Here is a 52,828-nt window from a genome sequence, read left to right as displayed (position 1 = left end):
TCTTAATTTTATTAGAAACAAAAAAATATTCAGAAAATAAGTATCATGAAATTTTCGCTCTATAAAATAGCTGTGTTTTCCAACCATGCTTTGCATGAAACCAATGTAAATAAAGGGCGATCGTTTAGCTGTTAGGGATGTCAAAATACTCAGTCACGTTAAGTCCATTCAGAGTGGAGATTTAAATCCGAACTTACGTGCAGGTAGCGTTTCACTCTTTCTTCAATACACATCATTTTCCACTGGGTACCCGTACGTGTATCTATGTAAGGAAAAAGTATAATCCACATCAAACATGTTCACTTTTTCCAATGGCTTATACATTTTCCATCATTCCCTCCGATTGATTAATTCTGCGGAACCCATTTACTTAATGTATTTATTTAGGTGTTCAAGTCTTGGATATGCAAGTATTTCCGACTGGGCGTAAAAAAATGAAAGAAAAACATCAGCTAACCTTGTAGTGAGTACGCATTCATTGGAGAGTATATCTAATATTATTTCACAGCACTAGGGTTCACTGCCATTTTCAAGTCGTTTACTTCATTCGTCGCTGGAGCGACTTATGTAGACGAAACACCCGTCTGTCGTGTTAGAATAAAGCACCTATAAAAGAGGAACGAAAGATACCAGAGGGAAAGTCAAACTTATAGCTAGAAAATAAACTGACAACGCCATGGCTAAAAATAAAAAGACAAACAGACAAATAATAGTACAGAAGACACAACATAGAAAACTAAAGACTAAGCAACACGAACCCCACCAAACATTTGGGGTGATTTCAGGTGCTCCGGAAGGGTGAGTAGATCTTGCTCCACATGTGACACCCGTCTTGTTGCTTATATTATTACAAATCCGGTAAATAGTCTTAATTCGGTAAGTCACATTCGTGAAAATGGAAAGGGTATTGTAGTTATGACATAAGGAACATAGCCGATATCATCTGTGAAACAGTTATTTCATAACGTTCGACCAACTCGTGATGGCGTCCGTAAAATTTACGAAGGGATGATTTCAACTTCACCATTCGGAACTCTTGGTTCAATAGCTTCCTTGTGAGTAGCAATCCTCTAGCAAGGAAATCATGATAGGAAATACAAGCCCGGGAATATCGTATCAATTGAGAGATATATACTCCGTATGCAGGCGCTGCTGGAATGTTGCTACATAGAAATCGAAAGTTCACAATTGATGGCCATTATTTGTCTGTTTGTCTTTTTATCTTTAGCCATGGCGTTGTCAGTTTATTTTCTATCTATGAGTTTGACTCTCCCTCTGGTATCTTTAGTCTTCCTTTTACAAAACTTTTAAGAATATTTACTTTTCTATACTTTTTGATTCCATTATTGATTTAGATATCTAACTATTTTTAATTCATTCGTCAATTATGAGACTTATGTAGACAAAACAGATGTCTGTTATTTGAAACTATAATTCCGGTATCGTAGATAACTAATGGGTAGATGCAATTAGATATGGACGTTTCGCCTCTGAGAAACTCATCAGCCCCGTAGTTGGTTCTCCTAGAATGTCATTTATATGGTTATTTTTTCTGAAAATAATCTGGATTACACGTCAAATTCTTTAATAAAATAAGGTGTACATCTCAGTTAGATTTGGCACAATATTTCTAATGGTCAATTTGATTTGGTCTTTAAACTGTTTTTCGCACAAGAAAATCAATATTCAATTGCAAATGAAAATACTTGTGGACAATTGATAATTATGTTTGTAGATTGTTGACTTTTGGCTTGTAAAGTTAAACAGACAGAGCAGTATATAATATTTATTGCACTTTAATTATTTGCAAACGGTACACTTACATGCATGTTCTTTGTAAAGAATATTTACTTACGTCATCTTTGAAAATGCATTGTAATGGAATATCTTAATTCAAATTAGACCTATATATTATTCTTGGAAACAATTTGCATATTTTGTGACAATACTACTGTTATACATATCTATGATATGTGTGCGTATTTTTCGTTTGTACCACCTTCAGGTAATCAATTTATTGTTAGACTCACTAATGCTGTAATGGTGTAAACAATAACATACAATAACACATTATGTTTACTAAGACAGACTTCTGACGATTTCAGTCATATTTATAAGATGAAAGTTTTATTCAAATTATGACGATACATTAAAGTAAATGTGCAGCTGTATCAGTAAAAAAACTTGCCGAAAATAATACTTTGAAAGTTTATTTTTTTTAAATTGCTGAGTTATCCCACCAGGTTGTGAACCCAATGCTAAAACGTGGGTGTTTGATTAGCTGTTTGGGATGTATAAAGACAGTGTGATTTGTTTGTATAGATAAGTCACGTCCAGTCAGAGTAGAGACGTTAAATCCGATCACACTTGAAGGGAGAATGTAACTCTCTTTGCGCGAAACTACAATTGCAACTTAGAAGGCATCTTTGTAAGGCAAATATTTTACCCATATCTAACATGACAGAATTGCATTAGAATATATATTTAGAAGCCGTTGTAAAAAGAACAACGGCTACTTAATATATATTCTAATGTAGTTTGAATTTAACGATAATTGTCATTAGACGTTGACAAAGATTTTGAAGGGGTAAATTCCACGTTCTACCAGTCCGTAACTAAGAAAGCCACCAGAGAGCTCACAGTCGTTTCAAAAAAGAATCCTGGTATCTTTGGTTGTTTTTTTTTATCGGACACTTTTAATTGAAAAACCTTCTCCAAATGACAAAAAAAACCTGTTTCAGTTAAAACAATATTCCATGTTCAAATCACAATTGTTGTGATGTTGTCTATTACCAACATTTAACAAATGGTTTGAAAAGCTAAAATACTAACTATAAGATGTTGACCCAAATTATTAGCTTGAAATATGAGCATGCACTGCGATTACCAGCTGCTTGTGTTTTAAGAATTTACAAAGAATTAAATATTATATCACAAAAGAAATGCGTATTAGAGGTCAAACAAAACATTCTGATAAAAGTGATTCATCAGGAAGATTAACGTCAGATTTGAAGAAATAAAATATTACCTCATAATGAAGGAATGATAACAAATGCGTTCACTGTTTATCACATGGATAACAAAATGTCAACAAAGAGTTTCGTGCCAATATCAAATCTTTTTTCCCTATCGTTCATCAACATAATATTCATAAATAAATATTAAACAAGTCAGTAATTTTTGCAGACCCTGTTTGCATCCTTTATCACATATTGTTATATGTTGATGTTTTTGTGTGCCTGTGTCAGCCTTTCATGAAAGCTGGGAAGGGAAGGAAACTGAAAATACAAATTATTGAAATGAATAAAAAAAAAGTTCTCCTTATATGTAATTATTCTGGAACAGTTCCGACGAATTTTGATAAAAAGTGTTAACCCTTTATTTAACACACTGTCAGGAGTCAAGATAACGCAAGAAAAAAAGTTGTATAGTATGGACAATGGAGGGGATGTTAAACAATCAAAAGCGAACTAAGCAATAGGGTTTTGTGACCTTTTCCTTTTTTCAATTATAATTTGAAAATGTGTCAAAATTAGTTATAACTAATGCCGTTTTTGTCAACATTCAAATTATTTCTGATATGAAGTCTGCCAAAGGAGAATTTAATACTTTATCAAGTAATTGAACTTTATATTTACCTTGTGATATTCAAAACCTCCTTTACAATTTTATAATTTAATTTATATTTTATATATGATGTCACCGGGAAGGGGTTGTGAGATAATTTCCAAGAAATTAAAATTTTCGGTCATCACCGAATTTCATTTTTTTGCGCCTCAATTTAATTATTTATTATAAAAGAAACTTCAAACACATTTAAATTTAGTCATATGTAATTTATAGGAGCAAATGTATTGGAACATAAGTCAATTAAGAGGAAACAATATATACATAGACAATTCCTCTCCCAAATGTCCTTTTTATGTAGGCTATTTCAAAACAAAGAACAGACGTGCGTTGTAACAATTGCTCAAGTCAAACTCTTTCATTTCTGGACATGATGACACTAATTTACTTAATAAACACACTGTTGGATGCTAAACGCTAAGATTATCATCGCAACTTTATTTAGTGTTAAATGAAAGAAGATCAATATTTTTAGTAATACAGAGGGATGGGAAATAATCTCCATTAAAAAATGATACATATAAAGCAAAGTGAAAGAATTACAAAATCAAAAAAGGAGCTGAAGCAAGAAACCAAGAATACAATATGCCTTTATCAAAATTAACTTTCACGAATAGCTTCGAGCTTCAATTCTCCAGTCTCGATACTTAAAGATTAAAATCCCCAAAATTCATTGGCAGTAAACAGCATTTTATCTTATTCAACACTTCTAAAGAAAACTTTCAAATAAATTTGAAAACTCCATCAATATGAACTTATTATGATTTCATTTTTCCTTTAATTTTGAAATTTGAATGCGAATTTTCTAAGAGAAGTTACTATTACGCATTTCGTTAATTTTAATATAAGCTGTATGTAACTTTCAAAAAGTCTTTGCAATAGTAAGATCACGTTGATAAATGATATTCAGCTGTATGCAAACATATCATACACAGGATAAGGAAACATACCTGTGGTTATAATATGTTTTACTATTTCAGACGTAAAATGAACATTATTGAATGCATTTTACACCAATACTTTGGTTATAAAAAGATAAGTTGCATAACAACGCAATACCTTTCAAAAAGAATAAAACCATAAAGATTAAAAGGTTATCTATGGGAAAAAAGATTGAATGCAATGTAAACATATATTACTAAAAAAAAAAAATTTATTTCTTTTTTGGTTTTTTGTTTATCGGTTAATGTAAAACCGTAACCAATGAGTAATGTCCTTGATTTTGTCGATCAGGATATTTTGTTTTTTTGCTCTCTTATCTAAAGGAAGCGTTGATTTGTATGTTCATGAGTCTGTCGTAAACACTCTTTCAATTGTACACTCTTTCTGTACACCAAAATCCTGTTTAGAGGTAAAGTTTATACCACTTTTCGATTCTTTTACTTTGATTTTTGATGTAGCTCACTTAATATTGAATGAAACAGATATGTTCTACTAGTTTTAAGAGATTATCAGCTGTCCAGTGTACATTGTTCTAGACTTAAAGACAGAAATATTTAAGATATGGTATAATTGATTATAAGACAACACTCGCCTAAAGACCAAAATGACGTAGGAGTAAGCAGTATATATGTCACCTTAGACTCTCAACGATGAGCAAAAACCTATACTAAATAATAGGCTACTACAAGACCCAAATGACACTGTTAATCAATTCAAACGAGAAAACTAACGGCACGATTTATGCACTAAGCGTTAAACAAGAAAAAATATATGATACACATCAACAAACGAAAATAAATGCAATACATGCACCTGACCTGGAACTGGCACATGCATAATGTGGCGATGATAAACATCTTCGCACGCACCTTACCCTTCCTCATTCTAGAACAGCGGTATTCCAGCACTATACAAATCTGTTGAATTAGTTTTAAACCAGGTTCAACCCACCATTGTTTCTTTAAATGTCCTGTACCAAGCCAGAAAAATGGCAATTGTTATATTAAAGTTCGTTTCTGTGTGTGTTACATTTTAATGTTGTGTTTCTGTTGTGTCATTGTTCTCCTCTTATATTTGAAGCGTTCCCCTCAGTTTTAGTTTGTAACCAGGATTTGTTTGTTTCTCAATCGATTTATGAATTTCGAACAGCGGTATACTTCTGTTGCCTTTATTTAAAATATCAAATCGATATAAAGCACAACAGAACTAACACAAACATTAAATACAGAAATAATAGACCTAAAAGTACTTGTAGTTACTGAAAGCTCGCCCAAAAAAACACTCATTAAAGTTTAACTATCGTATATTGATTTACGGATTGTATAAACAACATTCAGGGTATACTATCCCGAGTTAAGTAATTCTGTACAAATACAGCCAAACTTCCAACGCAAAATTGTAACTATGAAAGAATGTAGTAAAAGTTGAGCAAAGCTTTTCAAGTAATTTGTGGATACGAAATCCTCGACCTAATAATCTAAAATCAATGCATAGATAATTAATATAGAAGCAGACCCCTTCTTTTCCATTCATAACTAATATATACTGTAATGAAGTTGCATTTACTAAAAAACATATTTTTCTTTAATTCAAAAGCTTGTACACATACTGTATTATACCACATCGTTTAAACCGCCTTTAGTTTGATTTGATAGTATATATATTTTATTTAATATTCTATTTGACATATTTAAAAGAGTTAAATCATTTAACAAATATTTAGTTCCTTCTTAAAAATAAAAATCTTAATGTAAGTTTTCAAATGACTTGATCTATAGATAAATAAATACAGAAATATGTTGCTTCTAATATTTACCTGTCTATTTAAAACTTTCTAATAAATAGAATTTAGATATTATCAATAAAATCACATTTGTTTCTTTTCAATTTTGTCCTATGAATTAGGTATATAATTGCTAAAATAAATTTGTGTTATGTTCAGTCCCGATTCTTAAGAAACTCTATAAATAGAATTAACGGAAAATGTATGGAAAACTTCCAATACCCAAAAATAAATCTAGGTTTTCCAATTTGATCTTATAACACTGCATGTCTGTTTAGTTTCAAGTTATTTTACTGCGACAACCAGTTGGATAGGTATAACTTGCTTTTAAGATATAACTTATTTTTGTTTTGCATTTTACAGAGGAAAACAGAACATATTAATTAAGAAATGTTTTTAAAAATGAAATGAATGTTAAATATGTACCTTGGGTAAAATTGATGTATAATAATTATTTTTATATTTTAGACACAAACATGACAAAAGGAGAGCTACCAATGCCACCGCAGGTGTCAAATGGTCATAACAATGGACAAGAATGGTCTGGACTCCAGATTCCTGATGCACTTAATAATTATCTGCCTTCAGATGAATATATAAGCCAGGGGGATAATAAATTCCAAATTATTTACTCTGGTAACGAGATCCAAAAAGACAGTGACAAACATTCGTTTCCTTGCTCAGACGAAACTAATAATAACAATATCGGAGATTGTCAGTTCAATATTGCCGAATACGTTCAAAATCTGCCAGATGTTAGGGTTAGAAAACAGCTAGCTAAAGCTCTGAGCACGGATGAGCCAGATGAAAACTTGGACATTGAAAATATTGATCATTATCTTCTGGTCTCTAAAAAATCAAATTTACGCAACACGCTGAAATGTTGTGAAAATAAGTTAATTTCCAATTTGAACGCAGTTAACTGTGATGAATATTATCAGCTTGCTAAAGAGTATGAATTAAGAAACTTACAATCAAAGGCACTTGCTATCATTGAAAGAATCAAAAACCCGAATGAATGCAGCAACTTCACAAACCAGAACAATACCTTTTCTACGAAGGGAGGCGAAGTTTGCCACAATCAATGTGACAATTCAACTCGAGGGTCTGTGGGCAGTTCGAGAACCAAAAACTATAAAAACTACTTTTCACTTTTCACATGTGGTACCTGTGGGTCAAAACGGACAATCACGACCATTGTTTACGACTCAAACATGAGAAAAAGGTGCTATAGAGACATTCAAAAGGGAAATAAAATAAGCAAACCGTTTCAATGTTGCTGTATTCAAGGTGATGAAAACAATCCACCAATAGTTTATTGGTCCTTTGGGAGTTCAGTGTACCAGTACGACCCACTGATGAACAAATGCAAACAAAAATCATCTCTTTACTGCAAACGAGCAAAGTTCAACATGATATCGCATGGAAACCACTGTTATGTGATAGGGGGTGTTTACAAGAGTCGCAAAGTCTTGGAAATCGAAGAATACAACACGAAAAAAGATTCATGGAAAAAAGTGGCATACCTCCCTGGAGATTCCCTTCCAATAGATCCATCATGTGTTGTTTTTGATGGCTTGATTTACATTTTTTCTGCCATTGTGGACATAGAAGGAAATATAAAACCTAGAGCTACTGCTGTCTATGTCTTTAATCCTCGTACACAAACAGTTAAACAGGTGGCGGAGATCCCGTTTTCGTTTGGACAGATTAAAACATGTGCTGTTGACTCTTTCATTTACATTGCCTCTGACAGGAAACATTTTATTAGATTCTGCCCAAGTGATGGGTCGTGCCTATCATTACCGGACCAGATTCAGGAATGTAAGGACTTCGGCATGTTCACAATGGAGACATCGATTATTCTTGCAGGAGGAGATTGTAGGGGAAAAGAAAATAAAGACATTAACGTATTTTGTACTGTTTCTGGACATTGGGAAACATTGTCAGAAAAATTACCAGACGATATGGCTATTTATGGTGCATGTGAACTGAAAATCCCAAATAGTGCAGGAACAATAGTCCCGTTTTACGAAACGAATCTTTTCGAAAAGAGGTGACTAGGCTACATTTTGTTGATATTATTTGTAAGAATAAAATGCATTAAAATCAAAGGTACGGACTTTTACTTTTTTCTCGAAAGATTCGTATTTCCACTTAAATTTTCTATATGATATTTAGTTTTCGTTCCTTGATGTTTAGTATGTTTTTGCCTAAAATTTGTACCATACATGTAATAGTCTACCAAAAATACCAAATTAAGTCCATATATATTGACAAAAACAAACGCTGTCAATCAACAGCACAAGTGAAAAAAAATGGTATATTTGCTTTTATACTAGCTTAACCTCCCACTTGTATGTCATTTGTTAATAGTTATTTTGTGAAAGAATCGTGGGGACGTAACTTAAAAAAAACTGTTGGATTTTTTTCTAGGAGTGGGTTAACACGTTTTCAAATTTAATGATATTGAGAAATCTAAAAGGTCAGAGGTAAATTAAACCATTCAGTTTTTGACTAAAATCTATAGGACATTACTAAAAGACAACAAAGTCCAAGTCGAGACCAAAATAAAAACACTGTTGCAATATACCAAAAGAACAAACAACAAAGCAAAATGTATTATACAAATTCTTAAATTTTACCAATAACACTTCCTCAAAAATATGGGGAAGCAGTTCTTCTTTCTCAAGATCAGGTGGTTTCCCTTTGACTTCCCTAACTAAATCATAGCATTGGTGCAAGTTACGGACGATGAAAAGACCATGGACATGAAGCATCGACAGTGTTCAGCTTTGGTTGTTTAGTTCGCTTAATTGGTTATTGTTTGATGCCGAATCAACACGATAGGCGATAGTTCATCTCCGGAAAATATTCATTAACTGTTAAACACATGGCGACGTCATTATAAAAATCAAAATGAAATACTGCTACTTGACTGTTAAGTGGTTTCCAATTCAACATCTGCCCTCCACATAAAAAGAACTAACAGGAAGCACACACTCTTGAGCATGTTGAATATCGTCGGTATTTTTCCTTAATTGACCCTCAATGTCGAAGGAGCAAGTCAATAACATATGGAGACAATTCATCCAGAACAGTGCGACTGGTTTAATGTTACAACGCGGTTATGTATTGAATTTGTATTTTATAATTAATTACATTTTACAAAACCCTCGTGAAATAGTAAAAGTAAAACGTAATCGAACACACACAACTTTAATAAGGAAAATCTTAAAAAGGAGACACAACATGTATAACAAAAACCAACTACTAAAATTGCTATATTAGATTTACAAATAATAGTTTAATATGCATATACCAGTCGTTCCTGTTATAAAACTGATTAAGGTATATACTGAAAGTCTGACATTGAAAAAATCTACATCATGATTCAACCATAGAAATACTAATTGAAACTTGAAAACTAATCATTTCGAATATATAAATCAAGAGATAACCAGAGGGAATTGCACAATCTCCATATGGTCCATAACGGTCAACTCGTTCAGAGAATCATCAATATGAATATTCTGGTACCTTTGGTTCCAAGGGCTTCCAAAAACTGGATGTTAAGTAAGTTGAGACAAAGACATAGACACATTGCTCCGGTAAAACAATTCGTGAGTTAGGAACTAGATACAACTAAAAAACCAATCAACTGTCACTGATGAGTCTCATGTAGACGAAACGCGCGTCTGGCGTATTAAATTATAATCCTGGTAACTTTGATAACTATTTACACCACTGGGTCGATGCCACTGCTGGTGGACGTTTCGTAGTAGCCCAGTAGTCAGCACTTCGGTGTTGTCATGAATATCAATTATATGGTCATTTTTATAAATTTCCTGTTACAAAACTTTTTACCTGTTTGGCCTATTTCTATCTGACGGTCACTGATGAGTCTTATGCCACTGCTGGTGGACGTTTAGTCCCCGAGGGTATAACCAGCCCATTAGTCAGCACTTCGGTGTTGACATGAATATTAATTATATGGTCATTTTTATAAATTTCCTGTTACAAAACTTTGAATTTTAAAAAAAACCTAAGGATTTTTTTTTATTACAGGAATATATTACCTTAGTCGTATTTGGCACAACTTTTAGGAATTTTGGGTCCTCAATGCTCTTCAACTTTTTACCTGTTTGGCTTTACAACTATTTTTATCTGAGCGTCACTGATGAGTCTTATGTATTATACGAAACGCGCGTCTGGCGTATTAAATTATAATCCTGGTAACTTTGATATCTATCAGTAAGAGCTTTAGTGAAATGCAGGAAACGAATTGAAAACTCAAAATACAAGTCATAGATATACTTGACATATTTCATAAGGAGTTAGGACTATTTTGATTTGAGAACAAAGTAACACAAAACAAGACTTCATCACATATATTAAATACTCTTCCTGAAGACTTGCTTTGTATCGTTATAAATCACAATTGCCCATTTTAGAACGTTGTATGTGTTAATGATGAATTATGAGTAATAATTTCCGTAAATTTGGAAGAAAGACAGTAGTTTCGGTATCATATAAATGTTTATAGCAAGGAACAAATAGGTATATCTTATTACATATGTTATCGAAGTTATTCATTTGAGATCATGTGACTATAAATTTCCGTCGTTTGTTGTCCTTTTAATGTTGTTTCGGTATTTTTAAATGTTTATGACACATTAATAATACTTAACAAGGAACAAATTGATACTAGTTTATGGCAAGCCGTTCTCGTCAAAACTATGTTTAAACCCTTTTTTCGAAAAAAAAAATACACACTGAGATTTAAAAACCAAAAATAACACACTGAGAAATCGTAATTACACACTGAGATTTAAAAAAATAAAAAACACACACTGAGATTTCCAAATTACACACTGAGATTTTAAAAAGACACACTGAGATGAAATAAATTGAAAAACACACACTGAGAATTGTTAATTACACACTGAGATTTCAAAAATACACACTGAGAGTAATATGCAAATTACTAATGAATATTCATGAGATGAATAATTCAACAGATTAATATCTTGATCTCAAGAACTCTTGTCATTATAATGAAATGCGATTCCTTCAACCAACATTCGTAATAAATTTCAAGACTTAACATCGCTCATATTCATAAGTTTGTTGCCTATAATTCAGATCATTACTACCAGTAATTAAACATGTGTCCCTTTTCAAAAATGTCTTCCAACTGTTTCCCTGATTTCGCTAGTTAATCTTTTATATTTTTGTTACGTTTATATGCTATAATAGACACTTGAGTAAAAATTTCAATGCATTCTTTAGCAGATTGTTCCAATGTTTTCTTATAATTTTAATAAAGTTTTTCACCATTTGGTTATATTTTGTAATAAAGTAAGTGGGTATTTTTCTTGTTCTTGTATTTCTAAAGTTTTTTTTATTAATAATTTGGAACCAAATCGTAGGACTAACGAGTTCTGTCCCCTTGTTGTTTTAAGCTTGTAATAGATTCAGATTAAGTATGCTAATTAGATAGGTGCGCATAAAAAGTGCGCACAAATCTCAGTGTGTAATTTTAAATTCTCAGTGTGTAATTTCAAATTCTCAGTGTGTGTTTTCAGTTTATTTATTCTCAGTGTGTCTTTTTGAAATCTCAGTGTGTAATTTTCAATTCTCAGTGTGTAATTTTCAATTCTCAGTGTGCGTTTTTCATTTTTTTAATCTCAATGCGTCTTTATGAAATCTCAGTGTGTAATTTTTAATTCTCAGTGTGTAATTTTCAATTCTCAGTGTGCGTTTTGAAGTTTTTAAATCTCAGTGTGCTTTGTTGTAATTCTCAGTGTGTAAATTTTTCGAAAAATGGTTTAAACATAGTTTTGACGAGAACGGCTTGTCATACTAGTTATCATATTATGAATTTTATTTAAAATATTGATATGACTAAAAAATTACAGAATTAACTGACCACATTGAAAACGTAGAAATCCACGATCTAAAAAATCAGAATATTTAGAAAAGGTGCTAAATTTAATTTTTACCATTGTGCATGTAACTGGTGTCAGTTTTATACACTACCAACATTTCAGGTATATACAATGGTAATTATACTTTGCATGCTTGTTACTGATAAATACTTTATATTTTACATGTCATCCAAGTATAAAGCTTAGACACCTCTGTCATAATAACGTGTTTAGCACAAGAAAAGATACGTTTTTTTTCAAATTTTTTGATGCATTAGATCAATACAAGTTAAAACAAAATAATTTGTTTTCGAAGACGCTCTTCCTCATCATTTTTTGCAGAACGTTATTAGCGTCACTATTAAAAATGCCACGTCAGTTGTATAAGAGCAACAGCAGAGATCAAAATGAACTTTTATGTCGTATTTGCTCGCTCATTCTAAAAGTAAGTTAAGATGTCACTGTTTTTTTTAATCGTGAATCGGTGGGTTTTATATAAAGTATAGGCTTCATCAAATCTAAATGGCTACCTACGGTATAATTCGAATACACATTTCTTATTAGAATTGAAATAATTTCATAATATCATTTTGTTTCTCTAAACATAAAAACAGAATGTCTATGACACATTACCGATAGTTATCAAGGAACAAATTAGTAAATCATATTATGAATTTTATCTAAACATTAATCTGTCCAATAAATTAAAGTATTTACTAAAGACCATAACAACCTAAAAACCCACGATCTCAAGAAATTCAGAATACACGGAAAAGGTGCTAAATTTAGTTTTACAAATGCGCATATCACTGGTGTCAGATTTAAACACATTATTTCTAGAAATAGAATTACAACTAGTTTGTGCCTGTTTGTAACGAGGAATATATACAATTTTCTATGTTATACTGGTATCATTCTTAGACTCTTCTCTAGAATTGATAGCTTTAATCCGAAATCCGATATGCATTAAGAGTCGTCTTTTTGTTTTTTAACATTTTGATTTCAGTAGGCCAATACAAGTTAGAAGGCCAAAGAAATCCAATTTGACTTCCTTCTTTCGGTGTTACAAAGTCAGATTATACTTTTATTAGAACATGGACTTGGTGCACGTGATTGGCGTCCCAATTACAATTGCATCATTAACAACGTTGCAGATCCAAATGGATTTTAAGAGAAATTATTGTCTTTGAAAGACGATTTTTACATCTTTTTCTGTCTGTAAGAACAGTAAACAGTAAAGCTGTTTAGCACAGTAATATCTTAGATTTAGTCAACATACCCGATATTATCTATTTTTGGCATTCTTGAAAAAAAAATCCCACTAGAATTTTCTGAATTTAATGTCGAAATTAACCCTTAGCAACTAAAAAAAAAATCAAATATTAACAGCAATAAGTGACTTTTCTATATTGAGATATTTCAGTTTTTACATCAAAAACTCTGCACAAAAATTAACGACAAAAGGGATGTTTTTTCTTTCTCTATTGTTATTTTTTCTTTTTTTGTGTGCATATATCCAACCTCTTTAGTTATGCGCGTGTCTGTAGTGACGTTTTGAGTTTCGGTGAGCGAAAGATGTGTACTATTGATAAATTGTTAAGTCAGGGATTTATTGCGACAAATTACTTGAAGGATTACTAAATTCTTTCTTGGATACAAAGATTTGGTTTTGAGAGTTTGGCTGGGCCTTTAAAACATATTTCAGACGAAATAGCAGATCCTTGATTTTCCGATTTCACCAAGCCAGAAAATACGATCTGGCTTAATTTAGCAATCCTTTAAATAAACTTATTCTAAAGGGTTGCCAATTTTACACTGTAGTTGGATCCTTGAAAATTGACTTCGTTGTTGAATTAACTAACTAGTTAAACAAAATGAGCATGCATAACAATCCCCACTAATATGTAACTGTCGCATAAATTATTCTTGAAACTATGGAATGAATCTAAATTTGTTTTCTAAAATACTTTTTTTCACAAAGGTTCCTATCTAGATGTACTTGTTTTTATATTAAGTTCGTGTAGTCCAGCGGCTACAAGCATATTTCAGACGAATTGTGCACATAGTGTAAACAAGCAAAACTTTTTATTAAAGTAGCACACTGTTTTTGTAATTCCAACACGTTTGACCTTTTTATTTTGGGTTTATTGTCTATAATAAAATAATAAATTGTAGAGTAAAAGGTAATAATGAGAGACACTATCTTTGTAGGTTATCTGCTGGTTTATTTATTTTTTTATTTTTTTTTTTTTTAAAGTTTCTCAGAATTAGACGTCGAATCGATCTTACAAACATAATACTGGGAATATTTACACCATAAAACTTTCCCTAGCACAAATATCAAAGTAATAAAGCAAATATCATAAATGAGAGAGAGCTTTCACTATCTTAATATAATACAAATAACTCTACAATAATAGATTTAATAAAAAGAGAAAATAATTTCCTGCCTCATGTAAGACTTGTTTTCTCTAGAGATAACTCTAATCGTATTTAAGAGCATAGCTGGTATATTGGTTGATCGATCGTAAGACATTTATTATTGAAGAAACATGTTTACGTATATGCAGACATCTTGGACTTCATGAAAGAAAAATAAGTTCGAACATGTACAAGGAGCAAAACGTATATTGTTAAATATGGGTTAGAAATATTGTGCACTATCAGATCTACACGAAGCACTTAAGCAACTGATAAAAAGACGAAAGACAAAACGTAACGACCTTAATAGATATAGTTTTATCAATCAGAAAACATTTAACGGATTTAGTATAAATACTACTTTGACAGTCTGAATAATAAGTCGAAAATATAAGTTTTAAATGGTGTTCCTAACTGTACATATAAGATGTTTTACTTTATCTAAACCATCTTATATAAAACACTGCACGAAATCGAAACACTCAAAGTTTCAGTATTTGAAAGTCCGAAGTTAAACATAATATACATGTAAAATTAAAAAGTCGGTTTTTTTTCTCAGTTTTTATGAAATATGAAATAGCGCCATGGAACTTCCGTGATATTTAAAGATTATCGTTGATCATCTCAACGAGATTGATTTTCTCGTTGAGATAATCAACATCAAACGAAGGAATAACAACTATAATATTCCTGCTTGGTCCAGGCATTTTCTTATGACCTTTCGGAATGCTTATATATATGTATCGACAGGATGTAAGTCATAAATGTTCCTAACTTTACAGCAAGACACATTTAGCTATGTTTTTAACTTACTCAGTCCACTAAATAATTAAGTTAATATTAGAAAGTATTATTCCTTCAACTCATACAACATAGACATGTCTTATATGAAACTACTAGACAATTATTAACTCATATATCATCGGTAAATCTATAATGAGACATAATTTACTTTTTCCCGCATCTTTTTAAACAGCTTGAGTATCCTGATTTTTGTGATAGTAAACTTATTACTCGTTTAATAGAATTTTGTGAATTCTATTCTGAGGCTAGATTGTTTTCGTAGTCTATTTCTAACAACACCCATCTATATTTTCTCAATATGTTTTGTGCAAGGCAATGCGCTTACAAGTACAAATGTCAATCAGGAGAAACTATAGAAGTAAATAGAGGCAACAGTTATATACCGCTGTTCAATAATCATTAAATCAATTAAAGGAAAAAAGATCCTGATCACAAACCAAAACATATACCTGGGGCTTTGGTTATCTATCAAAACGATATTTCCGATGCTTTTCAAGTATTACAATGAAATAAATGGTATGATAACCAACATGACTAATTACCGGGTTTTTACTAACATGAGCAACACAACAGGTGTCACATGTGGAGCAGGATTTGTTCTCCTTGCAGATCACCTGCGATCACCCACAGTTTTTGGTGGGGTTCTAGTTGCTTAGGCTTTAGTTTTCTATGTTTTGTCTTGTGAATTATTATTTGTATGGTTGTCGTTTTCTTTTCTTAACCATGGCGTTTTTTATTTCTGTTCTTTGAACTTGAATGTCCCTCTGATATCTTTCGCCTCTCTTTAACAAAAGTTACAATATTTTGCTTTTATCTAAAACAAAAACAACATCAACAGCACTATATGGACCTATCAAGGACTTAATGTAAAGAATATCCTGACGTTAAAAGAGTTTACTACACTCCCGACGTACAAGAAGCCTTCTTTTGTACATCCCACTGGACTAATCTGTGCGCGATCAGTGCTCTGTTATACATTGGATTACGTCATATTGTAGATTTTTTTACCTCCTATACATCCAAGGATTATGATTGGTTTAAAGCATCCGCGTGGAGGCCGTGTATGTTCCATATTAGGTCAGCAGGCGGTTCTTATTTCAATACACGATAGGAAGTGGTGTTACGTCTCTATAAAAATAACACAATGCTAAGGTAAAACTTGAAGGTTTCAACAGACGATGCAACTGATGATGAAAGATTGAAATAAATTCATAAAATACTTAAAGTAAACAAGTTGGTATGTTGTCGTTTGTTTTTGTATAGACCAATGGTATTAGATTCTTAATATTAACGGTATTGAAGAGTTGATCACTTCCTTTAATGACATCAGCACTATAATATCATAAAGACAACAGCAGAAGATGTTCCTTACTTGGAAAAGGCGCATAAACATGTGACGGGTCAGCACTCTAAAATATCTCCGTAAAGTATCGATCAATTATATATTTTCCTATGAATATGTTTTGCCTAGTCACATGGACATCATAATTGCACAATTTGGATCAATATGATAGGACAAATAAAGTGACTAAAGAAAGAAACTATGACCCAAATCAGAAAAAAAATCAAACCTTGAAATGTATACACTCACTAACGAATACAAAAATAAATGCCAAGAAGTTTTTATTTTTGGCATTCTGCTGTACATATGCTTCAAACAATAAGGGTGAAGTAGGTCAATGTCATTGTATCTATGAATATAATTATTCTGTCAAAACAAATCATAACTGACAACAGACAATTTGCAAAAATACCATATATGTATTAGCAGATTTACAATTTAATTTTACTTGTTAACAAAAATTTAGAATCAAGTCGAAATTGAGATTCTGACGTGCTCTATTTCCCTGTTGCATGAAGACATTAAGTTAAGGCTCCATAGAGCGTATATGATATAAATTCAAATTGTTATTATTTTAAACAAACGGGTTGTTTTTTCTCATTTATCGCTAGAACGGTTTTGGTGAAGCAGAAGGCAGTGCAAAATCATCGTATTCTAAAATAAGTAGAGAATAACAGAAGACGACAGTGCAAAATCGTCGTATTACTTAATGATAAGATAATAAATATTAAAATCACAAAAATACCGAAATTCGAGGAAAATTCAAAAAAGAGAGTCCCTAATTAAATGGGAAAATTAAAAACTCAAACACATCAAATAAATGAATAACAACGGTCATATTCCTCACTTGGTACAGGTATTTTGTTTTGTAGAAAATGGTCGATTACAGCTGGTTTTAAAGCTAGCTCAACCTCTCATTTGCATAACAGTTGTATAAAATAAGTAATCTGCCATTGGATCATATTTCATTGTGTCTAGCATGTAGGTTACTAGGACGAAATGGTTTGCTGATCTTACTTTTGATCTCGAGCGCACGTGTAGCGCATTGAAACCGTTTTCGAACGTATATTTTTCTAATTCATATTTAAAGGGCAAAATAAGTTTGTAAGTTTCCCATAGAAGGGAAATGAAGTATAGTTAAGTACAACCTTATATGCCTTATTTATGGGCATTATGTTTTCAGGTATGTGCGTCCGTCAATCCGTTCGTTCGTCCGTTCATTTGTCCGTCAGTTTGTCCGTCTGTCCCGTTTCAGATTAAAGTTTTTTTTGGTCGAGGTAGGTTAAAGTTTTTGGTCGAGGTTGGTTAAAGTTTTTGGTCAAGGTAGTTTTTGATGAAATAGAAGTATAATCAATTGATATGATATATCTAATTTTAAGGCCAAATAAGAGATTTTACCCTATTTTCACGGTACACTGAACATAGAAAATGATAGTGCGGATGGGTCATTCGTGTACCTAGGACACATTCTTGTTTCTATCTGAAATTGTGTAATGATTAAAAGATTGATTTATACAATTCATATCTATGTTCTTTGAAGTAATAATCGTGCATTCCTTTATTTTCATTTGAAAATATTTATAAAAAGTACAAAGAGTTTTTACATGCATAGATGAAATATGATCTATATAGAATTGTATACACTACAAACAGTCAATTAATGTTCATTGATTATAAAAAGAAACACGTTTATTCTTATCGCTTCAATCTGTCCATGGACAGTATAAGAACGCTTTTATTAAAATTTAAACCTCTAATTAAGTGTTGATGGTCTATAGTCATACATAATTGAACGAAACACGATTAATTTGAATTGAAAATTTTCGAACTACGTCAATTTAGATTGACCAATTGAACTCAGGTCATTGCGGTTTTTTTTTTTATCATAAGAAAAAAACATGTCTTGTTATTTACACAATTAACGCTCCACAAGAATTCTGTCAGTTTATTTTTACGTCGTGCTATTTAATTTTTAAACTTAGGGGTAAAAGTCCCATTAAAAGAGAACTTCCGGGTATGCAACAATAAATAAGTACTGGTAATATTCTGTATTCGTAAAATAAGATAGGATTGTTCAATAACTGAAGCCATCACATTGTGTCGGTTAAAGCGTCCGTCCGAATGTATGTCACGTACCGTCAAATAATGTTCAAATAAAATTGAAACCTAGTGCACAGGTGATTATGATGTGAACGTTAAATAATGCGAACATAGGATTCTGTTTTGATCTTCATTTCGCTTTTATTTTTAAATTGAAATGTGTTTGAGTGAACTCTGTTCATTCTGGGGTTGAATAATCAGTTTTGGTTGAAGAAAAAATAATTACTATGAAGAAATGGTTTCTGTCTTTTTTTTAGTGCTACTTTAAACTATGTTTTCAGTTATAACTATATTCCTTATGAAAATGTTAGTCAGACGCAATATTATTTTTCATTTCAATTTTATTTGGACTATCTATTTCTGAATGTGCATTGAGTACGGGTTTAATGCCGTCCAAAACATAAACAAGTCATTTATGAGCTGAAATTCTATGTATTACCTTGTTGGGGTATTCTGTCGAAATACACCATAGCATAATGTTTGGAAACTAATCTTTTAAGAAACATCTATATTTAAGGGGTGTGTGAATAATGCAAAGGTATAATATACGTTTTAAATGACCTTTTATATATGAATGTATGTAATATATGTATCCCAAAATTATACATATAGTAAAAATATAACAGCCAACACTTTTCGTATCAACATACGAGATTTTTACACATGCGTAGATGTAATGTGATCTAATTCATTCAAAACAGACCGTTATATTACATTGAAATTAAGAAAAAACGTTTATTGATTTCTAATCGCTTGAATCTGTCCAGGGATAGTATATGAAACGTTTTATGTAAATCTTAACCTCTAATTAAGTGTTGTTGGCCTATAGCCATACATACATTAACAAAAAATTAATTTAATTGAAAATTTTCCAACTACGAAGGGATAAATATAGAGCTAGCTAATACAGCAAGTATACAATGAACTAATTGAACCCATGTCATTATGTTTTGTTTTTATTCTAGTGCTACTGGTACACGTCAGGTCATGATTTTGAAAAGTAGGATAATAAGAAACTCCAAATATAAAGTTACTTCCGTGTATGTAACGACGGAATAAGGACTGGTCATATTCTATATCGGGCAACTGGCGGCTTTATTTCAAAAACCAAAATGGACTAAAATGAACTTTATTCAAGCTGGTTAGAAAAATGAAGGAGATATACAACTTGTGTCTAAATACTTTAAAAAAATATGTACATTTAGCAATACATACACACTGTATTTAGTGAAGCGATTGACGTTTAAAAAATACACCCTTACAAGGTCGTTGATTAGGGTGTCTGGTTCTACTCCTTTGTATCCTTGAATCGTTTTTCTTTATCTTCACCATGGCCGATCAAAGTGAAAACGTAACATATAAATACACGTTTTGATTTAGATAAAGTCAAAACAATTAACATGCAACTTCGACTGAAATTCCTGAAATTATTTCTGCTTGTAATTAGTTACAAGTTGAGAGGAAAACATTATGTAGCCAGTTTTTTTCTGTCTCTCAAGCATGGATTAAAGAGCAAGACATATAACTCTATCAAAAATTCATTCTTTATATGTTTTAAGACGTCGTCTGTCGGTTGACTACTCGAATAATTCTATTTGACGTATTTGATCTAAGACTTTGCACCAAGACTTAGAGCGAATGCATTCATGAGCATATGATACATGCCATATTTTGCTGTTTACTAACATTGTAATGTGATTGCGTGAAATCTGTTTATTCTCGGGAAAAAAATATTTAGGTTTAGTCTAAGAAAATTGATTACCGTGACGTGATGGCCATATTCTTAGTTGTGTGTCACTTTATTTCATTTCACACGTAATAATTATAATCCTTAAAGTATGCCAGACGCAATATTATACAGTGATGACTGTTTCAGTCCCATATTATATTTCTTGAGATTGCATTCACTATGGGTTTATTGTCATCCTAACATAAAATAAAAGCTACTAGTTGGAACGGGTAGTCTTTTTATCACATTGTTGAGATATTTTTTAAAAAGTAAAATCACAAAAATACTGAGAAAAAAACTCAGAGAAAAATTAAAAAAAGAAAGTTCGTAATCAAATGGCAAAATCAAAAGTTCAAACACATCAAACGAATGGATAAAAACTGTCATATTCTAACATACACCTTAGTCTGATGTTTGTAAAATACACTTTTATGAAATAGATACATCTTAATTTTAGGAGGGAGTGGACTCAAAATATAATATCGGAACACTTACGTTTCATATGACATTTTGAAAATTAAAATTTAAATTTATCAAACTATATACCCTTATATGCATGTCTATAAAAGCAGGTGTCATATAATTATACATGCTAGTATAATAAAGACATAACAAAGGTAAAAAATGTGTGTATCCAGCTGTGCGCGATAATGGTTTGGCTTGTTGATAAACTGAAAAAAGTTTAGTGTCCAGGAACAGTACAGGAAATTTGTATTAACATCTAAACCTCAAATCTAATAAGTGTTGTTGGCTTGTAGCCATACATACATTAACAAAATAATTAATTTCATATGAAAAGTTTCTAACTACGAAGGGATAAATATAGAGCTAACTAATACAATGATTATACAATGAACTAATTCAACGCATGTTTTGGTTTGTTATTATTTAAAAGTACTTGATCTTCTAGTACACGTCAGGCAATGATTTTGAGTAGTAGGATAATAGGAAATTCCACACTTGGGGAAACTTCCGTGTATGTAACAGCAGAATAAGGACTGGTCATATTCCATATTCGCCAACTGGCTTTATTTTAAAAACCATAATGTACTTTTTCCTATTTCAAGCTGTTGTATTAAAAAATATAAAATATATACAACTTGTCTTTAAAACAAAGTTATCAAAATATACATTCAGCAATGCATACACATTCTTATAAAAATGTCAGACGCAATATTATACAGCGAAGACCGGCATGAAATTCCCTTGCTACAGTTTATGAGAGTGCATACATGGTTTCATTGTCATCCAAACATATAAAAAAGTATTTGTTAGTACGGAAAGTCCATTTACTATATTGTTGAGACATTCTGTAAACAAACATCTTAGCTAGCTGTTTGTAAAATGATCTTTTAGAAAAACAGATACATCTGTTTTGAAGGGGGAGTGGATCAAATAATACAAAGGTAAAATACACGTTTCAGATGACATTTTTCAAAATAATTTTGAAATAAACTAAAAACTAATGTATGCATATCTTTCAAATGTCATGAAATTAGGACTAAGATTGATCGTAAGTCTTCTATAGGTCTTTCTTTATTTGTGTCGTGTTCTTAAATTTCTATTTCTTTGTCCTATATCATATTTATTTTGATCAATTTAAGCAAAATATTTTTTTTCTCTATAAAATTATAAGTTTGATATTCCACTATGGTCTATTATTTTTTATTTCTTTTTGTCTAACGCTAAATAGATGAGTTTCGCGCATAATCCTACAAATCAGTTCGAGAACAATTCATATTCAATACGCAGATAACGCAAGACTAATCGACAAGGTTTAAGGTAGGGAATGCTGAGCCACAAGCTACCTAGGAACTTACAAAAAGTTGCTGCACTTTGTTATTACTGACAGAGCGTGGAACTCACTTCTCACAGACTCCGGATTCAACATCTCATTTCCTACCCGAGTTTGATGCGTATTTGAACAGTCTGCACAGTCTAACATGTGCCCACCTGAGCAAAGATGGTATTGCAAAAAATATATACACAGCAGTAACTTAATTTGTATTAAAATATTATGTGGACAGTGTTTGTAATTTCAATTTGTTGTGTTTTCTTTATCCACTCGATTTGTAATTGCTCTTGCATCTTTTATCGTTTTATTTCAGGTGACCACGGCCACTAAGGTGCTTAATTGTAAATTCAAAAGGCGTCTTAAAGTTATCACTTGTCATAGTCGAGCTCCTATCATACCATTTCGCCAAAATTATGTTACTTAATTTTTTTGTAAACATAACATAATCGAGCTAATGATTTAATTTGTACTTCGGCTATTGATTAATTTTCATCAATGAACAATTATAATTTGATGTAACTGATTTAATTTCATACACTTTTCCCATTTTACCAGTAAGCGCAAAATCAAGGGCTACTATGAAGGAATTTACATATTTATAGATTTAATGTTGTATAATTTTTCCCCGTGAATATTTATGACAAATCAAACCTAAAATTAGTCATAAAAATGTATCAGACTTCATAAAAAGTTGGGTAGTCTGGGTCATTTCCTTTTACATTTTACTTTTTAATTCATGGGTTTTCCATTATATCGGTTAAGATAACACAAATGCGTGCTGAAGTTGGGATTTTAGATAGAAATCAAATTTGTTACATGAGAAAAAGGGCAAATAGTTAGATTAAGCAGTTAAAGATCATTGAATAAGGTAAACACAAAAAATCTCCATGAAAAATAAAATAAAACAGATATTATCAAACAACAATTATAGCTTGCATAATATCTGAATAAAACTGAATACAAATAAGCAATTAAAACAATCTTATGGTCCAAATTTATACATATAAAACACAGTCTTACAGTTAAAATATAAAAGACTAGATAACATTTAACAAAACTTATGACTTTTTTTACCCATTATGTCTGTTTGTTTTCTTCACGCATCGTTGTCAATATAATTGAATTTGGTGCAACTGTCTTACAAGTGAGAGGTTTAGCGCTATAAAACCAGGTACAATACACCATTTCTACAAGAAAATTCCTGTACAAAGTGAGGAATATGACAGTTGTTATCCGTTCGTTCGATGTGTTTGAGCTTTTGATTTGGCAATTTGATTAGGGACTTTCCGTTTTGAATTTTCCTCTGAGTTCAGTATTTTTGTGATTTTACTATTTATGTCGAAAGCACAAAAACAGTTCAGGAACATCAGAATAAGCCTAATCTTAAAAACAACTAATGATGAAGATAATGACTTTGGAACACAGTCTGGAACAAATCTATCCCATCAGCTCACTCAAATGAATGCGTCTCTAGCTATACTTGTTTCGGAAACCAGATATAGCAGTCTTATTATACATTTACTTTTAGTATTTTGATTTTGTAACCGATAAGTATTATTTTTTTTGTCATTTAAAACTTGTATTATACCTTTGCATTATTCGTTTCTTTTAAATTTAATACAAATGACAGCAAGGCAACAATCAGAACTTGTTGCCACAAACGATGCACTCATTTTGATTCTTCAAAATTTCTTGCTGCAATTTAAAAGCAGGTAAAGCCAGTGAAACCAATTACCAATGCTCAAGACGGTAATGCCACAGAAATCAGTCGAGGAAAGAAATTATGAGACAAAAAATGGTTTACTTGGCTGACTTCAACAATTTACAATGTTGTCGGCTCTATGGTCGGGTTATTGTCTCAATTTTAGCTCTTTTAAAATTGCCACTAGTCTCATAAAGATGTTAATAGAATTAACGGTGGAAATTTAAGATTTGCCTTCAACTTAAAAATTTCCGAATAACAAAAACACAAAAGGTATGACATCAACAAACGATGTTCCTGCTTTTGAACCTGCACAAACGGTATTGGAACTGTTCTTGTATTTAAATATTTTCTTATAGTGTATTGAACCTTTTAGATTGTTTAGTGAGTTGTATAAAGTAACGTATATGTTAAGCTGTTGGTATTACCATATTTTTGTATAAGGGGCACTTCCATCAGAGAAATGTGGTCATCAATATCTATAGAAATAATAATAATGTGATATGAGTGCCAATGAAGACAACTCTCCATCCAAGTCACAATGTTTAAAACATTAAATAATATAGATTACAGAACGGTCTTCAACAAGGAGTCTTACAACCAATTGCAAGCTATAAAGCTTGACTTAGGCCAGATTTAAAACGAATGTATCAGTTTAAAGCATTTGAACAGGCGGCACACTTCACAATAACCTGAACCAGAAGTGTACAATTAACATGTCTTACATTCAATCAATGCAGACAAGTACATCTACTACCCACATATGTTTGTTGTAAGAAAACCAGATGACCTTCATTTGGTAGTTTTGGTAAATGGTTTCCTAACTAGTCATTTTTGCATTATTTGGTTTTATCAAAAACATACATCTATCGTATCATGACAAGCTGATTTAAATATATTCAAAAATATATAAAAGATGCACGGATTTTAAGATATATCTATATTGGTTAACATCCAATTTAAATGCATGTAATTTTTGAATATTGTGATTATGTCTTTTGTTTATTGTATTTGTTTAATCAAATATTTAATTAGATAAGACCCACGCAAGTTCATTGAGGTCATGCATAACATATATTGACCAATATGTACTAAGTACTAAAGGTATAGATAAACAAGATAGATTTCCACGAAATGAATTTTTAGATACCGTGGTGCACATTTTTATTCATGCAGTGCTTTGATTTATGTAACAAGGGCGGGGGTGCAATTTTTAATTTCGTTTGCAAAGTCATTAAAAGTTATTAACATTTGTAATGCCATTGATTGATGATAAGAGAAGGACTTAAAACAAACGAATGGATTATAACTGTTATATTCCTGAATTGATACAGAATACAAGACAGTGTTTCGAAAAAATTAACATTTTATCAATAGTAGTTTTACGGAAAATAAATTATCAATGATTATGCATTTTTAATACAAAAGCGTTTAATCCGTAGCAGAAGATACCCCCTGAGACTAAATTAAATGCGTTGATATTTTTTTTTTATATAATTGTTAGTTTCGTTTTGAATAACATCTAATTATATTGTATGAAAAGTGAAAATGTTCGGTTCATGGTAAACATAATTTCTTCCACGAAAAATTACCCTTATAATTTGATTTCAAATTTAAATAGATTTTAAATGGTCATATATATGTTAACATTGAAATGATTAAAGTCGAATTGTAAAATTTTATTTAAAGGACAAGGGACCCCTCGATCGAAACCATAATCTAAACAAATTACAAAAAACTAAGTATAACTTCTTACATATAACCCGGATAAATATGAAAATGAAAGAGGAAGAGGAAGTCCCAAAACGGGGTTTGTGCCATAGACAGTATTGCATAAAAATATATTTGGATAAGCCGGTACACATCATGTTAGGCTTCATAGCACATAAGTTATTTTAGAATAATTCAAAATGTATTTTTTAATTTAACAAGTGTATCGTTTTATTTATTGATTTATGTAAACAAAAAGTTATAAGTTTAAAGAAAATTAAAGAGAACTCACATATACATTGTAATTAATACGGTCGGGCTGAAAATTTTCTAAATCTTACTTTGTAGAAATGAGGTCACATGTAATTATAAAATATAATATCAAACTGAAGAAGGTTGACTTGACATAATTATAATCTACCAATAGTAAAATCATTAAGAATTTTAAGAATTTAGCTTGTTTAACAACGATAACACAGCAAGAAATATTCCATCCATCATATCACATGAAACAAAAATAACTTGTTCAATCTAAACAACAAATAGATATGTCTAAAGAAATTAATGTAGGGTATCAAACGTTCATAAATAGGCATTATTAAAGTAAAGACAAAAAAATACGCAATTGGTACGGTTGGTGAAATGTATCAGAAAATCAAATACAAATTATTTATGTATCTTTTTTAATTTTCAGAGATACAACAATAAATGATAGATCTAATTGGTATAATATTTTGTAGCATGAATGTGAAACTAGCGAAAAATATGCTATTTAACATACTATATAGTAAAATATTATTTCCATCTATCATCCCGGTAGGAAGTCGTCAAGAACAAAGTATTATTTTATGTAGGGGGTTCACTCTATACACGCAAATTTTTATTGTCTTCACTTCAAGGTAAATCGAGAAATTTCAACAAATTTTGATTTTTTACAGTTTTTAACTTTTTGTACGGGCTCATGAGGATCTTATACCTGATCTTACAGCTGTGTGCACAATTATAAATCTACGTATTTCACCTGTATTGGTTTGGACAATTCCATGGACTATTCCATACACACACCATTATGCTAAAGGGGTTTCAATATGTCATGTCAAGATGATATTATGCTATTTACCGTTGTTTGCCACAATTTTTTTCTGATAAAGTCACTTTTCTGACAATCAATATTAATATAGTTAACATATTTATATATTTTTATCTAACTATGTTCATTGACCAGAATTTTAATTACAACACACACCTAAAATTCGTTTTGGTCTATCCCATGACATTTGCGCGGGAAATCTTCTATTGAGACGCAATTTAAATGGACGTTCATTTACTTTAAAAAAAAATAAAACAACATTTTTGAAAAATGCCTTGCGTCCTTCGCACTTTTGCTGCTTTACTTTCTTCAAGAACACCTAAAACCAAATATTTGAAAGTCAAGGATGTATAATAACCGAAACATTTTAAGAGCTATATAACCAAAAACAAGATACTAAAATAATTGTCAAATCCATCCCACTACCGGAAGGGGTTGAAACTATACATTGTTTGATAATTTATAAATTTATAAAAGCACAATTAATGAAAGTTTGTTTTATGAATCATGTCAATACTGATATATTGTTTCCTGAGCTGGTGATACAATTAGGAACTAATAATCTGCAAGCATTTGTATTGACCAAGTTCTGTTTTAAATGAAAACAAATCTTTATAAATGTCATGTGTCCTAAACGTTTTTCTGGATTGAAGTTGAAGATATATAAAACACTAAACGGCATGCAAGTAATAGCCTTTTCCATCTGAGGTCAACTTCATCTATCATTGTTAATCATTTCTACATCTATTAATGGACAGTTTAAGAATGATTTGCATATGATCTCTTGAAATTCAGACCACAGATATTTGTTTCAAAAAGACATTTTTTTCTATCAACATTTCTGTTTTAACACATCCGATTTCTTTCTTTTTCTGTCTTAAAATATGAGTGAAATAACTATTATGCAGCATTACACAGCTTCTGTCGTGTACACCCCTTTTAAATCTACATACAAAAACACTATGACCTCCTAACATCGATATCATTCTGACAAAGTTAGGTTTAGCTGAATTGGATTATTCATTTAATGTCCACCTTGGTCTTTTGTCTGCTCAGGTTTTCAGTATCTAAGAATATAAGATGTGATATATAATGTATACGAAATGAAGCTCACATAATTAATAATAAGTAATAATTCATAAATATATATATAAAAATTCAAACACAATAGACACCAACCATAGACAACATCCCAAACATCGGCCCTAAAATCCAATATCATGCATATGCATAAAACTCTTAATTAGATTAAACAAAAAATGTCAATCAATAGATAAATTTACGAAATGAAATGGGAATCTATAAGAAAGACAACAACTCGACAAAAGAGTATAAAACAGCCCAAGGCCACAAATGGGTCATTAACACAGTGAACAAGTCTGCACCCGGACGTTTTCTTACAAATGTTTTTATAAAGTTCATCATGTAAATGGATTTGTACTTTACGTCGTTTAATGTAAAAATCGAATTACAATATTTCCATAACTTGAAAGTCTAAATAGACATTGAAGTTTGTATACAAATATCACATGGCGTACTTTAAGCTTGTACACAATTATTGTTTATTTTAAGATTTATATCTTGACTTTTAAAACATTTGTTACATCACTCCAATTTTTATTGTGATATAAGTCATTATATTCATCAGAAAGGTTTCAAATATTAAGAGGACGAATCGTATTAACAAACTCTTTAATAGACTAAGACGGTCGTATTGTCAATATTTAAATTAAATCAAAATAAAATGATTCTATCTTGTTGACTTACGATGTAATAAGACTTGTTTCTTAACTTAAAGCATACACTATTAACCTCTGACAATAAAGTACTTCATCAACAGTATTCATACTTTTGGGTTATCGAAAGGACACAAACACCCCATAAATAATATTCAGGAAGGATCTATGAGTTTCAATGACTGCGAAGAGTTAATATAAGCACTTATTAACAATTTAACTTACAAACATGCAAAAATTATGAATTAATTTTGTATCCAGGATATAAAGTAAACTATGCATACTGTAAACTGTGAATTTCTGCTGAGTCATCATATTAAAGGCCCAGGATTCTATCGATCTTCATTAAATATTCATAAAACTTCTTATTTGAGTTAATTTCTTTAAAATTTGTGAAATAAAGCAAATTTGGTTAAATTCTGAATGTGCCACTTTTTCGCCCTTTATAATGTTAATAAACGTTTTCAATATATAACAATGAGTTATTGATAATTGAATCATTCAATCGAATGATTAACCTTTGTTTTATTTTCAATGTTGACATTCTTTTTCTTTTAATAACTACATGTATTCACACCAATTTATGGGTAATCAATCTCTAGTTAAATTGAAGGTAACAGATTCAGTGAGGTCGAACTATTCACTTACTTATTTCGAAAAATTTGAGCCATACTGGCTGCTTAGAGCAAATTATTATTTTACTTTTGCACTTTTATTATAAATTATATCTTAATTCTTTTTTTATATATCTCGTAATTAATGCCTCTTTAACAAAGTTAGACAAGTAATACGTTTTCTTTAGTATGGCGTTTGTCAATATTTCCTATGTTTGTTCTTTTCATTAATAACATACACGGTGCCAATTTAAATGCACTGTCTATTTGTGAGATGTTGTGTTATTATAATATTTTCAGTCCCTCTTTGAATTAAAGAGTTGGTTCATTGGTACTGATACCACATCTTCTTATTTATGTGTAAAATTTAATAATGAAAAAGGTAATACAAAAAACATTTAAACAATGCATTTGATGTTTTTAACTTTACAATTTTTTATATGCAGCCATTGTCCGTGCATACTGATTAGATTTGATATACTATGATGTGTAAAGAAGCCTTACGAGACTATGGTATATGAATATGGCTTTGCAAAGTGAGGAGGGTTTTTTTACGGGTTGCTTTTCATAAAAAAATAAAATAAATTATATGATTTTTTTTTAATGAATTGAGTTTAACGAAAACGTAAATACTAGCTATTTTTATCAATGACAACTGACCTATATTAGTGAAACTTTTCATCTATTTTTATATGTCAGGGAATCACCTATCCTTTTAAAATGATATCCTAGGTCATGTGTCACTTTAATGAATTTAATATGATGTATTTAAAGTTTAATAGCAGAACTTATTCATTTACAATTACGCCTAAAGAAGTTCAAGTGTTCTCTTTTTTCTAATGTGTATTTGGTAATAATTTTTTGCGGTTAATATTTATTACAGAAAGTACCGTGTTTTTTTCAGTTAAACTAGAAATTAAATGTCTATGTTACATTAATGTTAAAGACACGATAATAAACTTTTTAGAGAAGAATTGTGCATTCTGTTGATATTGTAGAAAAGCTTTCTAAAATCATTAAATCTAGAAACGGCAATATATTGACACTGGTTATTAGAATTCCGACTGACTATCTGTTGAAAAAACGTCCACCAAACGTATACAAAATAGTGTCAACTTAGAAATAAAGCATTTGTAGTATTAGACTAACAGGTGGATTTTTGAAGACATAAAGTAATTGCATTAATTAAAAACTGCAATACGATTGTTGTGACATTCCTTAAATTGAGATTTTTCTGGCGTAAAGCAGATAAGTTAAATGTGTTAATACCATGACTATTGTATGTTGAAAAGGACCTTGAAATAAAAATAAAATTTGGTAAAATAAATATTTAAATCTACATTATCTTAAAGCTGGGTAGTTTCACAGATACATTTTGCTCAAGGAATTGTTACAAGCTATGATGATTTTTTCCGAGCAACACGCAAACTCAAAATACTGTTTCAATGATTAGATGTAATTGAAATAATTCGATTTATTTATAGTTAGGAAAGATTACTTTGAATTTTAAGATTATTTTTGGTTGGTGTATCCATTTTTGAAATGGATTATTAATTATCATCAGGTTGTAAATATATGAAATGTGATTTTTACAGAAAGTTAATATTGATGGGGACCTTAACCACAGGGACAGAAAATAGTAAGTATAGTTTTCCACAGAGTTCATTAGAACTTTTACCTCATAATTGGTAGTAAATGGTTATTGACAAATGTATTATAAGCGTTAAGGCTAGTAAATGTAGACAGGCGTGTCATATATATGAATGAATAGTTTATATGAGTTTGACTGTCCCTTTGGTATCTTTCGTCCCTCTTCTGTAACAGTGTACTGAATCAGGCTTTCTGAATATTAAGCGCACATATTTGCATAAAGATCGTTTTCACGCAAACTTAATTATTTATTTACACAAACATTTTACAAAACTATCTCCAAAAGATAACATTTATACTCAAAGAAATTAACTGATAGTGCACATTTTGTATCCTTGTCATGTATATAATCTTACTCTACGGGAATTTCGTATGGTGTCAGTAAGAAATTCACCTTTGAATAAATTTGAACAATGCAATAAAACTAAGTAAATACATACATCAAAACGACAAACAAATTGACATAAGATCAAACAGACAAAAATTTATTCAGTTATCTCATCTAGCAAACATCCCAGCACACTATTTCCTGCTATTTATTACTACCTGTTTCAGTTATTTGTAGAAACAGTTACATTAATAAGCGAATTTCGGTTCTAGTAAACTTATATGAGTTCAAATATAATATGACGACCAAACGCTCAAAACTTTAGTGACACATCATGGTGTCTATTGTAATATCTTAACTAAACCTTGAAAGACATGGTGCTGGTAGTTGTGACATAAAGAAATTCAGGAACACCACACATAAAAAATAGTTTTGCACATCGTCAATGTATCTAAGCCAATTGTACATGGTTTCAATAATGTGAACTTCACTGCCTTACTTAAGAATTATTTTAACACTTCATAACACCAGCCATGCCAAACTTGGTTAAGACGATGGAAATGTGAAGAGTTGGCAGATAGATGGGCGGACCGACGGACGCAAAGTGAGACGAGAGAGATCACAATTGCTCACCTGACCAATACTAGTATTATATTTTGCAGACGAAAATTTGTACTTTTACTAGCGATTTTGAATTGTCCTTTCATAATATCTGTTTTTTACTTTTTTGATTTTCGGAGGTCGTGCCAGACTTTACTGTGTTCTCCACAAACAGAATCAAAGAAACAAAATCAGAATGAGATGCATTTACGAAGTTATGTTTATTTTCTTGGGATGCCAAGCATAATTCGCCTATTTTTTTAAGGTTGCAAGTGAGAAATAAATATAGACACAGATATACAAATTAATAAATTAACCTTTCGCTTGACACAGTTTTTCTATCTTTCATTACGGATATTATGAAAGAATCTCATCTGCCGACTGTTTTCTTGACCGTGCCATGATGAAACTGTGAAAGTGAGTAAGGGATGTTTTGGAACTTCGATTATCAAAGAAATTGATTATAAAAATCGGAAATACAATATAACATTTGTTTTTACTTTCACTGCTAAAAACCTATTATATTTGTCATCAAACGCACTCCGCGTTTGACACCTTCGTTTGAAATAATTTATAGAACATTAATAAATCTCAGGTCAGTTGATAAGTAATCACGTGGATTCTGTTAAACTGACTGTTTATATACCGTTTAAAGTTTAAAAAAAGATGGAATGGTCTCTTCTGATACCTAAATAAGATGAAGACAAACCGTGTTTTGCAAATTTTAGGGGGAGCGCACGCCCGCCACGCCTCTGCCTAAATCCGCCCCTGATTGCTAATGGTTACTTTTTTTTACCAAGAAAGTCTTGCATACTTTTTCTAAATTGATGAAACACAACGTTCGCATTTCATTTAAACCTCATTCATATTTTTTCAGATGGCTTCGAAACTTCACAACAATCCAATAACTCATTGTTTAAGTTATATTTGTCATTTTTATTCTAAACTGAATCTGTAAAATGGAAAATTAGGAAAAGGCAGCTACAACCAAACCACGATTAGTGAAACTGAAAGCTTCATGCATCGTTTTATATCGTGCTAATATGCGTGGTCTATATGCCATTTTGAGCTTCTTTTAAATATTTGTTTATTTCTTTAATGATTAAGATTGTGACACAGTGTTGACTGCGATACCCCTTTTTTGACATTTTTACCTAATATATCTGTTTGTTTTGTTCACGCAACATTTTCAATATAATGGAATTTGATGCGACTGTCGTACAAGTGAGGGGTTAACGTTTAGCTAGCTATAAAACCAGGTTCAATACACCATTTTCTACATGAGAAAATGACTGTACCAAATCAGTAATATGACAGTTGTTATCCATTAGTTTGATGTGTTTAATCTTTTGATTTTGTCATTTGATTAAGGACTATCCGTTTTAAATTTTCCTCAGAGTTCAGTATTTTTGTGAGTTTACCTTTTATCTGCAATATTCAATTGCAAATGAATATACGTGTGAACAATTGAGCATATTTGTTTCATAGATTGTTGACCTTTTGTAAGTACAGTAAAACAAACAGAGACGTAAATAATATTTAGTGCATTATTTGCAAACGGTACAATTTCGTGCACTTCCTTTGTAAAGAAAAGTTACTTACGTCATTTAATCGATTCTTTGAAAATGCCATGTAATGAAATATTTAGATTTAAAGCAGACCTATATATTATTCTTGGAAATAATTTGCATATCTTTGCGACTATACTATTGTTATACATGTCCATAACTGTGTGCGTAGTTTTGTTTCGTATCACCTTCTGGAGTTATTCAAGCCTTTTAAGATTTACTAATAATTTTATTGTAAGATCAACTCAAACTGTAAATGTTGTTAATAATCACATATTATGTTTGCAGACAAACTACTGACAATTTCAGTTGCATTTATTATATGAACGTCTAGTTCAAATTATGACATTACATAAAAGTGAATGTACAGCTTTATAAGAAAAAGAATAAATCCAGGAAATAAATACTTTGAAAGTTTATTTCTATTAAATTTCAAGAGTAATCCTACCAGGCTGTGAACCCTATGCTAAAATGGTGTTTGTTCATCTGTTTGGGATGTATAAATACAGTCTGGGTTGTTTAGACAAAGTCTCATCCAGTCGGAATGGAGACGTTAATTCACACTTGTAGGGAGAACGTAACTTTCTTAACGCAAAACTACCATTGTAACTTAGAACCTGTAGGTGTACCTATGAAAGGCAGAACTATATCCCATATATATATTTTGAACGTAGTTTTCAATTAAGACTCGTTTATATTTTTTCGTTTGGGCTTGTATCATATTTTCCCTCCGGTTTATATGATCCGTTCATCCTATATTGACTCTTAAAATTAAAGAGTCTACCTAAAAATGAGGGTACTTTTTACATGGCCTTCCAAATACCGTTTCGATCCCTAACATCACTGAAGAGACATTTATTGTCGAAATCCGGATCTGGTGTACTAAAAAAATATTGACACCGTATGTTTGTGGCATAACATCGTGGTCACAAGTTAAATTTTTTTCCTGTATAGTATTAAATTTATATTAAGATCCATTTTGTTACATCTTGTGATCAATTTTATTTGGCAATCGCCAATGGCAGTCAACAGGGTTAAAGAACATCAGTTGTTCGACCTGTTAGTCAAATGCGTTTTGTTTAAATATACTTTTTCACTTTTTTGGTCTTTTGGAAAATGTTGTTTGTGCTGTTTTTAGACCCTTCTACAACGAAATTTGTTTTACATGCACACGTATAAAAATTGCGGTTTGTATCCAAAGCAATCATAGGTTTGAACGTAGTTTTCAATTTAGACTCGTTTATATTTTTTCGTTTGGGCTTGTATCATATTTTCCTCCGGTTTATATGATCCGTTCATCCTATATTGACTCTTACAATTCAAGAGTCTATCTAGAAATGAGGGTACTTTTTCTAAAAATGAGGGTACTTTTTATATGGCCTTCCAAATACCGTTTCGATCCCTAACATCACTGAAGAGACATTTATTGTCGAAATCCGGATCTGGTGTACTAAAAAAATATTGACACCGTATGTTTGTGAAATAACATCGTTGCCACAAGTTAATTTTTTTTTCTGTTTAGTATTAAATTTATATTAAGATCCATTTTGTTACATCTTGTGATCAATTTTTTTTGGCAATCGCTAATGGCAGTCAGCAGGGTAAAGTAACATCAGTAGTTCGACCTGTTAGTAAAATGCGTTTTGTTTAAATGTACTTTTTCCTTTCACTTTTTTGGTCTTTTGGGAAATGTTGTTTGTGCTGTTTTTAGACCCTTCTACAACGAAATTTGTTTTAAATGCACACGTATAAAAATTGCGGTTTTTATCCAACGTAATCATAGGTTTGAACGTAGTTTTCAATTTAGACTCGTTTATATATATATATATATATATATATATATATATAGCATGGGTTCGAATCCCGGCGAGGGAAGAACCAAAAATTTGCGAAAGCAAATTTACAGATCTAACATTGTTGGGTTGATGTTTAGACGAGTTGTATATATGTCTAAACATCAACCCAACAATGTTAGATCTGTAAATTTGTTTTCGCAAATTTTTGGTTCTTCCCTCGCCGGGATTCGAACCCATGCTACTGTGATATCGTGACACCAAATCGCCTGCACTGCAGCCGTCCCGCTTGACCACACGACCACCTGGGCTCTTAAAATAGAACTTTCGCTGGCCGTGTGTTACCTTTCCACGTCAGTTTTAATCTAGCGGCGTACTGCAGTACATGATATATAAGGCATGAAGATGTTATTGTTACAGATCAGCTAAATTATCTATAGTAAAGGATCCTACAAATTAATGTAAGATACAGTCACAGAAAATAATTATATTTATATACATGTTTGTCCTCCTTTTACAATGGCTTCTAAATTCCCTTCTTTCATCCCGTTTGATACATTTTGCGGAACATATTAACTTATTGTTTTTTTTCTTGCCTTGGATAAGAATTAAGCATTTGCCACTGGTGGTTCAGAAAAAAACACCCAGCTAAGCCAGTAGTGATCACGCGTTAATTGGAGAGTATTTCGAATGATCTTTTAGAGCACTCGAGTTCACAACTAATTTATAGAATAAATCACTCAAATCATTCCAAACACGTAGGCATTGAAAGCCTCCTTCAGATTTGGAAAATTGTTTTGTTTTTGTTCTTTTTTTTTTTACGAACAGTCACTATTTGATGCTCTTCGGCACTGATTTGATCATCTTAGTTGTGTGCTTTATTCGTCACTGGAGCGACCTATGTAGAAAAAACGATCCGCGTCTGTCATATTAAATCAAAAGCCTTTGTATCTACGGTAAGTTTTGATACCTAATGGATAGATGTAACTAATTGTTGAAATTAATTAGCCCAGTAGTTAGTGCTCCGGTAATTTATTTGAAATATAGAAATAAAAAATATCTGGTATGATTGCAACGAGGCAACTTTCCACCAGAGACCAAATGACAAGGACAATATATTTATAACACATATTGTTATATGTAAATGTTTTGTTTGCCTATATTAGACTTCCCTGGTGGAAATATAATCCTGTAGTATTTGTTTTTTTTATAGAACACTTTTGCGAGGGTATCACCAACCCAGTAGTCAACACTTCGGTGTTGACATGCATATCAATAATGTGGTCATTTTTATAAATTTCCTGTTTACAAAACTTTGAATTTTTCGAAAAACTAAGGATTTTCTTATCCCAGGCATAGATTACCTCAGCCGTATTTGGCACAATTTTTTGGAATTTTGGATCCTCAATGCTCTTCAACTTTGTACTTGTTTGGCTTGATAAATATTTTGATAAGAACGTCACTGATAAGTCTTATGTAGACGAAACGTGCGTCTGGCGTACTAAATTATAATCCTGGTACCTTTGATAACTATTAATTGCGAAATATGGTGTCAAAATGACAAAGACATGTTTCAATTGAGGCAATAGTCTATATTCGAATCACAATGTTCTTAAAGTATAAAAAGACGGGCGAACGATACCAGAAGGACATTTAAACTCATAAATAAAAAAAATCTGACAACGCCATGGCTTAAAAAAGAAAACAAAACCAACAGAAAAACAAGAGTGCACAAAATACAACATTCAAAAAGTAAAGACTACGTAACACAACCCAACCAGAAACTAAGGGTGATCTCGGATGTTCTGGAAGAGTAAACAGATCCTGCTTCACATGTGGCTCCCGCGGTTTTGCACATGTTAATACAAACCAGGTAATAAGTCTAATTCGATAAGTCACATTCGTAAAAATGGAACGGGTTTGTAATTTCGACATAAGGAACATATCCGCTTATATCTTTGAAACGAATATTCCATAAGGGTCAACCTACTTGTGATGTCGTCCATAAATAAAGGCAACAGTAGTATACCGCTGTTAAAACTCATAAATCCATGGACAAAAAACAAAATCGGGGTAACAAACGTAAACTGAGGGAAACGCATTAAATAGAAGAGGAGAACAACGACACAACACTACAATGTAATACACACAGAAACGGACCAAGCATCAGACAAAATCCCACGAGAATAACAAATATAACATCAAAACCAAAGACATGAATTTGGGATAGACAAGTAGCGTGACACGTCTTATCGCAATGTGAATTTACACTAAAAAATAAAACAAGCCACGCAACGTTAAAATGTAACACACAGAGAAACGAACTATAATATAACAATGGCCATATTCCTGACTTGGTACAGGACATTTTTAAAGGAAAAAATGGTGGGTTGAACCTGGTTTTGTGGCATGCCAAACCTGCCTCTTTTATAGCCATGTGAAATATAACATTAAAATGACAACTGAACACCACAGGACTACAATATGAATAAATTGGAGAAAACAATTGACAAGGAAACACACGAACAACAACCAAAAAAAGGCAACAAGTTCAAAATTTTAATACGCCTGAAGTGCATTTTGTTCACACAAGGTCTACTAGTGACGCCCAGATACAATAGTTTGAAAGCCGAAACAAGCACAAAGTCGAACAGCATCGAGGACCAAAAGATCAAAAAAGTTGTGCCAAAAACGGCCAGGGTTTTCTGTAAGTTACCAGAACATCCCTATTATTTAGAATAATTTATACTTTTGCAAACAGTAAATTTATAAAATTATTATACAAAAGATGTACATGATAAAACTGAAGTATTAACTAATTACAGGAAACAACTGAAACACATTACATAACCAGACATTTGCAACACAAAATGTAGACACATCCGAATAAGTTTAAACCTCAACGCCAAGTGACGTCATATTTGAAATTGTTAAAAATTACAAAAAATGACGTCATTTGAATTTGTAAAACAGATCATCAAAAAATAAAAAATGACGTCACATTTGAATGAATAAAATATACGAAATGATGACCTCAACTTTACTATTTAAAACTCTTTGTTTAATAGCTTCCTTTTGAGTACTGCTGTGATGTTGTTCAATATGAGCCTTGAAAAATTGTTCGGAAAGCTAAAGAAAATAACTTAAAAGATTTTAACACAAATGAGCATGCTATGAGATAACCGACTGCAGGTGTTTCAGGAGATTGTATAGAATTTGGCATTTATTACATCACAAAGAAAATGCGTATAAATTATCAAACTAATGGATTCCGAAAAAGTGATTCATGAGGAAGATTAATGTCAGATTTAAAGAAATAAAATATTTCCTCATAATAAAGGAAAAAATTTATTACAAATGCGTCCGCTGTTTAACATGGCCCTGATAACAAAGTGTCTACAAATAGTTTCGTGTCAATATCAAATCTAATTTTTACCCAATATCGCTTATCAAGTTTTTTTATTATATATAAATAGTAAACCAGTAAGAATGTTTTGCAGACCCTATTTGTATTCTTTAAACATATCGGTATATTTTGCTTTAGATGCCTGTGTTAGCCTTCCATTTAGGCGGGGAAGGTATAGTAACTGGAAAATAGAATTATTTGAATACGAAAGAAAAGAAAAAAGGAAAATGTAAAAAATAAGTAATAAACATACGACTACAGCCTTATCTTTTAACATCGAGACATGCTCATATTACCAATCAATTATATGCATTATACTAATTCTAAGCACCATTTTCAAGAAATTAATTTTTATTTTAATGTTCTCCTTATATGGAATTTATTCAGGTACAGTTTCGACGATTTTGTTATAGAACGTTTTAACCCTTTATTTAACAAAATGTCAGTAGTAAGGATAATGCAAGTATTAAAACGAATCTTTTTAAAGAAATTGTTTAGAATGGACAATCGAGGGGCTGTGAAAAAAACCCAACAAAAAACACCCCGAAGTTAGAAATATTATAATGCATACATTTACTACACAATCACAACTGAACTAACATCAATACCATTTTAATTAAAAGCCAACTAAGCAAGAGAGTGTTTTGGGACCTTTTCCTTTTTTTTTAAATTATAATTTCAAAATGTGTCATATAACTAATGTTTTTTAGTCGACACATAAATTATTTCTAATATGAAGTCTACCGAAGGAGAACTTAATACTTTATCAAGTAATTGAATTTCATATATGCCTTGTGATATTAAAATCCTCCTTTACAATTTTAGAATTTAATTTAGATTTTGTATATTATGTCACCTGGATGGTGTTAGGAAATAATTTCCAAGAAAATAAAATGTTGGGTCATCACCGACTTCAAGCACATTTAAATTCAAGTAATATATAAGCGTAAATGTATTGAAATACATGTCAATTTGGAAGAAACAATATGCATGTTTACTAAGACAAATAATATCTAAAAATGGTCCTTTCTATGTAGTCATTTACAGAACTTATACCAGACGTGGACAAAACTCTTTGAAAATCTGACAACAGTACACTGAAATTAATTGATAAGGACACTGTTGGATAGTTAACCATAAAAGTTTATTTAGTTTTCAATGAAAGTAGAACAATTTTTGAAGTAATACGGGGTGCGCCTTTTTGGAAAAACTTCTTTTAGAACAGATGATACATTTTCACAAAAGGAAAGAGCTGGAGTTAAAAACATAAAATAAAATATGCCTTTATCGCATCTTTAACCACCATTCTCCACAGTCGATACTTACAGATTAAAACCCCAAATCTCATTGCCAGTTGACAGTATTTTATCTTATTTCACACTTTCACACATGATTCTGCCCCTGTCCTCCCCAAAAAAGAGATTACAAATATATAAGTATAAGTATCCGAAATTAGCCATACAACAACAACAAAAACATTGTTTTTTTTAAATTCAATCAGAATTGGTGTGTTTTATAAAGTTAGTTATAAATACATTATTCCTATTATTTTGAAATTTTTATGCATAGTTCTAATATATTTTTTCTATTTCTTATTTCGTTTATTTAGATATAAGCTATATGTAACTTTGAAAAACTCTTTTTTACAATAGTAAGATCACGTTATGGCATGCAACTTGATAAGTGATATTTAGCTGTATGCAAAAATATCATACACATGATAAGGAAGGATATACCTGTTGTTATCATATGTTTTACTATTTCAGACGTAAACTGAACATTATTGAATGCATTTTACACCAATAACTTGGTTATAAAAAGATAAGTTGCATAACAACGCAATACATTTCAAAAGGAATCAAACCACGAAGATTAAAAGGTTATCTATGGGAAAAGAGATTGAATGCAATGTAAACATATATTACTAAAACAAAAAAAATATTTCTTTTTTTGTTTTGTTTATCGGTTAATATAAACAGTAACCAATTGGATAATGTCCTTGAATTTTTTAATCAACTTTTCAAGGCCGATCAGGATATTTCGATTAATGTTCTCTTATCTTAAAAAAGCGTTGGTGTGTATGTTCATGCATCCGTCGTAAACATTATTACAATATTCTCATTCAAATGTAAACTTTAGCTCGTTAATTTACTTATGAGATACATGTACAAATGGTATAATCTAAAAGAAATTTATTCAAAACAAAGATGTACTGAGGACAGGTTTATGATTTATTTTGTCAGATGTTAGGACTCTCTGTTTTCCCTTTCCCGCCATTTGAGAAAAAACATAATTATATAGCAAAAAGGAGTTCAATAACCTAGCTATATTTTAGCTTATTTTGTTCCTTACTATCTTCCATCCACCATTTTATTTTACATTAGACGGTGCCTGTTCCAAGTCAGGAATATGATAATTGTTATCCATTCGCTTGATGTCATTGAGCCAATGGATTATGGACTTTCCGTTTTGAATGTTCCTCGATAATTTTGTTATTATAATTTTTACTAATTTCTGATTTAATGTATCAATATTGAATTCCAGATCTGTTTATATTCACCTATATTATGTCCATAATAAAATACATTGGACATTTAATACTCATATGTTGATATTCCGCCGCATCTGTGTTCTTCAATAAAAAGAATAACCCGAAGCAGGATAATACTAATGTTTTACACTGGTATGTTGTTCTTTGCCTTTTCACAGGTAAACCACAATCTAAAAGGCTTGGAAAGAGGGGTGTATAATTCAGAGGCAACACCTGATCAGAATAGGGACGGTAAACCAATGCTGTGGATAGAGGGAACGAATAAATCACTGTCAACAAACATTTCCAATTTCTTTTTACCACCAAAGAACATCTTATAACCGGTGACAATCTGAAATCCCCGCCTTCAATCCCGACTGGACCACTTTTCTTTATCTACATACTATTAGTTATTAATTATATATTTCCTATATATTAGTCATTTGATGTTATGCTAAACACAATCAACCATTCAATGAATGAAATGCACAAATGGTAATATATCTACATCTAAGAACGAAATTCAGCTTAATAAACGTTTTCCCCTTACAAATCATGTTTTTTGCTATAGTTTGTTATATGTTTAGTATCTTACATTCAATTTGAGATATTTATAAGTGTTAAACCATTCAAAAGATATGTGTTCTCCTGAGTTTTTACTGTAAGTCTTAACGTAAAGGAGTAGGGGCAATAAGGTCCTTATTTGGCCCATATATTACTGCAAATTTAAAAGTCATCATACATATTCGTAAATGTGTCCAAACTAGACTAAGATATAAGGTATTCAGAAAATAAAAACAATTTTCACATTGAACGAGATAATATGTCAACAAATCATGTCAAAATTGGCATAATTTGTGAAATTTCCTTGATTTTCCCTGTTTTTCATCAAATTTTAAGTATATTTTGGATTGGAAAAGTATGTGCGCACCCAAGAAACAATTTTATATTTAGTGAGATTATGTCAATAGTTATAATAAAGCTTCTCTTAAATTCTTTTGTTGTTTCTTGGCTGCGCATGATGTTTCCACAACGGAAAAATGGATGGAAAACTGTAAAAATTCTGTATTTTTCATAATTTTTGTGAAAACGGTACATATTATGACGTAATTGTGACGTCACCAGATAAAAATCTTGATGTTTTTTATTTATATTCTTTGACCATATGCATTTCCAAACATTATGTGCCAATTTTAAATAGATGTCAAAAATTTTATTTTATTGGGCCAAAATCGGGCCTTAATGCCCCTACTCCTTTTCATTTTATTAGGTCTATAAATATCACAGACACATCTTGCTTGTAATGTTTCACTTGTCTATTTAAAACTCTCTTATAAATAAAATATTATTATATTATTTATAAAATCACATTTGTTTCTTTTCAATTGTTAAATATACATTAGGTAAATACCTGTTAGCGTGAATTTTCGTTACGTTCCGTTTAAATTCGTAAGAAATTCTATATATAGAATTAAACGGAACTACAGGTATGGAAAAATTTCAGCAATGATTTGTGCCCAATTATAATACTAGGTTTTCCAACTTTTTTTCTATAATACCACATGTTTTCCATTATCAAACTATTTTACGACAACCAGCACTATTGAAAGGTATAACTTTCTTTATATAACTTAAATTATGATTTTCATTTTGAAGAAAAAAACAGAATATATAGATTCAGTAAAATTAAAGGATTGCAATTAAATTGTTTGAAAAAATTGATTTACATTTTGTGAAATAAATGTTTAATAAATATCTAATATATTTCAGCCACAAAGATGACTAAAGGAGAGCTATACTTGGCATCGAGGGAGTCAGATAGTCCTGTAATTGGCCAAGAATTTTCTGGACTTATGTTTTCGAATGAACATATGTTCCACACTTACTCTGGATACGAGATCGAAAAAGACAGTGAAAAACATTCGTTTTCAAATCCAGAAGATACTAATAATAACAATATCAGAGATTTTAAAATTAATATAGTAGAGTACGTCAATAATCTTCAAGATGATAGAGTTCGTAAAAAACTAGTAAAAGCTCTGAGCACGGATGAACCAGATGAAAACCTGGACATTGAGAATATGGATCATTATCTTCTTGTCGCAAAAAGATCAAATTTACACAACACTCTGATATGTTGTGAAAATAAATTGATTTCAAATTTGAACACAGTTAACTGTAATGCATATTATAACATTGCTCAAGAGTATGAGTTAAGAAATTTACAATCGGAAGCACTTGCAATTATTAAAAGAACCGGAAACCCTGATGAATGTAGCAACATAAAAAATCAGAACAATAACTTTTCCATTGAGGGAGCAGAAGTTTGCAACAATCAATGTGACAATTCACCACGAGGTTCAATGGGCAGTTCGAGAACCAAAAACTTTCAAGACTACTATTCTCTTTTCACTTGTGGTACTTGTGGGTCAAAACGTACTATCACGACTATTGTTTACGACTCAAACATGAGAAATAGGTGTTATAGAAACATTAAAAAGGGAAAGAAAATCAGCAAACAGTTTCAATGTTGCTGTATTCAAGGTGATGAAAACAATCCACCGATAGTTTATTGGTCCTTTGGAAGTTCAGTGTATCAATACGACCCACTTCTAAACAAATGCAAGAAACGAGCATCTCTTTACTGCAAACGAGCAAATTTCAACATGATATCGCATGAAAATCATTGTTATGTGATCGGGGGTGTTTACAAAGGTCGAAAAGTCTTGGAAATAGAAGAATACAACATGAATTCATGGAAAAAAGTTGCATACCTCCCTGGAGATTCTCTCCCCATAAATCCATCATGTGTTGTTTTTGATGGCTTGATTTACATCTTTTCTACAATTCTTGATATAGAAGATAAAATCAAACCAGGAGTAACTGCTGTTTATGTCTTTCATCCTCGTACAAAAACAGTAAAGTATGCGGCTGAGATCCCGTTTTCGTTCAAACAGATGAAAACATGTGTTGTTGACTCTTTCATTTACATTGCCTCTGACAGGAAATATTTTATTAGATTCTGCCCAAGTGATGGATCGTGCGTATCATTACCGGACAAGATTCAGGAATGTAAAGACTTCGGCATGTTTACAATAGATAAATCGATTATTCTTGCAGGGGGAGATTGTAGTGGAAAAGAATACAAAGACATTAACGTATATTGTACCGTTTCAGGACATTGGGAAACATTGTCAGAAAAATTACCAGACGATATGGCTATTTATGGTGCATGTGAACTGAAAATCCCAAATAGTGCAGGAACAATAGTCCCTTTTTACGAAACAAATCTTTTCGAAAAGAGGTGACTAGGCTCTATTTTGTTAATATTATTTATTGTTGGAATAAAATGCTTTAAAATCAAAGGTACGGTCTTTTATTTTCTCCCAAGGGAATCTTTGTTTAACCTTAATTTTTTTTCTATATGATATAATTTTTCCTTCCTTGACGTTCAGTATATTTTTGTATAAACTGTGTAGTATACATGTAATAGTCAATCAAAATTACCAAGGTAATTTCAAAAAGAGGAAGTCCATAAAAATTGACAAAATTAGACGCTGATAATCTATGGCACAAGTGAAAACATATTCTTGACTAGGTACAGGCATTCCGGAGAAAATGGTGAATAAAACCTGGTGAAATTGCTAGCTAAACCTTCCACTTATATAACAGTTGTTAATAAATATTTTGTGAAAGAATTGCGGGGGCGTTACTAAAAAAAAGCAACTGTGTTATTTCTTCTAGGAGTTGGTCAACACGTTTTCAAATTGAATGATATTGAGAAATCTAAAAGATCAGAAGTAAACACAACCTTTTGATTTAGAATAAAAGCTATAATACATTACTACGAGAACACAAAATCACAAGTCGAGAACAAAACAAACAACACTAAAAAGCCAAAAGAACAAACCACAAAGAAAAATGCACTATACAAATTCTTTAATTTTAGCCATGTAAACATTTAAACATTTAAAAAACAATGGGGAAGCAGTTCTCATTCTCAAGCTGAACCAAGTGGTTTACCCCTGACGTCCATGTATAATCGTTTTTTTTTGTACAAGTTATGAACGATAAAATAAGAATGGACATGTAGCTTCGTGAATTGGTAAACACCAGTGGTCATCTACGGTTGCTTGGCTAGCTTGATATTTGCAAATAATCATTAACTGGAAAGTGGTTTCAAATTCAACACCAACCCTCTACATAAAAAGTACTAACAGGAAGCAAACACTCTTTACTATCGTCAGTTTTATTCCTTAATTGACCCTCGACTTCGAAGGAGCAAATCAATAACATATGATGACTAATGATCCAGATCAGTGCGACTTGTTTAATGTTATAATACGGTTATGTATTTTATTTGCATTTTATAATTATTTACCTCTTACAAAACCCCCGTAACAAAATAAAAGAAAAGCGAAATCGCACACACACAACTTTAATGACGAAAATCTAATAAAGGAGACAAAAATATATAATAAATACCAACTACTTGAATTGCTATATTGGTTTTACAAATGCTAGTTTGATATGTATATGCAAGTCGTTTCTGCTTTTGAACTTATTAAAAAAGGTATACTGAAAGTCTAAGATTAAAAAAAAACACATCAGATGATTCAACCATAGACATACTAATTGAAACTTGAAAAATAATTATTTGGAATATAAAAATCTAGGGATAACCAGATGGAATTATACAATCTCAATATGAGCCAACACGGTCAACTGGTTCAGGTTAAGAAAATCATCAAATTGAATATTCTGGTACCTTTGATTCCAAGGGCTACCACTAGGATGTTTAATAAGTTGAGAAACAGACATAGACACATTTCTCCGGTAAAACAATTCGTGAGTTAAAAACTATAGCCCACTTACAAAACAAAGTACGATTCAAACCAATTAACTGTTAGTCATATCTTTTGTGAAATGCAGCAAACGAATTAAAAAATCAAAATACCAATCATAGATATACTTGACATATATCATCACGAGTTAGGCATATTTGGATTTGAGTACAAAATAATACAAAACAAGACCAGCTCACATGTTGTAATTACTCTTTCTGAATACTCAAAATTGCTTTGTATCTTTATAATTCAGTATTGCCCATTTTAGGAAGTTATGAATTTTGTGTAATAATTTCCGTCTGGTGGTGTCCTATTAATTTTGAAGAAAGACCGTTGTTTCAGTATCATATAAATGCTTATAACAAGGAACAAATGATATATTTTATTACAGATTTGATCGAAATTATTCATATAACTAAAGTTTCCGTCTTTTGTTGTCCTTTAAATATTGTTTTGGTATTCCTAAATATTTATGACACATTAAAAATAGTCAACAAGGAACAAATTGATACTAACATATCATATAATTAATTTTATTTTAAATATTTATATGACTTATAAATTACAGAGTAAACTAAACACATTGAAAACGTAGAAATCCACTATCTCAAAATATCAGAATACTTGAAAAAGTTGCTAAATTTAGCTGTTACAATTGCGCATGTTACTGGTGTCAGTTTTAAACACGACCAACATTTAAGGTATATACAAAGATAATTAAACTTTTCATGTTCGTAACTGATAAAAACTTGATATTTTATATGTCATTCAAGTATCTCACTTAGACATCTTTGTCGTCAAGAAAAGATACGTTTTAAAAAAAATATTTGATGCATTAGATCAATACAGTTTAAAACAAATAATTTGTTTTCAGAAACGCTCTATGTCAGCATTGTTGATAGCACGTAATTTGCGTCGATATTACAAATGCCACACCAGTTGAATTCGAGCAACGGCAGATATCAAAATGAACTTTCATATCGTATCTGCTCGCTCATTCTAAAAGTAAGTTAACATGTCACTGATCTTTTTAATAATCGTGAAACGGCGGGTTTTCTATAAAGTATAGGCTTCCTCAAATCCAAATGGCTACCTACGGTCTGATTCGATTACAAATTAGAATCGAAATAATTTCATAATATCATTTTGGTTTCTCTAAACATATAAAAGAATGTTTATGACACATTAACGATAGTTATCAAAGAACAATTTGGTAAATCATATTATGAATCTTATCTTCAACATTAATCTGCCCAATAAATTAACTAAAGACCATTACAACGTAAAAACCCACGATCTCAAGAAAGTCAGAATACTCGGAAAATGTGCTAAATTTAGTTTTTACAACTGCGCATAATAAAAGTGTCAGATTTCAACACATTATTTCTAGCTACATAAAATTACAACTAGTTTATGCCTGTTTGTAACTGAGAAATATATTCCATGTTCTATGTTGTACTAGTGTCATTCTTAGACTTCTCTAGAATTGAGAGTTTTGATCCGAAATCCGATATGGATTAAGAGTGGGAGCATCTTTTTGTTTTTAACCTTTTGATTTCAGTAGACCAATACAAGTTATAATTCAAATACATTCTGTTTTGACTTCCTTCTTTCTGCGTTGTTAACAAAGTCATGTTATAATTTTATCGGATCCAAATTGATTTTAAGAGAAGTGATTGCCTTTGAAAGATGATTTTAATCCCTTTTTTAGTTTGATAGAAAAGTAAACAGCAAATGTATTTAGCACAGTAATATCTTAAATTAGTTCAACATACCAGAAATTATCTTTTTTTTTGCATTCTTGAAACAAAACTACTAGAATTTTCTGAATATACTGTCGAAATTTACCCGTAGCAAATTAATTTAAAAAAATCAAATATTAACAGCAATAAGTGTCTTTCCAGTATTTCGATATTTCAGTTTTTACACCAGACACTCTGCACACAAATTTACAACAAAGGGATGTTGTTTCCTTCCCGATTGTTATTTGTCCTTTTATGAACAGTGATGTTCCTTCAACCATCTTACGGTGTTTTTATATCCCTTGTCTTTAATGACTTGTTGGATGTCGGTAAGCGCAGTCCATGTAAATAGTACGTTGTTAAAACATGGATTTATTGCCAGAAATAATGTGCAAGCTTTACTAATTTTTTTCTTGGATACAACGATTTGGTTTTGCAATAGGCTGTGCCTGTACAAACTTATTTCAGGCGAGATAGCACATCCTTGGTTTAAAGAGCCCGGAAATTTATACACGATCCGGCTAAATTTACCAATCATTTTAAATAAACTTGTTCTAAAGGGTTGCCAATTCTACAAATTCTATATTTTGTGTATATATCTCCAAATAGATAAGATATTCCCGTGCTTGTATTTCCTATCATGATTTTCTTGATAGAGGGTTGCTGCTCACACGAAAGCTATTAAACCAAGAGTTCCAAAGGGTAAAGTTATAATCATCCCTTTTATTTTCGATTTATGAGTTTGATTGTCCCTATATCTTTCGCCCCTTTTTTACACTGTAGTTGGATCCTTGAATATTGATTTTGTTGGGGAAAATATTTTTTTTTTACCATAAACTGAAATCATACTAAATAGTTTTGTTGCTACTGTAATAATATCTAATACTGGTACATATGAGAAATGCCTTTCCTGTGTCAATTGTGTATACATTTTGGTTTGTATGAATTGAAAGGAACCATGTGATAAACATGATAATTGACCCAGAAAAACAAAAAAAGGTAACAAAAATATTGTCGAGTACAGGTAATGTGGTAATGTGGTATTTCCCGACAATTCATTCCCAATTCCAGTGAATTATGCTACATAAAATTCCTGGAAAGTATTGATATAATTTTTATTAAATCGTTTCCAATTCGCAAAGTTCTTCTTATTGAAAAAGGTTGAATAACACAACTTCTACAAAAGATATCTGCATACATATATCATTAGTAAAAGAGGGACGAAAGATACCAAAGGGACAGTCAAACTCATAAATCTAAAACAATTTGACTACGCCATGGCTAAAAATGAAAAAGACAAACAAACAACAGCACACACGACACAACATAGAAAACTAAAGAATAAACAACACGAACCCCACCAAAAAACTAGGGGTGATCTCAGGTGCTCCGGAAGGGTAAGCAGATCCTGCTCCACATGCGGCACCCGTCGTGTTGCTTATGGGATAACAAATCCGGTAAATAGTCTAATTCGGTAGGTCACATTCAGGAAAGGGAAGGGGATTGTAGTTACGACGTAAGGAACATATCCGATATCATTTGTGATACGGTTATTCCATAACGGTCAACCAACTCGTGATGGCGCCCGTAAAATTTACGAAGGGATGATTTCAACTTCACCATTTGGAACTCTTGGTTTAATAGCTTTCTTGTGAGCAGCAACCCTCTATCAAAAAAATCATGATAGGAAATGCAAGCACGGGAATATCGTATCAATTGGGAGATATATACCCCGTATGCAGGTGCTGCTGGAATGTTACTACTTAGAAATGGAAAGTTCACAATTGGAAAGCTGAAATCATCTCTTTTGTCGTAAAGTTTTGTTTTCAACCGACCCTCATTGTCAATTTCTAGATGTAAGTCAAGATATGAGGCCGACTTAACTGTATCTGTAGTATCCTTTATCTCTAGCTCGATTGGATAGTAAAGTAGATGTTCTCATTCAATTATTAAAATTACTTTTTGTAACATAGGTTCATATCTAGATCTTCCTGTTTTAAGATTAAGTTCGTGTAAACAAGCAAAACTTTCCATTGAAGTAGCACAATGTTTTGCAATTTCAACACGTTTTACTTTTGTATTTGGGGTTTATTGTCTATAATAAAATAATAACTTAATAAAAAAGTAATATTGAGAGACTTTATCTTTGTGGGTTATCTGGGTTTTTTTTAAGTTTCTAAGAATTAGATGTCGAATCGGTCTTACACACGTAATACTGGAAATATTTACACCATAAAAACTTTCCCTAGCATCAATACCAAAGTAATAAAGCAAATGTTATTAATCGGAGCTTTCACTGTCTTAAAATAATACAAAGAATTCTACATTAATAATGTGCATGCGAGATCTTTCACGAGTCAAAAACTATATATATACACAACATAAATGCCACGATTAAAATGTGGTACGCCAGGCGCACGTTTCGTCTACAAAAGTTGCATCATTGAGTTTAATCAACACAGTTAAAATGTGGAATAAAGAACTAAGTAAAGAGCATAGAGTCCCCGAAATACCGAAAGGTTTTGCCAATTCCTGAGGTAGATAATCCTTAGTATTCTAAATAAACTAACAGTTTTGTAAACAGTTTTACATATTTTTGTTTCCTGTCTCATGTAAGACTTGTTTTCACAAGGATAGCTTTAATCGTAGACAATAGAGTCCCCGAAATACCGAAAGGTTTTGCCAATTCCTGAGGTAGAAAATCCTTAGTATTCTAAATAAACTAACAGTTTTGTAAACAGTTTTACATATTTTTGTTTCCTGTCTCATGTAAGACTTGTTTTCACAAGGATAGCTTTAATCGTAGACAATAGCTGGTATATTAGTTGATCGATTGTAAGACATTATTTATTATTGAAGAAACCTGATTACCTCTATGAAGACATCTTGGGACATCATGAAAGAAAACGAAGTTCGTACATGTATTGTCTGCAACAAGGAGCAAAACATATGCTGTAAAATATGAGTTCGAAATGTGTGCTTCATCAAATCTACACCAAGAACTAGAAAAATAATAAAAAGATGAAGGACAAAAAGTAACAACCTCAGAGTAGTATTCTCATTTCGGACAACTATTTCAAGGCATATTACAATTAACAGATAGACATATTTATCAATCAGAACATTTTTATCGGGTTTAGTACAAATACTACGTTGACAGTCTGAATAAGCGTGACCTTGTGTAACGCCGAAATATAAGTTTTGACATGGTGTTCCTAACTTAACAATGTACATATCAAGATGCTTTACTTTATCTATATAAACACTGCACGGTATAGAAACACTCAAAATTCCGGCAATTGAACGTTTAAAGTTACACATATTATACATGTACATTAAAAAGTCAAATTTCCCCGCAAGTTTTTATGAATTATGGAACTTCCGTGATATTTAAGGATTATCGATGATCATCTCAACGAGATTAAATTGATCGCTGGTACGATTAGAATGTTTCAGTTTACCGCGTTTTTACCTATGACGACGTTGTGAATATCATTGAAAAGGGGCACTTGCGCCATTAGTTAATATCGATAAGTTTTCTTTCTACTGTGCTGAGAAAGGAAATTATCAGTCAAGATCAAAGGAAAATTTCGTTAAAATGCGATAAAAAATCCAACTAGTGTGCAATCAACCGCCCCATAAACAGGGATAACAGAAATAAAAACAAACATTTGAGCACCCCATGAATGATTACGGATGATTCAATAAATTCATAAATGAAAATGAAAGAAATCCTTTTACAAATGTTATATTAACTACACATACAGCTACACACTGCTTTTCTACAGTATAAGAATGAAGTTTTGTTTAATATATATTTTTATATTTTATTTTGCGCAAACTGGACTCTTAATGTGTTGAATGGTAAGGAGTTATTATTTTTTTTAAACTAAACTATATTGTGATTGATTGATTGATTGATTGGTTGGTATATTGATTAATATAATAGATATCTATGTGCTTTCAGTTATGAATCGTGAATTCCCTCATTTTCCTTTGAAAATGATTATTCTATCATTAAATACAAAGAAATTTTTTATATGCATAGATGTAATTGGATCTAACTGATATTGTATATATTACAAACAGTCACTTATTCTTCATTGACATTAAAAAGAACTTTTATTTATATTTTATCGCTTAAATCAGTTAAGGGCAAAGTAATTGAAATTCTTAATGTCTTATTAAATGTTTTGGCCTATAGCCATACATACGTTAACAAACCACAGTTATATTGTTTTGAAAAGTTTCCAACTATGTCATTATATATATATAGAGCTACCTAATACAACGCGTACACACTGAACTAATTGCAATCCTGCTATTATTTTTTGATTTTGATTTTAACTCTTGTTCTCTACGCGACAAATGCCCCAGGTGAAGTCCGCTCAACTATATGTAATTTGTTTATAGTTCCGTTATATTAACACAATGTGTAAGCTAGTACTCTACCTCATCTTAAAAAACGAAATCAGTCAACTTGCCCGAAGTCCCGATATTAGGCATGCGCGCAGTTACTGAAATGTAGTTCAAAGCATTGTGCAACAAAAAAAATATCACGTTTATCAAGCAGTACGAATGCAATGTATTTTAAAGTGTCATTGGGCGATCCGAAAAGAAATGAAGTAAAATAACAAAAATACTGAACTCGGAGGAAAACTCAAAATGGCATAATTAAAAGCTCAAACACATCAAACGAAGGGATAACAACTATAATACTCCTGACTTCGTCCAGGCATTTTCTTATGACCTTTCGGAATGCCTATATATATGTATCGACAGGATGTAAGTCATAAATGTTCCTAACTTTACAGCAAGACCCATTTAGCTATGTTTTTTTTTTAACTTACTCAGTCCACTAAATAATTAAGTTAATATTAGAAAGTATTATTCCTGCAACTCATACAACATAGACATATCTTATATGAAACTACAAGACAATTATTAACACATATGTCATCGGTAAATCCATAATGCGACATATTTTACTTGTTCTCGCATCTTTTTAAACAGCTTGAGTATCCTGATTTTTGTCATAG

The 52,828-nt window shown here is 31.3% G+C and overlaps 2 long non-coding RNA genes across 2 annotated transcripts; both read left to right on the top strand.

Moving 5' to 3' along the window:
* Positions 1-6,605: 6,605 nt before the first annotated feature.
* On the top strand, positions 6,606-8,466 carry LOC143048430 (uncharacterized). The gene is made up of 2 exons (XR_012969827.1): positions 6,606-6,666; positions 6,821-8,466. It is a non-coding gene; the product is annotated as an uncharacterized LOC143048430 (long non-coding RNA).
* Positions 8,467-42,721: 34,255 nt separating this feature from the next.
* Positions 42,722-44,565, top strand: LOC143048429 (uncharacterized). Its single transcript, XR_012969826.1, has 2 exons — positions 42,722-42,810; positions 42,971-44,565. It is a non-coding gene; the product is annotated as an uncharacterized LOC143048429 (long non-coding RNA).
* Positions 44,566-52,828: the final 8,263 nt, after the last annotated feature.

Source organism: Mytilus galloprovincialis, chromosome 10 (genome assembly GCF_965363235.1).
Source record: "Mytilus galloprovincialis chromosome 10, xbMytGall1.hap1.1, whole genome shotgun sequence".
Taxonomy (NCBI): Eukaryota; Metazoa; Mollusca; class Bivalvia; order Mytilida; family Mytilidae; genus Mytilus; species Mytilus galloprovincialis.
The sequence above is the reverse complement of the archived record's forward strand: the minus strand, read 5'-3'. Positions and strand labels throughout refer to the sequence as shown.